Source organism: Trematomus bernacchii, unplaced genomic scaffold (genome assembly GCF_902827165.1).
Source record: "Trematomus bernacchii unplaced genomic scaffold, fTreBer1.1, whole genome shotgun sequence".
Taxonomy (NCBI): domain Eukaryota; kingdom Metazoa; phylum Chordata; class Actinopteri; order Perciformes; family Nototheniidae; genus Trematomus; species Trematomus bernacchii.
Window position 1 is genome coordinate 1,876,503 of NW_022987662.1, and position 72,089 is coordinate 1,948,591.

Genomic DNA, 72,089 nt, shown 5'->3' on the forward strand with positions numbered 1-72,089 from the left:
GCAGCATGTACTTACAGTTGTTGGGATGAAGCTGTTATCTTCGACATTATTAATCCTTTAAGGAAAGTCTTGACAGCAGAACGGGGGAAATAATAAGTACATTACACTGGCTAATAGTGAGTGTAGTATTAGCATGATTATCTCCTCCACATAGCAGCATGTAGGCTACACACTGCTAGCAGGCTAATTTAACTATCATGCTAACGTTATATAAACATTAGAGTCGATTCTATCATCTAAAATTAAAGCTACGTTTGCAGACAAGCAGCAGGGCTTTGCACACCTGAAAAGAGAGCAGCTTAATTGGACTTCCAAAGGGCGCACTTGATTTATGTTACAGCCACAGGAGTTTGTAACATGCAGAGGTGGAAGAAGGCCTCAGGTAGTAAGTGAAAGTCCTGCTTTCAACATTTTACTGAAATACTTAAACTCCCTGTGCTGAATGGCCAATTTCAGTATAGTATTATATCACTCCATTATCATTTTTAATGCAGTCATGTGAAGGCTTAAATCACTTTAAATTGTGCAGCTGGTGGAGCTCCTTGTATTTACTGTATATAGCCTACTTGTTAGTTTCTTAATATATAACATGAATAACAACAATGCATTACAATTTGTTGTTGATTTATATTCTGAATTATTTATCTAAATCTGCAAAGTAACTATGTTGTCAAATACATGTAGGCTAGAGCAGTTCAAATACAATATTGTTATATTTGACATTATTAGATATTCTTGCATACAAATCTGTATTTATTTATATGCATTGCTTTTATTTAATCTTTTTCAGATATTGGCATCAAAATGTGTCTGAAAACCCAGAGAACGTAAGTGTAGCTTTTTAAACGCTGCACATTAAGTAGCTTTAAATTGTGATGTACTATATTGTTACCAGCTTAAGAGTGGCTCCTTGAGGGTGTTTTACACTCCCTGGTGTCACTCATGCTAGAAGTGCAAATTGACCTTGCATATCACTGTACGGGGTGTTGGGTTGCACTGCACACTGTCACTTGAGCATGTACAAACAGACATGCATGGAATATGCAGAGGGAAACATGGGAAGGAAAACTACATGATGAAATCTCAGAAAAGGACAGGGTCGAACCCACCGATTTTCCATCTGGCAGTCCATGTAAACATAGACTACGTGTGTGTATCATATACATATTCAGGATATATAAGTTCATGTTTTGTGTCCTCTAATGGCTGCTTAAGGCCACATTCTCATCAGCCAATAAGTAAACATTTGCTGGCATCATGCCACTGCATGAGTATGTGTGCATGTGTGCAAGAGTGTGTATGTCTGAAGATATGCCATCACTCTAGCTGACGTAGGAAAGTAGATGTAGATTCAAAGTTTGTCTAGCCTCCCCTGACCTTTGACTTCTCATTCTGCCCTGCACAAAAGCATGTGAGGTTTTAATTACTTCCATAGCAGATATGCTGCTGTTACAGCAGGGAGACAAAAAAGGCTGGTCAATTAATAATATTTTTAACATTTTTAACGTCAAATAAATTTTTCAGTATACTTTCACTAAAACTGAAATAGGGGGCTTATTTTCCTGATTTAAGTTACCTCTCAACACATTTGTTTATTTACACACACAGTCCCTGAAAACCTGCAACGACATTGCCAGGCTCCCAGATGCACTCTCCCTGCCCTCTAAGTGTTGCTCCCCCCATCTCCTGGTGCAGAGGGTACATGTGAGGGTTACTGCAGCGGCAAGGAAGACTTGCAGTGCCAGCACACACACACACACACACACACACACACACACACACACACACACACACACACACACACACACACACACACACACACACACACACACACACACACACACACACACACACACACACACACACACACACACACACACACACACACACACACACACACACACACACACACACACACACACACACACACACACACACACACACACACACACACACACACACACACACACACACACACACACACAGTACACTGTGGCTTGTTTCCCTCTGTCATCCCACTGTGCCAGCTGCAGCCCGCTGCCCACCAGCACGATGTCCCAAAAGGGCCATGCTTGGTTTGTGACTGTGTATTTGTGTGCATGTGTGTGTGTGCATGTATGTGTGTTTAAAGGGACAGAGGGCTTAGCCTAAAATCCTGTCACCCAGCTGCTTCCACTGTCAGACCCACATCAACAGATGTACTGAGCAGCAACAGAGAGCACACAGAAAATCTCTCAGTCAGTGCACTTGCACAAACTGCAACCCTCTCTGCTTATACTGTAAGATAAATGAAGCAATCGCCCCGTCTACATTTTGGCTGTTTTTTTTTTGGTGGATACTTTCAGCCATTTTGAGCTTGGTGCAGTAGTACTACGTGTTTACAAATGCAGAGTGCTGAGATGTCCTTGGCTGTCGTAAGGAGCCACTTTTGGATTCTGGTGTCAGTTTACTGATGCAGTCTGGGATCAGAGGGGTGGTGGAGGAGGGTACTGATGCTGCATGAAGACACTTGGCATCTAACTTGTACCAAGCTATGGCAATAACAAAGGTTTGATAATGATTAGACAAATTAAGGATCGAGTACAACAATTATTCACTTGAGATTAGTTTCGTGATGGGTTAACTTAGTGCTGTACAGATTGGAAAGTCCATTTAGGCAAATTTAGGGCCAGATAAATAAAACTTACTTGACTTGACAAACAATTTAGTTTCCGATTCTCCCAACTTAAAGTTTTTGGACTTTCCACAAGGAAACAGGAAACTCTTAATAGTGCATGATACACATATAAATACAATACTGGAAGTATAATATATCAGCACAAATTCATTTGAATAAGGAGAAGCACAACACCTTTTAGTTGGGTTACTATACCCTTAAGGTTTGGCGGTGTAATCATAAGTTGAGAAAAGACTATTCAAATCTGAACATTCAACATTATAACTGCTTATAGTCAGGGACTAGGCCTCAATCCTCAGAGAAAGTTGGTACCTATATAATAGAAAATACATCACAATAAAGACATTTGGAAACAAAACACACTATTCTAACATCCAAGTAGTCAATGTTTCTTTCTAAGATCAAATGATGCTTGGACTGCAGTATCAGGCCTATTTCAAAGTATTATTACAGTCACCCACATATTAATATATCCGTAAACATTCATCATCTCCCTTCCGCTCTCCCCCAGCGACTACACCACTTCCTCAAAGCTGTGTAAGTAGATCCGGGCAAAGGAATGGTCCTATTAGCGCCAGCCAGTAGCACCCATGGGAGCCGGAAGGAAAAGTGTCCCACCACTCCGCCCGGCACCATAACATTACTCATGAAACATTCACATCCTTATGTGGCCAGGATGATCACGCCAGCCTCCCATTGGTGGAGGCCGGATCGGCCCAGAACAGGAGATGAGGTTCTATTGGTGTGGTGGGAGAGAGGAGAGGGATGGTGGGATGGCGGGAGGCGGGTGAGGTTATCACATCGATCGATCCGTCCTCAGCCCACACAGACGAGGGCAATGACTGCAGACTTTCTGAAGATATACTTGTGTGAGTTGCAACAGTTAGAGGTCGAGTTAGATCTTGATGTGAAAATATATACTACTTTTTTGAGAGATGACAAACACATAAGAAATGTAGATTAATAAGCTAAGCAGAGCTAAATGTACTTTTGCCACAGCAGCATTACATTACAATACATTACATTGCATTTAGCTGACGCTTTTATCCAAAGCGACTTACAATAAGTGCATTCGACCAAGAAGATACAAACTTGAAGAAAACAGAATCATATAAGTACATCAGGTTTCATAGAGCCAGAACATTTCAAGTGCTACTCAACTAGCTTTAGATAAGCCAGTCCTTTGTTAGTATATAAGTGCTTTGTTAGTAATGTTATCGCTCGAAGTGGAGTCGAAAGAGATGAGTTTTCAGTCTGCGCCGGAAGATGTGTAAGCTTTCTGCTGTCCTGATGTCAATGGGGAGCTCATTCCACCATTTTGGAGCCAGGATAGCAAACCGTCGTGTTTTTGCTGATGGGAACTTGGGTCCCCCTCGCAGTGCGGGTGCAGCGAGCCGTTTGGCTGATGCAGAGCGGAGTGCAGCCATAGAGAAATATTTGGTTGAATTTACCCCCGTTTTAAATATGCTCATCTAATATGTTCTCCTCTATTGTGAAGTTTTTTTTTTTGCATTTTCTGAACATTTGTCGTCCATGTTTAGATTGCACTAAAGAGTAGGTAAGATATGAAATATGATCTCATGTAGCATTTTCAATCAAGTTTTTCTAATTTATAATATTTCCAACAATCACTCTGCTTTTGATTCCGTTTTTGATCTCTATCAACTTCTTAAAGATTCCTTAACCGCTCAATGCTACAGTAGTTGCTGATTGTGTTAGCCGTGTGTGGTATTCTCTAAACCTTTGCCAAAACATCAACCTGGTGAAGTTTGAAATTAGGTTCATGAGAGTGGTTAGACTGAATCGAAACAGTACAAGAGACTTAAACATTATTTTGAGCTGCAGATAGTGAGGTTATAATTATCAGTGTTTTTCTAGCAAACTCAAATTTTACATTCATTTGATACCTTTTTTGTATTAAAACATGATTTACTCAAGCTTTAAGGCGGTATGTTTTCAATTTGTATCATAATACACAATGTATGTGTAATGTTGGACTAAGCTACCGCTGATGAAAGTGATCCGATTTTGGTCAAAAGTGCCAGCATAAGTAAGTGGAAACCAAATATAACAAGCGTGATCAATGTGTCAAAACTGCTTTAATAAATAACTGGGATGATTATTTAGAACAATGAAACATCCACTAAAAGAATGGAAACCTTTGTATAAAAGTAACGTATGTCGCTTGTAGAATAAAATGTATACAATATGCATATTCAGCTTTTAACACCAGCAGTGATGCATCTTTAATTCTTTATTTTGCTGTGTCCCATTTACAGAAAATACGATGCCTTTTTGAGACAGTGACATATGAAAAACGGGTCATTTTGAACTGAGTTGGTAACTTAAAAAAAAAAAACACACCTGCAAGGTAGAAAAGAAAAAACTGCAAATATTGTTCCCTTCATTAAAGCCGTGTAACCAAATATGAAGCTAATGCATGATTCAACAATTGAACTACTGACATCCACATGCATGACACTCAAAAGAGTCATGGTGGACCGCTTAATTTTTTTAACCTCCGTCCATCAAGTGTTTTATTCCAGAAATCTCCGTGATAGCAAAGCGACACAAGGAGAGCACTTTACTCAGGCGAATAAAACACGCCACTATACACCACACAACGTTTTAAAGAGTTACTTTCCTTAATATTGAAAACAAAACATAAAAAGATGACCATTGATACACAAATAATGCATTACATTAAGGCACCTGAAACAAAAGGGTTTGTGACGGGTTTAGAAACAGTTTGAGGACTTTTTAAGGCTATAAATATTGGCAGTTTTGCAACACTGCCTGCCTAGAACTCTCTGAATTTTCTAAATACCAAATCATGATTTAACAACCAAAATCAGTGATACATCTTGTATTAGAAAAGGGAAAAAAATTACTAAAGTAAAAGTAATAATAGAATCAAACAAATAATTTCCAAGTAGACGCCTGCTCTGCTTTGAATGGGCAGAAAATCTACTTTCTGTCAATAAAAAGCAGTGACAACAGTGTTTTGCCCTTTGATACATTTTTGACTACCAGTTCAAATACGACTGGGTTAAAATTCTTGCAATGCAATTATGAAATATTAGGAACCGGAATAATCATTTATACATCTTCCTGTTCCTAATAAAGGTTTCCTTCAATAGAGAAAGTTAAGTGCAAAACAATTACAAAGACCATAATTTCTTCTGTCCAACTGTCGACTAAGGTCAATCAAAAAAACGGAAGTTTAAGATCACGACCAAATCTAGTAATGATTACCAAATACATCCATGAAAAATCGGGTTTTATTATTAAACATGAAATGGAAGTAGTAATCTTTTGGTCATTTATTGTTATGGTAAGTGTCTGGTGTTGAAAAGCCTCACTGATTTGCTGTAACTTAAAAGCGCTAAAGAAGTAGCAACAACTGTTGATGTGACAGTCAAAAAAAAAAAAAAAGGGGTCCTCATTGCTTACCATTTCTAAACCCTTCAGAAAGTCCTTCATAGGTGGTACCTCACTGTAAAGGTTCTTAACTGTGGGACTCTGGATATGAAGTGTTATAAAACGTGCCTATTTCGACTGGCATAAATAAAAGGAATGGCGTTGTAAAAAAAATAAAAATAATATTAATCATAATAATTATAAACAATAATAATAATAATAAAAATGTGTGACTTGTCTTTAAGTTACTTATTTCAAATATACACAGCGACTCCTTTAGTATTTACACATATATACAGAGTATTCATTTCTGTTTTGATCAAATACCTCGAATGGCGTTGCTGTGAAATTGAACTCTCTAGATGTACACTTATATCCCTTTGAGATTTGAGAACAAGGAGGTCAAACTGGGCAGCGCGACTCGGAGCCTGAACACGGCGGCTCTTGGAAAGGCACTTGCTACCAACTCAAATACTGCAAAAAAATCCTCAAACAGAGCTTTCAGCCAAGACAACTGAGAGACAGGAGAACACAAATGGAAGGCCACATAGTAGGCACTGGGGTTTCTGTCCCCTCTCCCCTCCAGGCCAAGTGTTTTGGTAAGGCTGGCGCATGACGGCCACAGGTGGATCGGCGGGCAAAGCCGGGAAGAGACAGAGCAAAGGAGGGTTTCTCTGTTACTGTGGCTGCAACAGTCCGTTTCCCTCAAAGACGTTGCTTTACTGTCCCTTTAAAGTGTATCTGCCCCACCACAGACACTGAACAGGAGCCCGCTGACAATTAAACAAAATCATAATCTGTAAACAAAAAAAAGTCTTTATACAGGTTTCTTTTTTTCTCCTTTCCGATGATTCATCGTTTCATAAATGGTATAACTCCATAAACAAAAAATGCAGAGAGCCTCGTGAAAAAGTGTTACATTTCAGCTCCTTCTGTACATAATCAAAGAAAAATAAATGAACAGAAGCAAATTAGGATGTTCACTGTGCTCCAGCCTCCTGAAGCAAAACTAATTTCAGGTAACAGTGAAAAAAACATGAAAACAAAGCAAAGAAAGACTTATAAAACACAAAGCCTTTTTTCTTTCAAAAAGAAGTCCGAAAATAAGAATAGCCGCTGCCTTGCTGCTTCTCTCACTTCCACATCACGAGTCCTTTGTTTACATTTCTAATACACAATGGTCTTTGAGGTCTTTTTGACCAGTGAAGACGGCACTGACATTTTTCCAGCGGTTGTCTTTGGGGCTGTAGCCTGGGGTCCGGTGGGGCGCTTTGAGGGATGAGCTGGAGCTGTGCATGGTACAGATCACTTCCCCACTGGACTGCGATGCAGTCTTAGAGTACTTATAAACTGGCTGCTTCCCCGCCTCTGCTCCACCACACTCCTCCTCGAGTTCAAGCTCGCCTTCCGTCTCTTCCTCCTCCTCCTCCTCCTCCCCCTCGTCACACGTCTGATAGGAGGGGCCCATGAGCTTTTTGCGCTCCTGCTCGGCGTCCCTGTTGTTTTCCTTCAGCGCCTGCTGCTGCTGCTGCTGCTGACGTCCAACAACGAGCCGAAGCGGCTGCCATTGGTTGTTCACGTTATCATCGGAGGCTGTGTTCCTCTCACGCTCTTTTCTCCGTTTGCGCGTCCACCAAACAGATACGATGATGCAGAAGAGGCAGAGCGAGCAGAAGATCCCACATAGAAGAGGCACCAGGTAATCTGTTGACATGAGGATGTACAAGGGATGAGTACATAGAATAGAAATCAGTAGAAAGTAGTGATAAGACACTGATGAGAAACTGATGGGACCCACAACAAACCCCTGTGGGACACCTTTGTTAATTATTACTCACCGACTGAGGGGGGCATGACTGGTGTTTCCACTTTGACCTCAATGACAGCCAACATCACGGTGCTGTTGTGCCGCTTGGACAACGTGCCCACTATAGCGCTGGCTGCCTCCCGGATAAGACTGTGGTCGGGAAGATCCTCTGGATGGAAAGACTGAAAAACCAAACCAGAGAACATTTAAGAACTGAGGACCTCAAACACTCAATCTAAATGGGGTTGTTTTGATATAATTGTACAAAGTAAAGAGTATAGTGGACAGTGGCTCATGCCAAGAAAGGCATAACATAAAAACTTGGATCATTTACTTACTATAGCCACCTCTACAGCATCCTGATCCGACTGAGAGAGGTCACACAGCAGGAGAAGGGAGTGGTCCTTTGCCAAACCTCGGGTATCAGGAAGATACCTTAGCTCATGGCATATGTTCTCCACTGTTGTTCCCTGCAAGTTCACATACATCATTTTAAGGAACAATACAAAAGACACTGCTCCTTTAAAATGTAGCTTCAACAAGAACATATTTTACATGAAGACATGACTCACTGTTGGTACTTTGTCTTTGTTGAAAAGGAGTGTTATGCGGCCACAGCTGTTATCCAAATGCCCGGTGTTTGGCTGGCACTTGGTGGTTGCTTTTGGAGGTGAGGCTCCTGTCATGGAGCAAACCCCCCACTGATGGCAAGGGGGGGAGAAGCAGGTGAGGTAGCTGTGATCCAGACACTGGCGTCCAGCCGGGCAGGACTGATGTCTCTGATCTGAGCCTGAAGTCTGGAGCCGGCAGGGACGACGACCACACAGCACCTGGTGTCACACGCAATACATCTTCACATACATGTAACCACACACTTATAATGGTTTTCTGCATGTTGAGTTTTAACGACAGGCAACAAATGTTAGGCATGATCTAATTTAACGATATTACACTGTGGACTGTATTATTGTTGAACCCCTTTTCTCAATAAATGTATTGATTATTTTTTCTTTGAATGTTTCAGAAAATAGTGAAAAAAAGTCCATCGCAATTAACAAGTTATCAAAACAAAATACGTTTACTATAATTTAAGGCAAAGAATATCAGCAAAACCATTCAATATTTGTTATTTTGACTTAAACAAATTATGTATTGTGAGTTGAATTGAACTTTTATCCATGTATTTTTTCTTTTAATGTTTATTTTATTATCTTTTCTTTTTAATGACTGATTTTAAATGCCATTTTCTTAATGTCTTCCATTTTTGTAAAGCACTTTGAATTGCCTTGTGTTGAAAGGTGCTATATAAATAAACTTGCCTTGCCTTGCCTTGCCTTGAATTTGAAACTAATTTGAGTCATTGTTTCGCCTTTAAACTCTTTTTTTCTCAGAGCATGATTGCTTGCTGTTGTTTGTGTTTGTAATTGAGATGTAGCAGATATTTGCTGGCGCTGTATTTTAGTAGGGATGTTATTTAAGTAGGGCTGGTTACCTTTGTACATTCCACTTTGCCATTGATGCAATGGCAGCTGTTGCAGTCCTCCTCCCAGTGACTGCCATGTGGAAACTGCAGCCCAGCAAAGCGGCAAGTCTTCCCAATACCTATAACTACAGACAGACCGGGACATGTTAAACTTCTGTAGCAGTAATAAGCATATATTACAAATTAAGATCAAATTAGGTACAATGGGTACAAATGTTGACTCTATACTGCAAATCATTTGATGGAGTGAATTATAACAGTAGATTGAAGATGTACGCTTACACTCTTGGCATCGGGCTCCTGTTCTACCGAGTGGACAGATGCAGCGGAAACCGTTGATCTCGTCCACACAGGAGGCACCGTAAGCACAGGGCGAAGACTGGCACTCGTTTATGTCTGTGAAGGTAAGAGGAGCATTACATTTAAGTTGGACACAAGGTACTGGATTCTAACATTTTAACTTATTTTAAAGACAAGTAAACGCCCGGTCAAACCAGAAAGAGGAATGGCTAAATTTGCCTCACGTCTTCGCATGTCTATGAACTTGGCAACGTAGGAATTTTCTTATATGGCTTGTAAATTATCTGCTGTAGCTAACTAGAAAACCGCTAACATGCTAGCATTAGTAATTCATGGGGCCTCTTTCTATATTACTGAGTCATACAAAATTGTCAAGTTACAGTTAGCTCCTTAGCTAAAGGGATTATAGGTTGACAACATGTATGCAAACATATTTAAGCCACCACATCAACCACATTGACATTGTTTTCTGACGGAAGAGGTTCAAAATGGATGTTTCTCCATTTTTGATTTTGCCACTCGCTTTAAAAAGGTCAAAAATAACTTGCTAATAGTAAACTGGGCAAATTGATGTGCCAGCAAATCCACAATACACTGTTTAAAGGAAATGTACTGATTTTGTTGTATAACTTTGCATTTTAACCAAATAAACTACAATTATGCATGTATGTTTAAGCCTCTTTCTAGCAATTATGTGAATCATCTCATGAACACTCATAACGGGTCAAGACCATGACGTTTCAGTTTGTGCAAATTAAATCACAAAGCCAAATATTTAGAACATACAGTAGTTTGTCTGAGACCGACAACATAAATGAGTAAATTGTGTATGTTGGACTATGAACACATCTGCTCTATAAGAAGCTCTTTGAACGACACATATCAATTGTCCCTTCCCATAGAAATCACTGGGAACCCTAACCCATTGTCACCCAGATTCCACATGAACACAGTCGGGATGAGGATTCTCAAATTCAAGCCTGACAGAAAAGGTGAACGCTATCCGGCCGAAACAAAGGAGCAGAGAAGAAGAATTTCAGGGTCACTGGGTAATTTGTCTTCCGTGTGTGTTTGTGTGACTGTGTGAGTATGGAGGAGGGACGGCCTCTGACCCCTGAGGCGTTAAAGGACCGAGAAAAAGGGAGAGGGCGGCGTCCTGGTCTTGCATTTAGGTGTCAATGTGTCCATCTCCTGCTGGTCTCCCCCCCCTTTTCCTTTCGGCCTTTCCTCTCTCCACCTATCCATCCTCCTAATCATACTATGGCTGTTAGGGTCTTGTGCACTATACTTCTGCTGTTTGCCCGTTGCAGTACAAATAAAGGAATTCTGATTCTGATTCAAACAGCATGTGAAGTGTTGGGAAAATACTGAATGTTCTCTTCCAATATCAGAGTAGCACATGATAACAAAGGTATCCCAACTGTAGCTGTGTACGTAACAGGATGTATGATTACCTAGAAGAGCGCCAGGACTGTTTTAGGCATATGATAGCTATGTGATTAACATGATGATTCAGCCTCTATGGAGATAGACATATGACAAGCATGATCATTTCTGACGTGGGTCTTAGCTAATCTGAACTAAACATTGTGCACTGCTTTGAACCGTTATTCCTCCATCTTGTGACTGTGTAACTCCCTCTCTTGGATATCAGCATGTGAAGGACACTGTTCAGGAACTAGTTGGACCAAATGCTCTGTATGTGATGACTACTTCCATTCTTGCAAGGATAATAAATACATGGATCCTGATTATTGAAGCTCAAGCCGGTGACGAGTGATATTTTTTCAACATGAAGTAACCTCATGTCTTTACTCACTGATTCTGCAGTCTGGTCCGGCGAACCCAGGAGCGCACTCACACCGAAACCAGTTGACTCCGTCCACACAGATACCGCCATTATAACTGAAGAGAGGAAAGAAATGAAAAACGATTAGTACAACAGTATTTTATTTCACTGTACAATATTTAAATGTGCATTCTGTTCTAGTCTATCTTAGTTTATTTACATGAATATAGACTTCTCCATTTACTTGGTCACTTACAACATTCTCTGCATTATTTAGCTTATTGCATTTATTTATTTTCTGACATAGTTGACTTCATCTGCATTACTTGCACATGCACTATTTTTATTCTAGTCTATTCCACTATGTTTCTTCTAATACTATGTTTACGTTTTATTGATTTATGATATATATATATAATATATATATATATATATATATATATATATATTATGTTGCATTGTTGGAGGAGCCTGGGACTTAAGATTTTCATTGTCATATCTACACTTTAGCTACCGTGCACGTGACAAAAAAGCCTTTGAATCTTTGAGTACAGGAGCCACATCCTTTCCAGCTGCAACAAAGCACATATTTTCTGTGTGCGTGTGATGGTGGAGATGGGGGGGGTCACAAGGCTCAATTCAACTCATCAATACAAGCCTCCACCTTTCAGATGCTAATTGGCGTGTCCAGCGACTCCCCTCCCCTCCTCTCATCATGCCTCTCCTTCCATTCCTCCTCAAAGCCCGACTCCCCCCCCAGGTCGAACGGGAAGAATGGACACGTACGCCCTCCCCCCACCTGCATTCACCATGGGGTAGGTGGGACTGTTGTCCTCCTCCCTCAAAAAAAAAACCTCTCTCGCCACCTCTCTCTGTCCTATTGAATATCGAAGACCCCCCTCCTCTGAGAGATGCCCCTTTGAGGCTTGATTTAAGAACAACTTCCACTGCTTTTAGCGGCCCTTCACCCCTCCAGCCTGCAAGCTCTGTGTGAAGTGTGGAGATGAGGGAGAGAAAGGGGTGTGTGGGGTGGTGGGGGTTTATGATGTAGGAAACTGTACTCACCATGGATGAGGGTTGCAGTCGTTTATATCTGTTGAAACAAACCACAAAGAGACACTTACTGTAGAGATAAGTTGTTACAGCGCCATATCTGTGTAATTCTTCCATTGCCTTTATAAAAATGTTGGATATTATGCAAGATAAAATATCTACTACCAAGCATTTTTAGTGCGTTTTTATTTGCAGTCTTAGATAATTAAGTTGCACATAATATTTAGCATGTTGCGCAAATAAAAAGAACTGGGCATCTAGGCCTTAAAAAGGCATCATAAGTACATTTATAGCTGTAAGTATGATGACTTTAATGTCAGTTTCCTGCAAATCCACATAGAGAAACTCACTCTGGCCGCAGGTGGGGCCTTCCCAGCCCTCTTTGCAGATGCAGGTGAAAGTGTCTCCTCCTCCCACACAGGTCCCACTGTTGGAGCAAGGACTGGAGGCGCATGTGCTGTTCTTGGCTGTGGGAAGAGAGGAGGCATTAGTCAAGGATCACATATCCAAAATACAGAAATAGTATAAAACGGTATGCTTGCACTTACAAATGAAGGCATTTCAAATCTGTCTGAATCCATAATATTGCAAAGAAACAATCCTGTCATTCAAATTAGGCTTGTAAGGAGCAGCTGATAAACTGTATAGACATTACCTGGAGGAGCTGTATGTAGTGGTGCATGTGTGAAAGGGGCTTTACAATGAGTGCTTGACATCAACTCATTCTATATATGGTACAGTGACTACCAGTGGACAGCACTCAACTAAATAAAAAGCTAAACTGTTACTGTGTTGTGTCCTTGAGTATACTATCTGTACTAGTAGTTTAAGCAATCTATTAATATCTGATTTGAATAGGTTATGTAATAGAAGCAGTCCTCAGGCCTCACCTGTGTTGCAGGTGTTTCCTCCCCATCCAGGAGGGCAGGCACAGCGGAAAGCGTCTACGTGGTCGTAGCAGGTTCCTCCGTTACTGCAGGTGGTCGCGTCACACTGGCTCTCACCTGGTCAGGAACACAGAGACACACTGAGGTCAGACACTTTGTATAACTATTCATAACAAAAGAAAATGTACTTCTTATGCTTGTGTTGAGATACACTTATTACAATTAGTCAAGTATTGGCCTCAAGTACAACTTTGAAGAGCTAGTACTTAAGCTTAACATTACAAATTCCATGCTACTCCACTACAATTCAGAAGAAAATAAATTCAGAAAGTCTACTACATTTATGTGTAACTTTACTAATTTTCACGATTCATATTCGTATATATATGGGGGCGTGTGGTGCAGTGGGTTGTGCGTAGGTGTTCGGATCAGGGGGTCACAGGTTCAAACCCCACTGCAGTCAGCATGTCGTTGTGTCACTGGGCAAGACACTTCACCCCAAATTGCTCCTGTGGGGATTGCCCACAGTATTGAGTATGTAAGTCGCTTTGGATAAAAGCGTCTAACAAGTGACATGTAATATTCAGATTAGTGATAAAAGAATAGAATAACAAATCCCGACCGTATATGTAGTAAAAATATTTATCTCCTCCATTAACAACATTTTAATGCATCAAAAAGTCTAATCTATATTATTCTGAAAAGGGCCTTTGTGCAGTACTAAGGACTAAAACATTTAATGCAGGACTTTTACTTGAGTTATTCCTACGCTGTGGTAATAATACTTTCAGTTAAACAAAGATCTGAGTGCTCTGTCCACCTCTGTTCTTGAGATCAAATGTACTCATAACATACAAAGATGTGTAAGCATGGTGGCGTCTGTGCCTCAAAAGCCTACAGAACATAAACACACACATTAACACAGACTCCACATAACTCACGGGAATGGCAGGTCTTGCCCTTCCAGTTGTCGGCACACTCGCAGTAGAAGTCGTTCACCAGATCCACGCAGCGCCCGCCGTTCTTACACGGGTTGTGTCTGCACTCGTTGACATCTGGAGGAAGGAATACATGATAATAAAAAAAGCTTTATTTATATAGCACTTTTCATACAACACATGCAGCTCAAAGTGCTTTACAAAATGACACATCACAAGTTCAAAATAAACAAGAAATTCCCCTCAGATTATTTGTTAAGAACTTTACAGGTACATGTAGCAACATATAACATTTGATCAGGTTAATAGACACAAGGAGGTAAAATGTATGATAATACAAATGAAATAAATAACTGTCTCTCTGACAGATAAGACACAAGACAACTGAATCGATGCAGCAATATAAAACCCCATATGAACATATAGGTACAACAGAAATACAAATAAAAAGATACTAGTAATAAAAATACCATTATTCTAATAAAGGTTAAACGATTAAGAAATAAAAAAGACCAACGTAAAAATAAATATTGCTATTGAAGCATGTTAGATTAATAAAATAAGATAACATCCTTTAAGACCTATTAAATCAAATAAAAAATATATAAAGGTAGGTAAATAATAAAGACTAAAAGCACATTTAAAGTGGGGGGTTGCTAATAAAAAGCTCATCTAAAAAGACGTGTCTTTAGCTGGTGATGATGAGACCTTTACCAAACTTGTCTTCCATTTAGTGCAAATGAATACACAGAAGCTCTTCTGTAAACTATCTAAAATGCTGCATGGTTGAAGGTAGCTGCAGTGAGTTATGTTACAGGCGATGAACTCACTGAGGTCACAGAGTCGACCCTCCCAACCATCGGGACAGACGCACTGAAACGAGTTCACTCCATCAATGCAGGTCCCTCCGTTCCCACAGGGGTTGCTGGTGCAGTCGTTGATGTCTAAAAAAAAGTCAAGGGGGAAGTTAGATGGATTCAACACTTTTGGAAGTAGTAAATAGTTAGTATTTAGACTAGATTACTAGTAACACTTTCAAACCCTCCCTGTTTAGAATTTATAACTGGTTCATAAACACTTCATAAATGTTTATTAAAGCTTACGCATCATGCCGTTTTTATTGGTTCACAATAGCTGTAAATCCTTAGGTATGGACAAAGCTTTGATATATTGTGTTCACATTTAAAAAGATTTTATACAAGTTTCAACACTTTAAAATACTTATTTCTGCTTATACCATTATTTAACATACATTTGAGTGTTTGACATTATATTTTGTTAGAAACTACCTATTGTTAATTTTCAATGATGAAGTTAAAAACATGTTCATTTTTCTATCACATTTAAGTTGACACATTTTGTTTGTTAACCCTTATGTTGTGTTCGGGTCTCCCGTGACCCGTTTGAAGTTCAAATTATATAATAACTACGCTCTAGTTTTTTGTATTGGAACAAGGCTTCATGATATCCTCCACAACAGCTATATAAACACTACCAAACTGATTTTGACAATTTTAGCCAAGTCTGAAGGTCTCTAAAAAAAAAAAAGTGTATCATTTGGTGTTGGGGTCTGTGGAGACCCAGCAGAATTGTTGTGGGTGACTCAAGGTCAAATTTGGCCCAATCAAGATTCATCTTTGACTTTAGACACCCCTCCCCCACCCCCTTCATCAACTGTAACAATGATTTTAAACTTATTTTGGGGAGATTGTATTCTAATATTAGTCTATTATAGTCAGATAACGTAATGATCCACTGTCTTCACTATAGGAAATATGAGTGAATTGAATCGCATGTTTTTTGGGGCCATAAAATAAAATTACAACAGGATTGTACAGTTATGAATGCATTATAAGTTAGTTATGATGTAGTTAAAACAATATTGGATGATAGTCATTATTTTTGAGTGTTTTGGACTGAGATAAATCATAGGTCAAAATTGACCCGCGAACACCATGAACGGTAACAGCTTTTGAACACAACACACGGGTTAATAATTTAAGAAATCTTTGCAGGAAGAACTGCATTTTTAGTTTCAGTTGTAGGCATGATAGTATACAAAAGAGGTAGAAATCTCAATGCAAGAGTCTCTACGTACTCTCATGGCAGTAGATGCCGCTGAAGCCCGGGTCACAGAAGCAGGAGAAGTTTCCGGTGGGCTGGCTGATGCATCGTCCTCTCGGCCCGCAGACGTTTGAGGAGATGTGACGCACTCCGGCTGAGTCGTTGGTCGCCACAGCAACAGTGCAGCTGTCAATCACTGAAGGATAAAAAGAAAAACAGTTAAAATGCATAACTTTTCTTTGAGTAGTTTGTTCAGTCCTGGTATATCTTTGCAGACAGTTCAGTCACCTTGACACAGGGCGGTCTGGCAGTTCTCCTTCAGACGCTCACAGGTTTTCCCCTTGAAGCCTTCGGGGCAGGCGCAGTAGAAGTCCTGCTCCATGCTGTGGCACTGGGCCTCGTTCTCACAGGGGTTCGGATCACATGCATCTGAGGGGGTCCAGCCAGAGATCTGAGGAAACCAAGACGAGAGAAAGATCATTACTTTACAATAAGGGGGACACAAAGAACAGACATTTCTGCACAAACCAATATTTGATATGAACTCTTTATTAAATCCCTGTAGGTTCATCATCATGAGTGACACCGATCACCTAGTATTTAAGTGTATTTTTTATTTTGGTTAGAAGGCAGACAAAGTGAGAAAGTAACTGCCTCTTTATCTGTTTATTACTTTCACGAGTTGGTGGAGACATAAACAGAGCCAAAACGAGTGTAAATATTGAGACTCAGATTCACCAGGTGCTCAGAAACACAACTCAAAATGACGCTAATGTTAATCCACGTCTAATGGGTGTGAATTAGCATATTTGTTCACCATAACATATCAATGTTGTGTCAAAACGTGTCAATAATCAATACATCTAGGCTTGATTTAGTATGATTAGGAAAGTAAGCCTTCCATTTTATATTTATTTCTATAAGAAAGTAGATCCGACCAATTGGACATTTAAAAAGTTGAACTCCATCCCTTCATTTCCAATTAGCAGTTCCACTAGATTAGTACGTTAACTTGCCAAAGGCCACTCACTGAAATGGTTCTTAACTAATTATTAAAACAAGTGAAGATGCAAGTAAAGCCAAATGAGCAGATCTTAAGTCTGTGCAGGTGACGGCTTAGCTTGGCTCGAGCCTCCGCCGCCGTTCAGAACAAATGGAAAGTAAGTGGACGAGCAGAGTAAGCCTCAGAAACTGTCCCTAAGCTCATCAAGGGAATCTACGCTTTTGGTTTTACACATCTGTGTGCCCCGCTAAATCTTGCAGGGTTATTCTGAGACAGAAGCATGACAGAACAGAGAGAGCATGCATGAGAAAAAACAGCCCATTATGAGCGCAAATATTGACTCTGGTCCAACATGGTGCAGAGCCGCAAGGGAATACAATGAAGACAAATCATCCGTCATACCACCGTGACACAGAAACTAGAGTGACATATTTTCCCATTTCTACCTGCAGCAATACAGAGGTTGGAGTAAAAATGTCCCAGTTTGTGTAAACAGAAGCCTACTGTGCATAAACTCTGTGTTGCACCCCTTCCCATTTAAGGTGCTGAACACAGAGTTAGAGTAGGGTGAGGTCTGCGGTCACACACAGTTTATTTTACCTTAAGTGTCAGGGCCAGATACATTTTTTTCTTTTACTATTTGCCTGTGTGTGTGGTCAGGGGAGCGTGTCTGAGGGCAAGAGAGTCTATAAATCTTCAGCACATTAACGCGACTGTTTGGACTATTCACAGCACAAGAGACATTTCTCATTGCGGCAGACAGATCGAGGATTTATTTATAGCAGAAAACCACCAGGCAACGTCATATGAATTACTTGAGGTCAACTATAAATACATTCTGCAATAAAAAAAACAGACTTTTGATGGTCGATAGCACCATTAAATTGGCCTTACTCTTCTTTTACAAAGCAAATGGTCCTGGATATTTGAAACAAAACGTGTAAATCCATAAGGAAATAACTAGAATACTGCTTATTTAAGAAAGCAAATGCATGTTGGAGCAACTTTATCAAATGAGGTCCTTTTTTAACCTTTAAAAAAAAATCAGTTCACATATCATTGTAAGGTCCATATATTAATTCATCTGGAGCTTTTGATCATATCTCATCATTGTTTAAAGCATGGGTGATTCAATTTGTCATATCTATTTTTCCCTCAGCAGTTTTTTAATACTTTCTGTTCATTTCTGACCATTTCATGAACACTCTAATTGCAGTTAAAGATCATGTGATTTAATCGAAACCTCTAGAAATCATAGAAAGTTCAGAAATAAAGCCGTTAGGTGGTTATTCCTACCCCTTAAAAGGGGCCCTATTATGCTCATTTCATGTTTGTATTTTGTGTAAACAAGTGTGTGGGAGAGAAATTCCCACTGGAGTTTTAACCTTTGCAGACCATTTACATACACACAAATATATATAACACATTACAGGAAAGGACAAACCCCCGAAAAAACATAATAAGGCCCCTTTAACCCTCCTATTGTCTTCGTTTCCCCCCCCCTTACTTTGGTGTTCGCGGTCAAATTTGACCGGTCCTGTTTTAACTGCTATTACATTAACACAAAAACCATTAATCATCACCAAATGTCATTTAACACCCTTTCAAACTGTACATATTGTATCAGACTACTGGTATACATGAAAAACTGCAGTAAATATACTAAGAATAGACACTGAACATGTATTGCGTGTGCCAGGTGTGATCTATGTGGGGGGAGGGGCACATAAGAGCGGGAAATGTGTCAAATTGTTCTGTGTGTGTGTGTTTGTGAGTGTGTGTGTGTGCCAGGTGTGATTCACATGGGGGGATTGGGCACATAAGGGGGGGGGGGGGGGGGGACACATCTAGAGAGTGTGTGTGTGTGCTTGTGTTATCTGATCCGGACGGTTACTAATTCCTTTTCTTTATGGCGGTCATTTTTGACCGGGAACACCATGGGTGTTACAAAGTTGACTAAATCATCCAAAATGCAATGACAGTGGTGATCAGCTATTTCATATGTTCAAATGTCTACTGTGAAGGATATCATAAAGCCTTAATGCAATCGAATGCAAAACAAAAAAGTTATGATTGATGAAAGTAGTAAATCGGTCAGATTTGACCCAAAGACAACAGGAGGGTTAATCATATACAATAAAGATATAATGCATTACAAAGGATGTCACTTTTTTTGCAATGATGTGAACATTTTCTTATTTGCAGCACAGGACGAAAAATATACCAGTAAGCATTGGTATATATGGTTTGTTCCAAATTTGAGTTTTTTTTTTTAAACAAAATGACTTCATAATTTCAACTTGTTGGTGGCGCAAAAAAGAAAACACCAGGGCCAAAATCATTAGGATACATCATTTAGGGTTCATGACTATTGTGATACGCAAGTCTAAACCAAAGTTATTGAGCCACCAATGCTGCCATCCATAGAGCCACAATGACCAAATAATTACACTTTTTCGGGTAAACAAAGGAATAAATTCATAATCTGACCCTACATGATCAATATCACCGTCATATCACCTACTAAGAGAATAAGGGTTCTCTTTCCTGGAACTCCTTGTCTCTTCTAAAGAAATGAGTCAGATTAGGAATGGGCAAAAACACAATCAAACTGTTCTGGACTTGAAAGGGGAAACTAAATCGGAGCAACACGGCGCAGGAGGCGTTTGTAGTTGTGGCACTGCAGGGCAGGAATGCACACCGTGCCATAGCAGGCGTCAGAGCTCTGTAGTATGCGGGCAGAAATCCAGCGGCGCCTCATTCAGAGAGGCTCATATTTATAGTAGAGATGCTAAAACAGGATTGGCTCCTGACCAGCAATGTCCTCCATTCAGGGCCCAGGAGATGCAGTGGAGTGTCAGTTTCCTCCCTGCTAACCTACATTAGCTTCCAACACACACTTCCATTATAGAAAGGCTGCAGCAAGGACACCGATATGTCGTGTCTGCATGAAACTTAATGATCAATTACTACAGAAGCTTGCAGTGAAACCTTGGCTTAGTTTATTTGGCTGGAAACATTACACAACTGTTTGTGTTGGTAGTTGGATTACATAACTGTGCTGTGATGACTACTGCAGATTGAGTATTTGCACAGCACAACAAGCCACTTAACGTATGTTTTCTAAATCAAAATAGCCGTCAAGTATGTATTAGTATTATATTCTTTTTACCATATCATCTTGGCTTGGATTGAATCATTTCCTTGGCATGTTTTTCCACATTCTGACTTTTGCCTATTGTATCCAAAGGGTAGGAAAAAGGTTGTTGCTGAGCAGTTCACAGAAAACATCCCAAGGGCGAATCCTCGACTAAAGATATTGTTAAACAACAAACGCAATTTTGTCGACTACTTAATGTAATCAACAGATCTGTAAAACTGAATGTCTCCACAAAGAAGTCAACTTTAAATCTTGTGTTTACCAGAGATGTGTTCATACGTTTTTGGAAATAAGTCGTTCAGCATGAAAAAAAGCATTTAAAATCAACTAAAGAAAACTTAGTCGACTCAGAAGTAGACCAATCGATTAAGAGTGTGTAGCTCTAGACCTCCCACCAGTATTGACCTGTACGCCATTTAGTTGGGATTGTAGACTTTTATCACAAAAACACTTTCCTCTCCAGACATGTAATGTGTCACTAATGAAGTCCTAAGGCTATTCAAAACAAAGGGTAACACCAGTGTATAATCCGTCACTGTATCCTCAATAATCCAATGTGACCTGTGTAACACGAGACCCACCTCACACAGCTGTCCAGCAAACTGCGGTGGGCACTGACACACGAAGCCGTCCAGCACGGCGTGGCACTGTCCTCCGTTCTGACACGGTCTGCTCTCACACTTGTTCCTCTGGATTTCACAGTGAGTGCCTACAAAGCCTGGAGGACACTGGCAGTGGTAACTCCTCTGGCCCTCCTACAGAAAACACAAAGAGAGATGAGTTAAAGGTCCCTTATTATACTGTTTTTCATCAATATATTATAGGTCTCAGATATATACAAACCATGTCTCTGAAGTGAAAACACGATTTGTCGGAAAAGGGTTAAAAATCCCCCAAAATACGTTATTGCCTTTGGAATTTCAATTGGACCCAGTATTAAACTATTCAAACAATATCCGTCCCTGTGCAAAAACGTGGGGAATTATTGCAAACATACGTAGATATTAAAGGTCCCCTATTATACTGTTTTTCATCACTATATTACAGGTCTCAGATATATACTGAACATGTCTCTGAAGTGTTTGGCTCGAAATACCAAACAGATCATTGCAGCATTACCCATAATCCCCTGTTTCAGCCCTGTTTCCAAAGTGCTGATTCTCTGTCTGTTACTTTAGATGAAAATAAGGAGCCCCTCCCCACGCCCCTCTGAGAGATATTTGGTTAAAAAGAACACAATGGTGCTCTAGGAGGAGATTCAGGTGATAAGGTGGGGGGGTACCTTTGTTGCTGATTGGCTAATGGTTACACAAGCCAAGAAATCGTTATGACATCATAAAGTGGCCAAAATCTGATCAGCTCATTTTCAGACAGGTTTTTATATAAATGGATCAGGACAAAAAGAGAGAGAATCTTTGTTCCTGAAACTTTCAGAGTCTCTTTAACACAGAGGGGACACATGTTGATGTAGGAAAGACATGTGGATTTTGCACAAAAGGTGACCTTTAAAGATGCAACGACAAACACAAGGTTGAAGAACGGAGGTGGAATATACATTGAATTAAAAAACATCCATACCTTGCATGTTGCTCCGTTCTGGCACTGACCATGGCAGCCGTTGATGTCTGAACAGGAGGCAAAAGTTACATTTCATTATAAAACATTATGACTAACATGTTTTATTAACTTTTCCACCAACCTACAATGCGGGATGTGCACGGATTATCAGAATTTGGAAAAGAAATCACTAGTGAAGCCAAGAGAGTGCCAAAAAGACCTTGTATAGGTTGTAAATGGGCATGCATTGGATCCAGAAAGAGGGACTGGTCATGCATATTCGAATATGATTTGTTTGCCAAGACGGTAAAGCAAACGGGTTACCACATGTGGGAAAAGCGAGTGACGCTAAGCTACACCTATGTTGTGAGTCCAGGAAGTGAGAGGTAGCCAGAAGAAGAGGACGCCAGTGGAAGGGCAGACATTTAAGAAGTGACTTTTAGACGAGGTAAATACTGACTGATTTCACAGTTTTGTCCGGACCATCCCCGAAAACAGTCGCAGTGATAGCCGCCAATCAAATTTTTGCAAGAGTAAGCGTTCACGCAGGGCTTTCCTGCACACTCATTTGTATCTGTGAAGGCAGGAAGTAAAGGGAGACCGAGTCCATCAATTGAAAACAAACCAAAGGAGAGGTCAACGAGAAAGAAAAGAGACCAGAAACCCAACCTTAGAAACCCTGACGGTGTCATCGGGGGTTATTTGGTTAGTTAGGTCGGCTTGGAGACTGAAATATTCAACAGAAAGATTTGTGTGGTAGAAGAGATGCTATTGGTTGCATACAGCTAAATGTAGGACCCTGTGTTGTTTAGCCGTTATTTGGGAGTAAATAATGAAAAAAATACAATTTAAAAAAAGTAATAAAACACAATAATTTGGAAACAATTACAATAATAAAATAAAATAATAGTTATAGTCCCACAATATATACATCTATGAATTTGTTTGTGAGTTTTATTGATAAACTACTTAATTGATAAAATGCCAAAATGGGACCCTCTCATGTCCTTAGAGTCGGTGGTGACCGTACAAGTCTAAATACTCAAAGATATATCATTTGCAACACCCAGAAACACCCAGAAGTAGCACCTTTTCAAATATTTAATAGATAGAATAGAATCGGAGGGATGAAACCCTCGTTAATGGTCCCACATGCAGAGCACACAGCACACAGTGACATTTGTTCTCTGCTTTTAACCCATCCTAGTACCAGGAGTCTAGTACTAGGAGCAGTGGGCAGCTATAAGTAGCTGAACACAGAATTTCTTGCAGCTTTGGGAAAAATATCAGAGCTTCCTAAGGCATTAAAATAGAAGAAACGCGACGTGGTGTTGGACCTTTGTATGTGTTATACCCCTCTTTCTCACTCCACAGTCATTGCTGCCTTTGTTTAATGTGAGCTTACCCCACAATAAGAACAAATATCATTCTGTTAATTTGACCTATTAATTGAATTTGATTGAAACGTGTCCTGTTATGGAAGCTATCACATTAGACTGAAACTGAATTTAATTGGGACCCAATCAGTTTATTTTTTTCCTGAAAATTCCCAGACCTCCCGCAGAAAAGCTTCAAAGTCACAACAGCTGACACATTCATTTTTCATCTGTTCGAAATGAATATAATGAGAGAAAAGTCTTCAGTTGCCCTCAAAACCTTCAAAGACATCAAAAGTCTTACAACAAAGAAAAGCAACGCTGCTCAAATATTCACAGGAATGGAGGGGGGGGGGGGGGGGGGGGGGGGGGCAATCTGCAGGGAGTCCTGCTGTGCTCCCTCACACACCTGTCCTCTCTCTGAAACCCTAAACTCTATATACAAACACACACACACACACAATTGCCAGGTAAGACAGGAGGCCAATGGCCGCCTGTAAGCTGAGATCTGAGCTGGTAAGATGACACTGAACTCTTGGGATCTCTTTCCTACCTTCTGACATACACACTCACACACACACACCCCAACTTGTTTACCAGTCGTAATCCATTTCCTGGCTTCACGCCGGTCACGTCCGCTTTCAGAGACAGGAGCGATATAAAAAAAACGATGCCACCAGCAGCAGCAAACAAACAGCCGGATATAGACACACTAGTAGCTCATAAAGTCATTGAGAAAAAAAGAGCTGTGCAGCTGCCCAGGATATCAACAGCGTGGCTCAGGTTGCTGGTGGCCAATTTTAATTCTAAAACATATATCCTGAGCTCTGTGCCGAAGTCTCAGAGGCCATTTCATTTGTTTTACGGCACAAACAGGAAAGAAACGGCTACAAAAACACGTCTCCCTGTAGAAATGAAGAGTTTGTTTGCCAAAAAAACTAAAACACAGGAAATCTTATACTTATTTTTTTGTGTGCTTCTCACCAGAGGCTGTTTGAAATACTGTGTGTTTACTGAAAGCATGAATCTCACCTATCTGGCAGGTCTTTCCCTTCCACTGCGGAGGGCACACACACTCAAAGCCGTCCTCCAGGTCGACACAGGTTCCTCCCTGAGCACATGGACTGGACGCACACTCGTCCAAATCTGAGAAGAAAACACTCTTAAACTCACTGTCTGAACATAGTGAAAAAGGACATGGAGAGGTGAAGAGGGTTGTGTTAAGAGAGCCTTGATATATTGAGAAGTTAACCTTCAGTTAGTAGGACAAGTTACAGACGTGTCTGGGAGTCAAATATGTAACTGCAAGGATCAGCATTAAAAAAAAAAAGTGGAGATAATTGAAATGTGCACCAGTTACTCACTGTTGGCACAGGTCAGACCCTCCCAGCCTGGTGGACAGTGGCACTTGAACCCTGAAGGAACCTCGTGGCATGAACCGCCGTTAGCGCAAGGATTGGAAACACAGGCGTGCTCAGCTGGAGGGTTTAAAACAGAACAACAGAATTAACATTTCCTTAAAGATTCAGAGATTTCAAGGCATTTTCTCCACTTAGTCACAGTACATATTAGAAATATTGCATTTAGCATGTTTCACTAGTATCTATATATGAGTGCTTAAGTAATTGATGGGGTTATAACTATGGATTGTTTTAATTCTTGATTATTCATCATCAAATTGAAAACAAATAAAAACAAGATGACATCTTACAATTGCTTGTTTTATTTAACTAACAGTCCACAACCCTATATGGCAAAAATGCAGCAAATATTCACATTTGAGAAGCACTGTTTTGGATGTTCTTGCTGTATGAATCGCCTAATAAAAAGGACTTTATCTTACTGAGCTTGTACCACAAAGGGAACAAAGCGGAAAGATGAAATATTGTACATGACAGAAGAACGAGCCCGATTGAACAAAAACAGTGTGTGAATGTCCTTTTTCAAAGACAGCAGTAGCGTGGTTTCTCTCTCACCGATCTGACAGGTCTTGCCGGAGTATCCCTGAGGACAGGAGCAGTGGAACTCGTCTGGTTCTGTGTTCATGCAGGTTCCTCCGTTCACACAAAGGTGGTGCCGACCGCAGTAATTCAGATCTGGAGGAAGACGCACACGGACAGATTTGAGCATTTCTGAAGTGCAAACAATTCTTCTGCAGGAAGGACTGACTGATGTTTCCTGGCACTGAAAACTGAGCCTCGTTACCATGCAGTACCAAAAGCAAATTCTACAGTCTCTTGTTGAGTAATGATAATTAATTTAATCTGAAGATTTACTTCAATCTGGCCACAAATTAAACCACAGAATACCTATTTTTTTATACCTTCAGGCTTACTGTGTTTTTTTTGGGGGGGATGACAGACGTCATAAATCTCATTAATTATAAGGGATTTTATACACCCCCCATATGTGTTTGTTTCACGTTTTTATTTGAGGAGCGTTATAGCCTCCTCATGGCGCCACACCTTCAGACTGTGTTAATTGGATCGACCCCGTGAGATCACTCTTTGTCTGTTTCACCATTTCATCCTATCGGAGTTCCCAGAAAGCTCGTCGGGATCTTCACTCGGTTCAGACCACCAGCTGTCGGCTCTGACAGGAAGCTCCGAGTGTTTTCACACACACTCTGCTGCACAGCATCATGATGGAGCCTTTACAGTATTTACAGATTACAAAGCCTCCGAGATGTACCTTTATGCTTATTTTTTACATGTGCAGAAGAAACTCAACAAGCCCCCCCCATCTGATCCCCCCATCTGATCCTCCCCCCCATCTGATCCCTCAGGCTAAAAGGCCAGGTCCGCCTAAAGCTGGTGAATAAAAGAGCAGGTTCTGTCTCCACCGGGGATCTTAGGACCATTCTCATCCCCCGAAGAGCCCTCAGTGACGAAGGGACTCGGGGATCGAGTGTCCGTGTTGCTGCTCGGATCACACGGCAGTAAAACTATCTAGCTGAGAGAGAATTCAGACCTCATATGTAGGTATGTTAAGGTACCTTTAAATGCAGTTTTTTTTAAGTTTGGTCCATTCACGACTCCTAATATACAGAACAAAAATATCACCATCATTACATCGCCCGCTTGATGGGACCACATCATACTCTGTGATATGATTGGCATTGACAATATTACGTTTTGTTATTGATTTAATATTTTTCTATTACAGTGACAGTTATTTTCTCTCCATTTGTTGGCCCAACAAAAAAAAAATTCCTATTATTAATCTGCCAAAAAGTGACCAAAGTCTTTGTAACTGAAACATTGTTCGATTAATAAACAGTGTCTGAAGGGACATTTTGAAGCCCAAAAATAAAGAAAATCTGTTTATTATTTCATAAAACAAAGAAAAACATAAAATCGTCATCAATGTAAACCTGCAACTAGGAACATTTGAGATAATACTAGCAATAAATCAAGATATCAATATAGTTGCCAAATAATATAATCAGGTAATTATGTATAATATCAATCGACTGATCGTTTCAGCTCTAATAATAGTTTAAAATAACCTTTCATTTGACGGGAAGCTCAGGTTAAATGTTGGAAAGTGTTAACAAATATGCCTTCACTGCACTTTAAAGAGCCAGAAAATACATTTCAATTCCAGCTGCAAATGACTGAGCAGCATTATTTTTACAGTTTTCTACATGGTCATATGTGGCTCCTTCAAAAGTATTTTCTGTTGCACCTCTGCTCCGAGTAGCTCGCTCGTTTCTTACTCATCACACCCAGGCAGCTGTAGCTGGAGGGGACGTGCAGGATGAGAGCTGTGTGTGGGAGGCGATTAAAGAAAGTAAAACATGGACTTTTCCATACCTTTATCGCACAGCAGGCCGCCCCAGTTCCTCTCACAGCTGCACTGCCACGGGACGTTGCAGGTCCCATGAACGCACCCCGGGTACAGCTCACATTCATCACAGAACTGCCCCTGCCAGCCGTAGTTACACCTGTCAAACACACACGCATAAATCACTCCACTCATCTAATCCCATTACCTGCTCTCTGAGGAATCCCTTCCTTTGCTTTCATTGGCTGTTGAAAGACGTTTATTTTTCTTGGTTATAGATCAAAACAGTGTTGGTATCATAAATGTGATAATATTGCGCAAAGTGTTGAAAGGTCCCTATTGAACAAGCTTTAAATGAGACATCACAGCTTTTCAACTGTAGGATATACTCAAATGCATCGGATACCAATCTTAGGTAAAGATATAGCACTTCAAAAAGATGACAAATAAATATAAAAATTATTATTTTATATTCATATCTTTGTATATGTTGTACTTGGGGGAAACAAAAATCAAGTTGTTTTGTATGTTGTGGACATTTCCCACTTCTTGTGAGGATATATCCAAAAGAAAGTCAATGAAACCTGATGAAAACACATGATTTGTTACTCACTTAAACATTAAGGATAAGCAGACCATCCTGACTTGTCAAAAAAGGTATTTATCACTGTCTTTCAGACCAGTGACAGGCTGCCCCAAAAAGCCAAGTGTCCTCTAAACCAGTGGTTCTCAACTGGTGGGTCGCGACCCAAAAGTGGGTCGCGGACCCGTTTCGAGTGGTCGCGGATGTGTGAGTGAAGTAAAAAAAAGTTGGAAAAAAAGAAATTGGAATTTTTTTTTTTTTTTGGGGGGGGAAAACTCAAACTTTTATTTTGAAGGCCCGATTTTCTTCTCAGAGTGTACCAGAATACGTAGTTTATGTTAGTATTTCTAAAAATCTCCTGGGGGAGAATCCCCCCAGACCCCCCTGCTGGGGTTGGGTTTTCAGCATGTGTGCCTTTTTATATAGTTCAGCTTTGATTCCATCATCTCATTAAACCTTTTTTAAAAGCATACTTTAGTTCTGTGAAGGGATATAAGGGATATATGCACTGTACTTCACTTTTATTAATATTGTATGCTCAAAAGCGTATATATATATTACAGCACGATTTTTTGTTGTATAGATTTGAGTGCTTCAAAATGTTGGGTCGCGATGTATTGACCAAGTAAAAAGTGGGTCCCGAGGCCTGACCAGTTGAGAACCACTGCTCTAAACCAAAGCCATCACTGAAGTTGTTTATGCATGACTATAACAACATCATTACAAAGTCTGTAGGAAGAGGCTGATTCAGGTATTCAAAGCACTGAGCAGCTAAACGCACAAAAGAGTCAAAGACAGTGAACTTGTGTCTGCTTGAAGCAGTCGCGTGCAACCTGCCCACGGTGGAAACACCTAATATTGTACAGTATCTGCTCTTGTGTCAACCTATCCCACGGCCTTCTGCCAACTAATCTTAGTGGAAGGTGACATTCCAGGGCAGGAGGGTTAAGAATACTTCCAGCAGCTCCTGTGCTCGGGTTAGAGTCTGCAGCTACGAGGGTGGCACGGCCGTACTGAGAGCAAGCTGGAGACAACTGTGTGTACTATCCACAGTGTGTGTGTGTGTGTGTGTGTGTGTGTGTGTGTCTACGATCCATCAGCTTCACGACAGCGCTTGGCTATTCGAAGGCTTCTGTGTCGTCGAGCCAGCTGTCTCGTCAATTGACTGCTATTTTGAGTCTCCTGCAGACGGCACCGCTGTCTCTCTGAGAGACGAGGCCTTTCGGAAATCTCAGGCTGGGGTGGGGGGGGTGTTGTGTACGGGCAATGGGGAATACTTGGCATGCTTCTCCCACTGTATATGATTAGCTTCAGGGGGTCTGACAGCAATGTGGCAATAACACTAACAGACCTCTGGCAAGGAGACTCCATTACAGCTCTTAACGCTTGAAGGTATAAAAAAAAAAAAAAGAGGTATTCTGTGGTTTAATTTTTGGCCACATTGATATCATCATTAGTCATGGAGCCCTCGCGGCGTAGGCGTGATGTTGACATTTTGACAAGTCAAAGTTTGCAAAGTGGTGAAAAATTGTGTTCCATTGCATAGCCAAGTGATTTTTGTGAAAAGGCAAGCCTCTGACGGATATGTCAGAACAAGCCTAATGTGTGCTAATTCAAAGCCTCAATGCAGCGGCGTGACAACAGGCACGTACCAGCAAACGAAGCAAAGCCCAAACAACTGTGATTAAATAGAGGCAATCAAAGGAGACAGCGAGGGATTGAATACCAGCTTTCTGCGTGACCCGAGGCTTCATTACATTCGTGCCACTGCAGGACGAGTCTTTACTGCCGCTCTTCTATTCATGTCACTTTCCTGTTGACTGGGACTTGACATTTGGGAAGAATAAGCTGCTTCCCCCTGTTGTCTGTCTGTAAGCTGGACTAAGCATCGAGGCAGACACACAGAAATTCGAAGCGGTTTCCTAAAACTGGTCATCCCCCTGTCATTCCTCGGCTCCGAGCCAAAGCCGTTTCCTAATAAAGGAAGAAGTGTCTCTTTCCATCTGGCAGGTGGGAGGAGGGGGTTTACAAATGACGACGGGATGCACCACATCCTGGAAACGTGGACCTATGGGGCCAGTCTACGTCACTTTATCTAACTGTCATTTCCACTTTCAGAAATGTACATAACACAGTGGGATATTCACTTCCCTTCCTTCAAGAAAGGACTGCAATGCGGATGGGGAGGGGATATGACAATTCCCAGCACGTTTACCAGTGGTCAAATTCACACACCGACGAGTTCCCTTTCTTCTGTCCGAGCAGCAGAGAGCTGATGAGATGCTTGGTATTCTGCGGAGGATTTCAGGTGGCTAAAAATACAAGAAGGCAGGCGCGGCTTTGCCCTTTTCTTTTGAACCGAGGTGAAGATGCCCACAAGGGAAGAGAAAGGCTGACACATAAGAAACACAGGCGCCTCCGATTGGCATCTAAAATCCAGAATTCCTTGCAGTATTTCACACATTTAGCATGGGGTTTTAAGAAGAACAAAGCAAAGAAATCAAACTGCATTGTGAACATCAGAAAGAAATACAAATCCTGAAGAAGAAAAGGTCACATTTCTGTGTATGAATCCCGCTAATCTTACTTGCATTCCCCTGGGACGGAGCAGCTGCCATGTAACAGGTCGCAGCCTTGCTTGCAGATTGCTGAGAAAAAAAACAAGACGACAGAGACACAATTCAAAAAGGTGCCGTTTGAACTCCATTGGAGACATTTTCACAGTAAATCACATTATTATTATTATTATCATCTTTGAAAGAAGGGTCAGAGAGAGGTGGGGGGGATAAGAATGGAGGCGACGACATGGAAAGGTGGGCGGAGGAGAAGCTTGTTTGTTTGCCGTCGCTCTAACGAGTGCAACAAGACGTGAGAATTCGTGGCACCCTGAGCGAGGAAGGGACAACTTAATAGCCTCTTCCCCCTCTTAAAAACAACCCAGCCCCTCCTCCTTTTCACCCTTCGTCTACTAAGGTCAGTTGGATGATTTATTGAGGCCCCCCACTCTCTCTAGCACCACCCACAAGCAAGACACTAGTGCTGCTAGTGTAACGATTTCAAATATTGCATTTCAACCATGAGTTTTGAAAATTGTACTCGCAAAATGACTTACTTGAAAATATATTAAGTTCATTTTAAATTGTATTTTTGTGCAAGAAATGTAGTCAAATAAGTGCATCCATAAGAACATCCATCTGTTTGCAACTTATATATATCAATATTCCAATTACTTGTATATAGACTATTCTGCACTATTTCTATTATATTCTATTATATTATATTTTCTTGCACCATTATCTGTTTTATTGTGTTGCACTGTTGGAGGAGCCTGTGACCCTAAGATGTTCATTGTCATAACTACACTGTAGCTATGCACACATGACAATAAAAGCCTCGAATCTTGAATCCTCTCACCTGTCCTGCAGTCTGAGCCCATCCAGCCGTCGAGGCACAGCTGGGCTCCCGACGGCTCGCAGCGGTAGTGTCCAAAGTAATCGTCCCGAGGAACACACAGCTTGTTGCACTTGTTGCTGTAGTAGTTTTCGTCGCAGCGCACTCGGATGCGGTAGACGATGCGAGCCACGGGTCCGTCGTGCAGGATGGTCTGCCAGGGGTCTCCGGGGTTGATCATACCGGTGTGGATGCTGCGCTCGATCAGCAGCTCATCATCAACTGAAACAAAGTGATGATGAAGGCCAATCAGTCACGTCAAAGTTGGGAATATATGTGTTCTCATTTGACCACAAAACCAAAGAAGATAAACATTTTTAAAACACCCCCTACTCTCCTTACAAATCACCTGCAACCGAAGAAGACTGAAGAAAAGAATACCAGGATAAATGTTACAGAAAGGACAACTAGGGATTTACTGCTGTGGCTCAGGAGGTAGACCAATCAGAAGGTCAGCGGTTCAGTCCCGAGTCAACATGTCGATGGGTCCTTTGGCAAGATCCTTAACCCCAAATTGGTCCCGATGGCCAAAAGGTGTGTGAATGGTTTAATGGCGACTTGTATATAGAAAAGCGCTTTGAAGTGTTGTATAAACTGAAAAAGCGAAAAATAAGTGTATGTCGATTTACTATTTGACCAAATTGTTCCCCTAAGGATTTGGAAGAGGCCAAAACAAATGCAGCTTATAAAAAAGGGAAGAAATATTGGATGTCGTGAAGTGGACAAAAACATGACTCTAATTGATGGCTAATTTCATTCTGTAGCGGCTGGATGTGTAAGTAAACCACTATTCAATATCAACTTAAAAGCTGATGATAATTCAAGTGTTGAGTTGCTCACAAAAGGGCCAGAAAAAAGTGCTTAAGCTGTCAATGATGTAATAAATTCATCAGAAGATTAGATATGCATGCGTTAGCATCTTGGAAATAAGACAATCAGTAGAAAATCTCACTACAAGTCAACATCGAGCTTAACGCAAAAAGCCTTCATAACTGTGTTTTAGTCCGTCTTCCCAACAGGACGAAAGCAAACACTCAAACAGACCTAAGAAGCCCCCCCCCCATCTGGCATTGCATTTAGTAAAAAAATAGTTATTTGAAACACAGAAAACCGACAATGATGTGGAATCTCCCTTATTCTGATGTAAAGTCACTCCCTCACAAATAGAGTGGATTGGTATTCAGCAGAGGGAGGCTTTGATATCACATTATGTGCCTGTGTGGAAAGTACCCACTGAATTTTAAGTACGCAATTGAAATTCATTGTCTGCAAATTGATCCATTTTCTGGTGAAGGCGCACAACAGCGGTGCCTCTGAGCTGTCTGTATGTGCACCGTCATGTCGGGAGGTTGCTACCATTTAGCCTCCAGCGCGCCAACGCTCCCATTAAACATTGTTTGCCTCCGAGGGGCTCCGGCTCGCAGAAAGAAAGCAATCTTTATCACAGTGGGATCGAAGCTGGTAAACAATCTCTGTGGAAATAGGGGGTCTGCGATTTCATTTTTTTTTTTGTTTCACTATGGCTTTGGACTGCAATGCACCATAGACATTTTGAAGCAGGAACACACACACACACACATGCACCTTCCTCTGCTGAGGGACTGACACAATGTCAGACAGAATTAAGCAACAATAACAGAAATAACCCCCGGCAGTTGTCAGATAGAGAACAATGGGCTCCGGGCCCACAGTCCACTCGGTGTCTAAACACTGAGCCCGGCCGCCCAGTCCACTCCACTTCCTGCTCGATAAACACAAGGAAAACAGCCGGCTGCCTTTCCTGAGAACACAAGGGGTAACGGAGGGGTGGGGGTGGGGGGGGGGGGAGAGGCGCACTGGAGGACGTGACGCCGGAGGAGAGGAATCTCACTGATGGGCTCTTACGTAGGACAAGACATCAGGCCGGTGCTGACTCAGGCTAAAGAACACGTTTCAGTGTCCCACAGATACACACCGTCATGAATTTCAACATTTCACTTTGTTGCAAATGTCTCTTTTTGCGGGCATCACTGGAGGGTTTCTCACCAATTCCCATACTTTTTACTTGGGAGGGGATGGCGAGAAGGGGGATCAGAGAAAGATTGCGAGAAGGGGGATCAGAGAAAGATTGCATGTCTGAAATGTACAGTAAAAACATTGCCATATAGATACAGATGTGCCAAGTGGTCACAAAACTACCCGATACAACTCCATGTTTACCAGCTGCAGTTCAGGATGATCAGAGAACTAAACTGCCTTTACATGGATGCTTATCTTAAATAAAAGTATTTGGTGGTTCTATTGTAGAAACCGCCTTTGTAAATGGTTCCAACCTTGTTTTGTTTTTTTAACAATTGTTTCATCAATATGTGGTTGGATGTGAGCCTGCAGATTCCTGTGTTGTCTGGGTTTGTCTAAAGGAAATAGGTGGAGATCCAGTTCTCAGTGCTAATAGGAAGTAAACTAAAAACCAAATTAGTGTTGTTGACTGCATAATAGAAACAAGGCCATGCGTAATGTGACTGCTGGGAGTCTTAAAATGTCACAACATCAAGCTTTTCACGCGATCAAAACGCCAACTCTGTCAACAAGTAGCAGTTCAAACAAAACCTATTCTACTATCACGCACTATGACTCCCTAAAAATGGGTTGTAGCTTCCCTGAAAGTGTTAAATATGGTACAGTAGACACCCAATAAATAACAAATAAGGTCTATCATGTTATATCTTGAGTGTGTGTATTAAACAAATGCAAAAAAAATGACCTAAACCAAGTAATTGCTTTGATACCAAGGGACAATTAGGTGGCTTTCCTACACGTCTTTGTAACAAATTCGTCTTTGATCACAAACTGTGAAACTCAAGCTCTGATTTCTCAAATGAAATGTTTGTGAAGTGATGCATGTGCCATGACATTACATATTAAACTGTGAAAACAAATCAAAAACAACAGAGTGTGACCTGCAGGACAATCGCTCCTGCAACTCGCTGCGACCCTGCAGAGACCCTGCAGACGTTTCCCACTTCAAGCAGACGCCCCTTGTGATCTCTCAGTGAGGTTGAAAGGAGCATTTGTTCCAGACGTTTGTGTTTCTTGAACCCATGACATTAAGGTTAAAGTCAGCTGATGTCTGTGACCTGACAGCAGCCTCAGTGCGGCTTTTAAACAGCATCCAACACAGAAACAATCAAACCTGGGTGAGCCTTAAAAAAGAAAATTACATAATTCTTACTTTGATATAAAAGCAAGGAACGCGTTTCCTTTCTAATCTTATGCCACTGAATTGAATCAAACAGGCATTTATTTTGCTACCTTAAAGCAATTTGGCTGAGACTGAAGTGCGAGTGGCTGGCAGAAAATCAATTGGACGGCTTCTTAAGCAACATTAAGGCCTTACATCCATCACAAACATCTGAGCTAATCACTGTAAACCTACACAATTACATGAGGCTCGGCGACTACACAAGGAATGCAACGGTCTAATCAAAGCGCTATGATGTCAAATCTATTTCTTCTCCATTGTCTGCGTCCGCGAGTGGAAGTGCGTTTGAAGTTGTGGACAAAACAGGATGTAATGACCTCATATAAATAAAATAGCAGCATGTTTAGACTAGAAAAGGACAGTATGGAATAGAAATACATTCATGTACATATTTCAATGTACAGAACGCTTGAGACCCGTGAAAAATGTCACCGCGTCCACAGATCAAAGCTATATCCATACACACAGACATTTCAGTCCTCAATGGGTCCTCTTCCTCCCAGACTGGGCTACTGCTCAGACGGGAAAAAGGGGTTACACAGGAGTCCACCCAGCCGACATAACTGAAGGAAAACAGGATACAGCTGGAGCGCTACAGCCAACACAGCCGAGGAGAACCAAGACGTGAAGTCTATACGAAGCGTCTTGAGGGGCTACAGTATATACGGTTCAACATGTTTTCACCTGCTACCTACAGGCTTAAAGCAAACACTTCATTTACAACATGAATACACATTGTGTGATTTAAAGAAGTGAACAGGAAGTGTCATATGCTCATTATTTTGAGTTTAACCTCATTTTTGAATGCGGGGTTGTAGCTCACATTTAAGATTATTTTCAATTCGTCTAAAGATTATTTGACTTCTTTTTCAATGGAAACATCGGAGGATAAAGAAATAAACGTCTCTTATAATACTCCAAAGACTAGCTAACATATTCAATGTGTTATGTCTGAGCAGCAGTCACAGAAACAAACATTTTCAGATACCTTCATATGCAGATCTAAGGAAGCATTAAATATTCTCATCCTAGCGGCAGCCATTATTGATGTTTTGAGGGCATTATTGTGCTTGAAATTATCGATTAAAATCTTAAAAAACAACCATCATATACTCAATGCTGCTTAACATATTTCAAACGATGGCATGCCCGCAAAAGTCCTTTTAGAAATCTTACTTAAAATCCTTTAAAACCACATCCATTTATTTCTCTGTTAATTACAGTTAAAGGTGGGGTAGGTAATTTTGGAGAAACCGGCTCGAGATCGCTAGAATTTGAAAATACACAACTGGAAAAAATCTGCCACTTCCTTACAGAGCCCCTCCTCCAACACACATGAACGCGCACATGACCAATGAGGACACGAGATAAGTTTTTGCCCCGATGGAAGGCTGACAGGCAGGTAGGCCATCCAGTTATTTTAGCCGGGCCGGCTCAGATGATTGGTCGTGCTTTATACAGTACTACAGCTTCCACAGATGACATTTTTTTATATATTTAGTGTCAAAGCACTTAAGATATTCATTGCTATCGGGATGTTAAGAGCATTCCATGGAATATAACAAAAAGTGTATCTCGAGCCGGTTTCTCAAACTTACCTACCCCACCTTTAATGAAAGCAACAGCAGTTCGAGGTGTGTGAAGTTTAGACTTACTGTTGCGTGTGCTGTTGTCCCAGTCCCAGGCTGCTACGATCACCGTGTACGTCCGCTGGAGAGGAAGGAAGAAGAAGAAGTGAGTCAGGTGAACATCTTGACAAAAAAGCATCAGTTGTTTACTTCATATCCCCAACACATAGAGCAAGAGCTCATTTCTGTGCACGTACTGAGCGATCAGACTGATGTCCTTTTGGAGTAGCAATGCCTCAAGTTGCATCTAGAGCGAATGCATGGTACAAATAATATTATAAAACCTGCTGTATTATCAAATATTCTCTAATTGAAGTCTCCTTTTCTTTCAATGAGCACTAGAATTAGTCAAAGCCCACTTAAAGTCTGACATTTTAAACATGATCATTTTAGTATTTAATTATAATATGTTTTAATAGAATAATCCCATGACATCAAATTAGGCATGAAATCTCTAAATTAATCATTGCTTATGACACGATGTCTCGTCTACTCTTCACAGTAAAAAGGGAACATTTAGAACAGCATTTGTTATGTTGTTCCCAAATGGACTAATAAGTAAACATGACCTTTTATCACAATGTCCCTCTTATATAGAGAGAATAATGTGGATGACCTTTTTGGCGATAGTCACACAACTCTTCTACAAGCTTCAGCTCACACGCACACACAAACACGATGCATAATCGATTTCACTGCTACTACAGAGTCTCGTATGAAACTTGGCCCCGTTACTCCGAGGTGCGCTTGAGTTACACCGTCAATGAAACCCAATGATACAAAGATAAGAGAGCAACATACGGTAAGTACAACTGTGGGGAGAAGCCAAGAGAAGCTGCGAGAGTGAGATGTGGAGAGGACATAAGAGAACGGCAAACTGCCTGCAAACTTTCCTCTAGGTCAGAATGTAGTGTGTGTGGTGGAGCTGCAAAAGCCCTGGGAACAAATGCTATAATGTGTCATTGAGTTCAACGGACATCAATGCAGACACAATCTGCAAAAACAAGTAGTAGTAGCAAAGAGTTACGTGAGAAGAGTAATGCAACTCTGTATGGATAGCTTAGCTTAGCATGAAGCCAATTAACAGCTAGTTTTTAAACTTCTACACTTTTTTCATGTCAACATTTCAAACACCACTAATATATTAATAATTAGTAATTTTGTACGATAATATTTGGTTTTGTGTATGTATTTCACATCTAATTGTAAGTCATAAAGGTTATACCACACCCTAACACATACTTTTTTTCATGTGAAACAAATACACACATCAATAGCTTTTTGTAATTAGAATTATTTAATCGGAACAAAAACTGAAGTATAAAAATTCCACCAGGACTGTTTTAAAAAAAAAAAAGGCAGATCACCCTGTTTTTAGGAAAAATAAAGCCTCAGCAGGTTTGATGTACATTAAGAAGGTCACTTTGCCAATATTCGCTGTCTGAGATGAACTCTGCCTGGCTTTGTCCTTGCTTGTCAGACAGAGAAGTAAATCAGCAGCTAAGGGGATTATCACTATAACAGTTGACCAGTAAAACAGTAGTGGGGCAATGATGAAAGCCTTTTACTTTGTAATGAAATGAATTAGTTTATTAATCAATTAGTGGATAATCAGAAATGGTATGAACAAGAAGGCTGATCCATTGCATAATGAAGCAGAAATGTCAATTAGGGGGATTTTATATAGTTTTATGGAATCTGTTTGGGTTTAATTGTTTGTTGAAGATGTTAGCTTGAGCTCTTGTAAAATAGGATAGCTACTATTCATTATTGTCTGACTTATTGGACTATTTGATGAGTAAACAAACATACAGATTATAAATGTGTCACCCAAGTTTTATCTGGGACCCCATTTACCAATGCACGCATCACAGTGCCTCAAAATACAACGGTTTTTGATTTATTTAGCAATATAACAAATATGTCAAAGATTTGTTCATTTGAAATATTCCATGTTGTCAATTTAGGTAAACACTTTAACTGATATGTTATGGTTGTTTCGAGGGATTGTTCCGACTAATTCTTTGCAATGACGTAGCAAAAAACATGAGCCGACACTGGTTTGAGTAAACATGAACACACACAGATGGAAACCAAACAAGCTAACCAGCATCAGAAGAGTAATCTAGCTGGTGTGCTGCAGGGCACACTGCTAGGCAACCAGCTGACCTAAATAACAGTCATTACGTCACCACCAGTGACAGTTGTAGTAGCCACAGTGTGACTGCTGTGACCTCTACTGTAATGTCATTGATAGGACGTTGGCCTGGGGGGGGGGGGGTAAGAAAAAAAGCATAAGGCAAGTATTTGAGAGACTTCAATGCTTCAATCAAGCGGGGAAGAGAAATCCCAGGGAGGGGGATTGGATGTGTGTGTCAGTCTGTGTTGTTGATCTGGGGGACCAACAAGCTGGTAGGCTGGTTGCTGCTGGGCTGTGGGATTAAGAAGGCTTGTCTGGCTGTGGGTGGTGGCGGGAGGAAGGGGAGGGGAGTGTTATTGTGGAAGACCATGGGTGACAAGAGAAGGGAATATAAGATGACAGGAGAGGGGTGAGCTAAAGGGCTTGGGTCGGACCTTGGACAACGGAGGGGGGTACAACTGCATGAGACTGTGGCTACTGGAGAGACACAAGAGGCCACAACTAGGCTTTGGTTTGGGGAGGTGGGTGTGGACGAAAGGGCTATGGAAGAAAGAAGTGAGTCTGGGGGTTTGGCGACACTCGTGCCGCAGTTTCTGGAAGCTCTGCCAACCCGTCCGACCGCAGACGCACAACAGATGCAGCCTCAAAGATGGATTATTTGACATGAACGTGGATCATCCCACGACATGTAGCTCGGCTTCTGACCTTTCCACCCAATCCCCCTCCCCCCACCACCACAATAGGGTGGGCGAGCTGCCCCAGTCTGAGCATGTGGGTGGGTGTGTGCATATGCCAATGCATACAAGAGGGACTTTGAGTGGCAATGAATGAATTAGTGGCAGGAGATCTTCGGATGATGCCTGTATGGGACGACTGTGAAAGTTGTGCAGACAAACCTCGTCACAAAGCAGAATCAAAAGATCAAGGGAAGAACAGGTGGCCATATTGTGACCTCCAGCACCTAAAACCCTGCTCCCTTGCATGCCTACGTGTTGTAATTGTTTGGGTAAGTAGTTCCCAGAGTGGGTGCATGTTGGGTTGAGCAAAGCCACGGACTAGTCTGGTTTCCCACAGACCATCCCACTCTGTGATTAGCTGGATTAAGTGACAGCTGCCCAAATGGTTGGAACAAGATAGATGGATGGGCAGGGGGATAAAGGGGAGGTGTGGGGGAGGGAAGGGGGAAAGGCTACTGAACAAAGGCCCTTGTCCCAACATCATAACTCACCCCCATCCCAATCAAAACCATTGTCCACGAAGAGACACAGTCAGCACGAGGACAATTAGTGTCAGCATGTGTGCTGCTGAGCCTGGGCAGTCAGTCGCAGGGGCAAAGTCAAAAAAGCTTCCAGTGGACCTCTTGAGTCTTAATGTTATTACCAATTACAAAATATCAGAGGTATACCTTGATTTCATTACCAGCTCTTTTTCATATACTCAAAAAACATGCATCAGCTACATTTGACAGAGTGAACGACTTTATCCCAGACCACGAAGAATCAAAATCTCCAGTCAAATCTCCAAAACCCAACCAGGCCCATCCCCTAATGGATAAGAGGATTTACTCACAGAAATCCTAGTTTTCAAGTCAAGAAGGGGGGCATGGTTAAAAAAAAAAAGATGTTTAATTGTCTTGTTCTCAGTGAATTTGTGTCAAATGATGTAACCCTCAAGTGCGCTCTTTGCATCACGAAGCACAAAATGGACCAAACGTCAGTGATGGATTAAATTCAGGTATTCAAGGCTTGTCTTGGGAGAGCCACAGGTGTAGGTTCCCACGCCAGATTAGCGGTGAATTTGTAAGTGGAAGGTGGCCATTGAAATACATTTTAAAAAGGGACAGGGAACAGGGAGAGGTAGCAGTGGGAAGTGGAAGCCGGGGCAGGTTGGGGTCACTAAGCATGGGATCTGCACGCTCCTTTTTCTAAAGAGGGGTCAGCCCTCTGCATGTGGGGCGATGTGCATGTTTGCATTCGAAGAATACTAAGAATGTGAGACCCAGGCCTGGTGTGTAATCCCATGGGAGATCCCAGTCTGCCAACAATTGGTATCAATGGAAGGCTGCTTTGTAGATTTGTGGTTTGATTGACTCATTTCTGCCTCTTAGGGAAAGTGGGGACCTCAAATGTTGATTATTTCTAGGTTCTGTTCTTTAGGCAACTATAAGAATCACTGATGTTTTCTCACAATAAAAACACACCAAGGTTGAGTTATTTCTGCACCCATGTCATGGATAGGCGACCTGAATGTTCACCTCCCTGTAACATCTCCTGATTTATTGCCTTCTGATGGGACATGAGGTCATCACGATTCATCCCGTGGCCAGTAATCGCTGCATGTAATCTTCATTAATCTGTGATGTCAATCCCAGCTTTTGGTTTTTACTCGGGCTGAGTCTACACTATTCCAGTAAGGGCAATCGAGCTGCGCCATCTCTGCGCACAACACCATGCGATGCACCTTCTACCTTCTTCAGACACTCCTCTTTGGAATTACTGGTAAAAAATATAGAAAAGCAACAGTGGTACTCAACCACAAACGGGCAGTAATTAGGAATTATAGAATGAAAGCCATCCCATAAAATGATCCTAATCTATTCTGAAAAGTCAGTTGCATCTTTGATTCTTATTAGCAGTTAAGACTTACGGGAAGCGAAACAATTTGGTATAATTAACTCCCAATGATACCGAGGGTAATCAAAGAATTGGACAACAAAACAGGCTGAATGTCACAAAGTCTAGACACCCTCTGTGATTTCAAATGGGAGGGGGGATTGTTTGGGGGTTGGGGTAGCAGCGTCTTCCAATCAAGGGTGAAAAGTAGAAAAAGTGGATGTGTGCTGAACCATCTTCACATCACTTCTCCCTGGAGGGTGGACCCAAATGCAAATCTCTCTCAGTCTAGCTCCTCAATCTGTTCAGAGGCAAGGATCAAAAGACCTCCAGCGGCAAAATCCTTGCAAATGTGAGGATGGTGTTGGCAGGCAGAGGAGTGTAAGTTGGAAAGGTTTTGACCCTTTTTGTCATCTACACTAAACATATCTGTATCTTGCATGTTCCAGGATAATATATTAACAAAATTGGAGCGCAACAAATTTGAATTTTCCAAAGGAACACATCTTCAAATTGTTTTTGACCAAAAGCATCCAAAAATGGGGTGAGTCATTAGTCGAGTGACTGATTGTTGTAACTCTACACTCAAGACTATTACAGCCAGAGTGCTTCCACCAAACAAACAAGAACAGTCTGTATTTTACTTTATGTGCTCAACTAAATCCATCCCATTGTCTTCACCACGTTCCAGCGCATCAAACCTCAATCAAAACATTATGCAAGCCAACAGCACTTGTGTTTAAATACTTCTACGTGACAAAATATGTAGACAAACCAGCTTCCATATCCGGTTCCTTGACAAGCTCATCTGACCAATACCTTAAGCAGGGCTCGACAGTAACGGTTGCCAGGTTGCTATTGTCACCATCAGTGGCAACCAGTTTTTAACATAAAGAAATAAGGACGGCAAACGGCAAAATGTGCACCCCAAAATAGATAAATGTTAATTATTTGTTGTATTAAGAGTGATATTTAATTATTGTTGTGACTAGTCGGAACCTGATACTTAAGTTGCACGTGCATTGGTGTGATTACGGAGCCAGAAAGCGATGCACGTTTACTCGTGTGCGCGGTGCGCCGTGTGTTTGTTTTACAAAAAATGGCGAAGCAAATTAAGTTTTTTGACTGTGGGGTAAAAAGTTCGGCCAACCCGTCAACATCTCAGACGAATGTTCAAAGTGATTCAACTGATAAAGCGCAAGATGAACCCGAACAAAAGCAAAGAGGAAATGGGTAAAGTCTTGGGAGGCGAAATATAGTCCCGATCTTATTACTACCAAAATAAAAGTGCTAAACGAAACTTTACCATAGGAAAATATTGGCATACAAATATAATCACTTCTATAAAAAGACACATTTTAAATATAGTTAGACATATTAAAAGGTAATTTACAGCATTAATAATTCATATCTAATTCTTAACTGTGAATGGTTTTCATTTATTTAACAATAGAAATGTATTAGTCTAGCCAATCCAAGACTTCAATGCTGAAGGGCCAATGGATCTATGGTGGGGATCAGCACAAAGGTAAAAAAAAAAAAACACATTTGAAAGGGAGACAAGGGATGACCAAGAAACTAGTGACTTGCTCAATTCATTTGTGAGGGATCTGTGAAGAACATGACAGCTGCACTACTGGTATTTTGTATACCAGCAATTGAGGGTGGACAAGTTTCCTACCACTTAAGTTTCAAATAATTGTGTTAATTACTTATTGTAAAGCATTTGAACATTCTTTTGAGTCACATGTTCATTATTAAGTTGATGTATAACTGTATAGTATCTTAGTTATTTAAAATATAAAAAAGGTGACTAAAAATGGCAACCGTATTTTCAGTTTTGGCAACCAAAAGCTGATGCCTGGTTGCCAGCCTGGCAACCACTTTTAAAAGTTAGCGTTGAGCCCTGCCTTAAGACAATATTCATAAACACTATTATAACTACAGCATGGTGCATTCAGTCATATCATTGCTGGGTGGAGAGGTGGAGAGTTTTAAGTTCTGCACACAAGTTACTTGCCAGAGTCGTGGGCCAAGAGATGCCGCACTGAAGGCAAGGCATTTGGCTGGCTAGTGTACACCGGCTGTGCACACACACACACACACACGCACACACACACGGCCTATTGAGCATGCTGCTACTATGCCAACAGGGTCATTACCCATGCACTTCCAATACAACAAACCCCTCCCCTCCTGGTGCTAATTACCCAGCTTGATCCAAGAGTATGCAACACGTCAAACAAACAGCAACACATGTGCATTAGCATATATGATATCATAGGCAAACAATAGAAATGCGCAAGTGAAGAATTTCAGTAATTAACTGTTAGACACAGAGTCAAAAACAAACAGGGTTAACTCCTGTTTGAACTTTTAAAGGATGCACAAACTGAGCTGAATGTCTGATATGCTTCAAAATGGAAATGTCAGTACAATAGAATTCAATGGAACAAAGGGCCTTGATTCATGCCTAAATCAATGACTAAGAGATGTGGTAACATTCTTAGTTTATTAGCAATATACAAATGTGTTAAACAATCGATAGGTTCATTGAATTGACACATCTGTTTCTGCAAAAAGAATCATGCAAATCTTTTCAGTGTCTCTGAAATAAGACATTCAGCAAGAAAAAAGGATTTAGAAAAATGACTATTCAATAAAAAGGAAATCTTAGTTTACTCTGACCGAACGACCAATTAATTGACTAAGAAAATCTTAACACACAACTCTTACTGCTCTCTAGGGAAAGCCACCTTGCAGAGCTACAAGTGTGACAACAGACAACAGCAAAACGAGTGAGAAGTGTTTTGACCACATTTCTAGAGCCACAATGTAGTAATACTTTCATTTGTATCTATTTTTAAGTAAATGTAATTATTTTTTAGAGAGACTGAGCAAGACCACGGCTAAAGTAACCTCGAACCAGTCTTATAACAGAGTTTGAAAAACAACATTTATGTCGATTTGATTGAGATTGTGTGCGGGAAAGATATAGGCAGATCAAACAAGACTTTATATTATATAGTACAATTATTTAGCAACCAACCGCTGAGTTGACAATATGCTTCCCGTTTACACTGGGCATGCCCCATTCATGACATTAAGGTCATGTGATACAAGTTTTCAGGTTAGTATGGACGGAAATCATCAGTGAGTAAATTGCAGTTTTTAAAACAAATTCAAATTGGTGTGGAAGTAGCCTCGGAGCTCCTACAGCAGGGGTGTCAAACTCAAATACACAGTGGGCCAAAATAAAAAAAAATGGGTACTAGTCGAGGGCTGGACTGGTTCAATGTTTATTGCAGAACTTATTGGAATGAACTTATTGCACATATTAAACCTGGGACAAACAAAGCTTAAATGATTGCCTATAAAAACAACATTAAACATTAAATAATCAGTTGCATTCGTTTCTTATGGCTCTCTCTGCAGCTTTTCTGGAGTCATTTCTTATGATTACATTTTTCCACAGGCCAACAACAGCTTCAAAAAAACTATTTCCCTCAAAGAAAAAAACAAACATGCCCTGTTGTTGTGAGAGAAAAAGTGCAGAAGGAAACATCCATGTAAACTCAGTGTGCTGCTCTGTGATGCTAGTTCAAGCCAGACACTTGGCATCTCATCTTGGGTGCAAGTTCATCAATGTTTGGGGTCAGGCTCTGAGCTGAGGAGACCCTCTGGATTGAGTGAAGGTGTGCGTGCAATATACCGGCGGGCCAGATCTAATAGGAATTAGAAATTATCCTGCGGGCCGAAATTAAATCTACCACGGGCCTGATTTGTCCCCCGGGCCTTGAGTTTGACACATGTGTCCTACAGCAACAGACATGCTTCAGAAACATTAACAGACTTATTCCTGATCCAAAGCAACAGGGAGCCTGACGGAGAGCAACACAGCACCGCCTCCAGCCGAGAGCCATTATCATTTCAAACAGGTTCACCAGTACAGTGACAATTTAACTGCCCATGTAACGACATGCTTTAATTACCCCCACAAGGAGCCTCTGGCACCTGCACACCGTTCGTTTAACAAGAGGCAGGGGACGCAGCGGGCAACAGCAACACGCAACCACCGTGTGTTCATACAATATAATCAATACAGACAAAATACACATTACTACGCAAATGTGTTGTGTTTTCATCGTTATTGTCAAAAGCCACCCCCACCAATCCACAGCATTTGGAATCAAAAGGATGTTGTAGTGGCTTCCAGTCCTCTCAGCATTGATAACAGAAGATTCGAGTCAATATTATTTAGTCACAATTAACGTAGTGACAATTTATCACTTGTAACAAGCCTCCTCTACAGCAGAAGCAGCCTTTCTCAATCTAAATCTGTACAAAAAAAGCTTTCACTTAAAGGGTTATGCTAATGTCAGATTTATACGTGTGTGCGTTTCCAGTAGGACATGCTTTATGTGTAAAGAACACATTATCTCTCATATTGACTGTTTCAACATAGCTATATTTACAATCTATGGTGCACCTTTGAAAAAGTAGTTCTTAGGGAGCAAAATCTGAATGGCGTGTTTCTAACCCAGTCAGGGTGTTATCTTATTTGGTGGTAGGTAGGTTTTTGAAATACACAAATGTATGTTTGAAGCACTGAAAAGTAAGTCCTCTTACAGCTTGCCTCTTAAACATACACACTTAAACATTTCAACCACTACCAAAGTTATTTGTTACTTAGTATTCTTATTGATTGTTTTGGACTAATAGAAGTCTGAATATGTTTTACATTTGAGAAAACTGAAAAACTCAAAACATCATATGAAGTTTTCCAGTGACAAACATTGTGATTTCAGCCCCGACTCAATCCCAGTCAAAAGACCTCATATTGGCACATTGAAGAGCCTTAGCTATATGTACAGTAGCTGATTTAAAAAACATTAATTTAGCCTTGGATACTGCAGATATAAACACGCAGTAGAGCTTTCTGAAGTGTCACATGAGCTTGGACCCAGGAGAGCACCCTAAGGAATACCTGCACCATCACAACAAAAGGACTCACGCAACCCAACATCCCTTCGTTATAATGTTTGAAAGCGGTGCTATCCTTCCCTTCTTTCACCTGGTCGTATCATTGTGGGCTTGACTGCAGAGGATGTGGCACTATGGTTAAATAATGGGAACATTCATCTTTGAGAATGTACAGGAAACCAGCACCTAGAACCAACTAGGTCCATCTTTCATCATCTGTACACAGGGTCCTCATGAAAAAACATTTGCATAACCATTTTGAATGCTGGTTAACAGTCAAACAGTGCAGTGCTTTGCTTAAACTTGCAATGAGGCCCCAGCATGAAGTTGAAGAGTGTATTCATACATTCTCGCTGCAGGATATGTTTAAACGATTTTGAATACCTACTGTAAGCTCTTAACAAGCTAAAGCAAACATACATGATCTATGCCATACTCATGATGGCGCCACTTAAAATTTGACACTACACACTTATCTCCTTCATCACCACCTTTCAGCCACATAGCATGACTTAAAGGTGGGGTAGGTCATTTTGGAGAAACCAGCTCGAGTGTGCTAGAATTTGAAAATACACAGCCGGAAATAATCTGCCACTTCCTTATAGAGCCCCTCCTCCAACACACACGAACGCGCACATGACCAATGAGGGCACGAGATAAGTTTGTGCACAGATGGAAGGCTGACAGGCAGGTAGGCCATCCAGTTATTTTAGCCGGGCCGGCTCAGATGATTGGTCATGCTTTTTACAGTACTACGGCTTCCACAGATGACATTTTTTTTATGGATTTTTTGTCAAAGCACTTAAGATATTCATTGCTATCGGGATGTTAAGAGCATTCCATGGAATATAACTAAAAGTGTATCTCGAGCCGGTTTCTCAAACTTACCTACCCCACCTTTAAAGTATGAAAGCTAACAAGAAAGTCTGTTTCTGCAGAGGGGATTTTATAACTTTAGGACAACTGTTGATAAAAATAAACTTCTGGATGTAGCTTTTCAAGATAACTGGGTAAGGAGGGCAGCACCAGAGGGACATTTGTACATGTTGGCTCATGCAGAAATATGTCAAAAATGAGTGTAAAGCCAATGAAAACAGCTAAAAGCATCACAAAAAAATAATCAAAATAAAGTTTAAAAGGCTCTTGGCATTGAATGAGAAACTTCCTCCACACAACAGCTAAATTCCAAATTTGCCATGTCCTAGTTTGAATTCGATGTGTATGTTCAACATAATGGAGCAAGTTAAAACATCATCTTCCCCCCCGAGGCACCGAGAAGGAACACAACTTCTAATTATTGGAGCCTTAAAAGCAGCTACTTGTACATGCTGTACCTTTGGTGAAATCACAGAATGAACAAAACAAAGTGTTCTCAGAGGAAATCCTCGCCGCCTCCTTCGCGACACCATAACACACACACACAGATCCATTTAATATCGAGAATGTAGTCGGAGTCAGATGGCGCTGACAAGAGTTCAGTCCACACGGGTTTCCACAGGGCAGCTGTCCAGATCACACAGTCAATACTACACTGCATCTTTGTTGATGAGCAAAGCAACAACACCGATGTCTGTCAGGCGAGCAGGCTCTGACGACAGACATCGGTACGCTAGATTTTTATGACACAAAATGTGCCATGTCTAAGGAGGAAGGCCTGCTGGGAAGGAGTCAAGAGTGGTGAGTGATAGTGGTTTTCATTTTACTTACTTTATAGGTGCAAATGAGTAGTTAAAGCAGCAGCTAAGAGACTTATATTTACATTTGTAATGCTTGCAAGAAAGAGCATAAGACACCGTTTTGAATAAATCCTCTGCTCTTTTCTGGCTTTGCATACTGATTCTCTGACCCTTGACATAGTTTCACATAATGTAACACAACTGCCTGTTAGGACTAAATGTCATTTCAAATACATTAGGTTAAATACAGTGAGATTGAGCTACCTTGATCTTTTTCAATTGTAAATTATACCCTGATGTGTGTAGAAAGCCAAAAATGTAATCAAAAGCACTACAAGTAAAACACTACAAGTAATTCCAATATGGCATCACTCAAATAATAGTTTCTTTTTTAAACTTTGACCCATCAGTATACCCCAAAATAATGTCTAACACCAGATGCATGATTATTGATGAAAGAAAAACAGATTTCTGTAAAAGAAAAATGTTTATAAAATCAAAAGTGTACCATCACATTAATGTCACTTATAAGTGGACTACACGTTTAAATCATCCACTTAGTGAGGATACATTCTGTTAATTCTGTCAATATTTGTCTGTGGTGCTCCACCGAAGTTCATAAAGTTCCAGGTTTGAACACACAAAGGTTAAATGGTAGCAAACACACAGACTCTGAAGCAAAGAAGAATCATCTTTAGTTCACCTATTTCTTCTGGTCATGTCAAACAAAGATGCAAACCTTTTGCCAAAGGCCACCAGAAAAAACACCAAAATGTAGGGCTTAAATTGATATTAGTCTACCTTGTTTATTTTTTACTACAGGGTATTAAATCCAAGCTCAAAACACACACAAGGGGGAGGCACCACACTAAGGCTTATTAACTTGTTAGCCATGCCCAAGGTAAGGCTGATGTCTTGAATGCACTAAATGCTCCAGATAGACACTTTGGTCGGCATTACTAAAAGACACTTTCACTGCACAAAATGTTGCATAAAGAAAAGGGGAATGCTATGTTTGCACACAAGTTTAACAGCTGCTTGTCAGGAGAACATAAAAAGAGTTCATTCAATGCACACATGTTGCTAATTGCTATTATTGCTGTCTTCTTAACAAGTAAAAAGCTGGGCTGAAGAAAACAGCACTCAGGACACGCCGTTGTTTCACCTTGGGAGTTCAGATAATTGCATAATCAATACGGAGCGGAGCTGAATCACAGGTGAGACCCCTGTGAGTGGTTTTCCACGCGGTAGCCCTGGGACCAGCAGGCGGACGGAGGGGGGAGGGAGCGGCAGAGAGGAAAGATAATTGTTTACAAGAGGCCTATGTAGCCGTCTCCTAGCAACAGCTCTGACAAGCTCCGCATCAGGTGTGGCTAACCACGGCAGCCTGCGTTAGCTTATGGGTCTGTGTGTGGGTGTGGGTGTGTGTGTGTATCCAAAATAAAGCTGACTGCGGTCTCAGGCAGAGGAGAGAGTCAAAGTGCTTGAATCAGATCCCATATTAAAGTTTATCACAAAGGGGGCATTCGCCTAAGAAAGCTAGCTTAACCACCAACAGTGTTGCTGGTTACCGTTTGCATTTCTTTCAAAATTGACAAACGATTTGGGTTTTATACTGGCATATGCATTTATGAACACGAATCCCAAATCCCAAATCTTATGAATATAGAGTTCTGTGTGGCCTATTATGTGCTGGTATAAAATGTGTTTGCACCCCAAAACATGTCAGATTTACGTTTATGTTATTTTTTTGTCATAAATACTATCGAAAGACAATAAGCCAAACACCTTAGGGAGTCAAAACCTTGAATAACTTATAACACGTAAGACAACTACGAGAGACGTGCAGGACAAGGCTTGACAGTAGCACAAGATATAAATAAAAAAAAGTATGACAGCACCACTGTGTGCATTTGGAGAACACTTGGGCCGAGCAGCAAGCCAAGAACATGCAAATACTTTGGGTTTGTTCCAAGAAAAACAATCTTAGCAGGTCTGTGCAGATCAACCCGTTGTTAAAATGCGAATGAGATTGTCTATACCTCCCACTTTTTTTTAGAAATGATCAGCCTCTTGAGACTGACAGCACGCCACACAAGGGAGTGCACGAGCAACAGACCAAACAAAGCAACTCGGTACACATACTTCATCTGTTCATCACAGACACTCTCAAGAGGCTGGGTGTCGTTTTTACAGAAGTTTAAAAATGGTCTTGACTGTCTATTTGAAATAACACTTCAACACTTAATTCAGAACTGCCCTAGCTTCTTAATGAGGTTGCAGGTCAGCTACATGCATCGATTTACTAGCCGAGGGAGGTCTGATACACATCTAGGTTCAGAGCAGATACAGTTACAGGACGGCTCAAACGGACGTCCGGCTAATGTAGCTGGGGGGCAGGGAGGGGGAGAGAGAGGCAAAGAAATTCCACCGGCAATTTCATTAGTGATCAAATGGAAGTAAGACGTGGTGTCTCTCTCCCTCCATCTCTCTCCTGAAGTGCTCTCACAGCATGGGTCATCAACATGGAAACTCAATCAGAGAGGCCAAAGAGCTAGAGGATGATCAACATGCTACAGTGCTGACTCATAAAATAAAAGCTTAAATATTTTAGGAAATACACTTTACATGTCATATTAATATTGGTAGGCTATAGTTTTGTGTACATAAACTGCAGAGCTGGACACAGGAAGTGATTATCCTAGCTTAGCATAAAGACAGGAAATGGAGGGGAAACAGCTAGCATGGTTTTATAAAGTCAAAAAATACAACTATAAAACTCGATAAACACATTATACTTTGTCTGTTTATTCTAAAAACTATTTGTGGTTTTAGGAAATGAAAAGCCAGGCGCAGCAACTGCCAGGAGTCATGTTGTCACAGCAATGTTGCCAGGCAACAAGTGCAAGTTTCATTACTCAGCAAAATTTCAAAACCACAAATTATTATTTTTATATTTATGTGGAGAGAGAGCAAACAAGCACATACATTTTTATTTGGGAGCTTAGAAAAAGGTGCTTATGGGCTTCTCAGCCTCAGCTGTAGTGTAAAATTAGCATGCTAACATGCTACAGCAAGATGCACATGCTAAACGTCATTATGTCAGCAATGTCTTTGTGAGCATGTTAGCATTTAGCTAAAAGCACCACTGTGTCAATGTTTAGCATCACTGCTAGGCTAGGCTAACTATATTCTCCTTCTGATCTGTAAGCTACTTAAAAATGCAAGTTTTGCTATACAAACTTCATAAAAAAACTCTAAAAGTTAAATTACATTATTTTAAGTCTATAGAATTGCCACATGACATGATTCTTTCCTATAAAACGTCCTCAGCTTCAAAACTTTTGCTTATATTATCAATGATACCTATATAAAAAAAATCAGAAGAGAAAGGAGAAGCAATGTGCATTTACTGTAAATGCAAGCCTGTGGGGAACCACTGAGTGTAGGATGAGCTCAGAGGTGGCAGCAGCATCAATAGTCAGTCTCTTTACTGGCATGCTGGCAGGACGAGCCAGAGCTGGAGATTCACTGGAAGACTTCCAAGGAATAGATAAGCATCGTGCAATCCGAGTAAAATCTGCCATTAGCGACTGCATCACAATGGTGTGGTGATAAGTTGGCCAATAAGACAAGAGCCTATTATGTCTCCATGCGTTAAAAGAGGAAGAAGGAACATTTCCTAGAGATACAGGATGATTTTCACTGTGTTGCATGAGACTCCACTGAAAGATAAAAAGGGCTCTTTGATAATTTTAAAAGTGCCTATTTAGACAATTAAGAGCATCAAAAGGGGTATCGTCACAACTCAGAATATAAACGTCCATTTGAAATGTACTGATTTGTAAGAAAGATATTCAAACCATGCAACTTGATTCTATCCACACAGATTTTAAGGAGTTATAAAATATGTAATATATCTGAATTTGGAGCCAACAGTTTGAAGAAACCTGCCTTTTTCATATTTCATTTGCTAGATCTCAGGGTGACAGCAGAGTCCACCCCTCATTGGTTCCCATCGGGGCTTGAAGTTGGCATTTGTCCCGATGACACAGCCAATAGCACACTACATCTTTGTTTCTACAGTCAGAAGAGCGACAACGCCAGAGCAAGTGACCCTGCAGAGTTGCTGTGACATCTGGCACTGGAATAGTGCACGTTATCAGCCAGGGCCACTTAACAGAAAGACAACACACCAGAATAGCCCTCTTCACCTCTGCCTCCAGGTGTCAGTCAATGAGTCCAATAAAGGAATCGCACTGCTTCGTGTTCTGTGTGATGCAGGCATGTAAGATATATTAACATATAGCTGTGGCACCTTGCTTAGCCTTGGGGGTAAATGCCGCCCATAATCCACCTTCCCTCCTGATGGTCTATTAAGTATATGGCTTTTACTGTGTGAAATCACACCTTTGCCATTTTCCCCTGAAGCTTAAAAACGTTAACAAAGGCGGCTGTTAATTCACTAAAAGGGGGACCGCCTCTGCTATAAACAGCTGCGGGAAACCCTGAAATCATTAAATACACAAAGAACAACCCTGGATCAAACGTGTGATGCCTTCAACACAAAAGACGACAAAAACCAGCCGAGCTGTCAGGAGAACAGTAAAGTGCTGCTGATTATTTGGAACTACCAATTATGGAAATCAAGTGTAAGGGATTTCTCTTTTAAAAAAGGGCTGCATGCAACCGATGATGTGTTTTTTAGATTAATTAATTGGTTAATTGGTAACCTATCATGAAATACCCAAGAGATATTCAGTCCATATCACAGAAGACACAGTCAACAGAAAATATTCACTTTTTTGGTATTAAACAATCTAAGATAGCGCTGAAGAAAGCACTATTTTACCATTAGTTATTCTGCTAATAATTGATGAAACATTGTCAATAACCAACATTTCCTAAAGCTAACCGGGATGTTACCAATAATAAATAACATAAGAAATACATCAAAATAGCCGAAACAAGTCAATTATAGCCTATTTTGCCTTAAAATAACCAATTAATCGTCAAAATAGTTGCATTAAATTTGACTATCCATCATCAAAAGGACTATTCATCTCTACTTCCAAATAAAAAACAGAACAAGTCTGGTGTTTTATTCCCATTACAGTCTAGTTCCTTTGACCTCCATTGCATTATAAACCTGAACAAAAACAGGAAGCAACACAACAATAGCTTTATTCCTAAAAGCACTACTTTATAGCGTCACATTGTCCAAAACAATCAACAATATTTCCCCTCAAACTCGATGGTATCAAGAACTAGGTGATAAAAAGTGCTTCCCTCTTAACCAAACAGCTAAAGGTGTGTTCAGCGCTCTGGGACATCAGAAGCACACCATAGTCGTGTTCCTAATCCATCAACTATCACTCATCTGCAGTCAGTGCAGCTTAATTGCCCTGGAGGGGCCACCAGGGGCCACCTGGCACCCACAGCAGGAGAGGAAGCTGTGGGGTGCAGAGGGGGGACGAGAGGTGTCAAAACCATCCAGCAGAAAGCACCAAACCACTGCCCAGAGGCATTGAAAAATAATTCACACTCATTCATCATTATAATAATAGGGAATTAATTGGGGCATCCATCCATTACATACAACCGAGCTGCACCTGCAAACACAGTACAATACTGCGTCACACCTGACTCCAGGGGTGATTCCATAGTTTATGTAGCCTTTGCTTTAAAGTAAAAGTTAGATATATTATGGAAGTCTAAACACAAAACCAATTATACCTTAAATCAACTTCTACTTTCCCTGAGGTTTCCCACAATCATCATACAAAAATCGCAGGATTGACCATGTGGATCCACCCGAAAAGTCCTAATAAATCAAATTCCGCTTGATGGATTGCCAGATGATAAGATTGAAGCACCCTCGTCAATCAGCAAAATGTCAAATGTCTGGAGGCAGCTTTGCCATGACCGTTTCTCCATGTAAGAGAGGTCCCCCTCCAGGGTCTACATATCAAAGCATTTCCCCCAGTCTAATTACCCTATCATGGGCTTGGCAGGTGCAAGCCGGTGGATTGGAACAAAGCCAACCCTCATATATCAGGGCAACTTTAAAAGATGACCCAGATGACACTGTGAACCACTGTAGCTGCAATAGGATCCTCCAGAAGCATGCCCCCGTTTAACTGTGATGTGTGTCAATTCTCATAAGAACAGGATGCTGCAAATGACACTCAATATGGTCTGTCTTTCATTCTCATACACATGTGAATCAATGGGTACAAAATCAGTAAGGATTATTGGTCAATGTGATACATTAAGCTGTAGTTATTTGGATAAATGTGTCACTTTTAACAGGATCTTTCTGTGAAGCCTCCCACTGAAGAGCTATAGAGTGTTCTGCACTAGAAGATGGTTGAAATTACAGATGAAAGGACTGGTCGACTAATCAATAAGTCACCTTTTAAGAACAGTCTTAAATTCAATGGTTGCAGGTTATGAAATGTCAGAATTTACTACTTTTCTTGGTTTAACATGATATTAAATGTAATTATTGTGAGGGTTTTGGACTGCTCGTCTAACAAAAGAAGATTGTGATGGGTATTTCTCACTGTTTCTGATATTTTATAGACCAAATAATGAATGTACCCTAGTTTGCAATGACAGGAAACAAACTCTGAATGGGAACTTGATATGGGTGCTGCTGTGATCAAATAAATGAATTCTGAATGGCAGAGTGGCTCCAATCCATTTTAACATGATTGTTTAATAATATTATTATAATAATAATAATAATATATTTGATTTATATAGCACACTTTAAAAACAACGTCTTATGTTTGACGTCCACAAGGCTTGTGTACAAACATATACAACAAATAAACTAAACACTAAATTGCCCACGTTTTAAACGGTGAAGACAGGAACATCTCAAAGAAACACTTAATTGCAGCAAGAAAACCGAACTCACCGGCCAGGCGAACTGGAAAGGGATCAAAATCTTGCCTCCTTCGTCGATCTTATTCGGATTATTCTTCGCTCCCTTAAAAGAAAACATATTTCCACCGAGAACTTGCGTAGTTCCAGCTCCGAACGTGCACAGGCCGGTGGTGGTGACCTCCATCTGGTACTCCTTCAGGCAGATTTTGAAGTAAGTGTCGCACTCGTCTTGGGTGCAGCGCAGGTCCATGGAGCTCCTGGAGCCGTCGCAGCACTCCCCGTCCGCCAACTCGCCGTTTACATTCTCCACGGAGATCAGCTGCAGCTCGAAATAGCCGGTTGACTGGGACACCTAGAAACAACATTTTTAAAAAGACCACATTTAAATATAGGCCTATATATTCGCATGCTACACGGCATGAATCGCTCAAATTGGTGCGTAAAATTGGGACAAGTGGCCAAACAAGTGCCTGACTGGGAAATTAAAGTCGTTAAACCAAATTGGGTTTAATATTCCAAAATAATGTGTTGCATCATGAAGGGAGCACGTGAACAGCCTACAGTTTGCATGCTGGGGATTTAGACAATCACGTTACTCTGACGGGGGAAAATTAACCGCTGCAGCAGCCAATTGCAATGAAACTGTAAATGCAAATGCAACTTACAACTTATTGGTTCAGGCCTAATTCTCCTAAAAAAAAAAAGAACAAATAAACGCACAGGTCTCTTAGGAATATAAACCAAAATGGAGAGGAGCCTGTATCAATTCCTCAGAGTTCAATCTTGTCATGGTAACATGATCACATGCTGCACAACTGACTGCTACGTAATTCAATTATCGATTAATGTGATGCGAATATGCAACGCCGGAGAGCAAATACATCTGCCCACGCCCACCAACTTTTGACATTTGTAATTTTAAAAATATTTTTATTTGTGAGGGGGCAGAAGACAAATATTTTGAATTAAAACAAGAGCCTCCTTACCTCCGTCCATAACGTCAACAGCAGGCACACTATTGGGAAGCAATTCCTAATCCTTGTGCGATTCCACATGCCTCCGATTAATTAGAGTGACATAGGGGGGGAGAAGCGATAAGAAAAGACAAACAGCCGCGGACCCGGCGACTAGTTCCTCCTCTCCTGACATGCAAAAATAAAATATTCACATGCGTGTTTTCTCCACCGTGTACGTCCAAATTTCACCGAGGCATTACATGCGTGTGTGTGCTCGCAGGCGGATTGCAGTGATGGTCCATGTACAGGAGTGTCCCACCGTCAAATCTCTCCACACAGCAACTGAGAGGTTTCGTAGCCACAGCCTGAGGAGAGGATGTCTGCTTTGATTGGCAGCTCCACAAACCACTTACAAATTGGCCTGCGGGCAGTCTCTGAGCCAACCGGATTAAGGGGCGGACAATAGTATAATAACCCCCACCAACCCTCCTCATCCACCTCCTCCTCCTCCTTCTCCTCCCCAAAACTTGAATTATGCTGGGTTTGTATTGAGCTTCATTTGGACAAACCGCATTACAGCATGCGAACAAAGCAGGGGTCGACTTTAATTAAAAGCACCCGAAAATATATTATGATGAGCAGGGCTATTATTTCAAATTAGGAACTCATCTTGAATTTAATGAAGAGACCAGACAATAAAAAATGTGCTTTTATAAAAAAAAATATCAGGCTTCATTTTCACACAATTATTTAGAGTATAATTTATTACCAAACTTTCATAGAAGCCCCACATAAGACTGAATGTTTTAGGTCAATGTGGACTGAAATCTGGTGACTGACACGTGATTTGATTATGATAATTTGATTACAGCTAACATTAAATTAACAGTTTACACGGAACATTGATTCTGAAGGCCTCTTAGTGTGTTTTTTTATTTTAAACCTTGCATCCAAATGGGTTTTTCCACTTGATCTAATTGTATTTAATCATAATAATGCTCCATAAACAACATTTACGTTAGACTAATGCATAATTTTCTTTGATTCGAGAGATTAATATCAATTTATTCAACCCTCTTGCCAAAAACATGTTTGCAGTGCACCCATCTGTTTCTGCAGTATTCATGGCTGCTGAAAGTCAAACTGCACCTAAAACACATCACTCCTCCAGTAACGAGACTCGGAGCTTCTCCTCAATTCAACCCCACACATTGCAGCAGTTTAGAGCGCCCTCTACTGTCAAACATTAGACAAATAGACACACAAAGATTGGATATGCAAGGATGTCTTACAATTGGAATTTCTTGGATATTGAATGCATCTTGATAGGCAGCAAATGCAACAACAAATATAGTGTGTGTTTTGTCCTTTCTTTAAATGAAATGCTTCTTTTATCCTGCTACCATCTGCTGCTGCATCATATTGCAAATGCACAATGCAGATCATACACCATACATATGCCCTTCTTCCTCCTATACACACAGATGTAATCATTTCTGCACATGCTTGTCCTAGTTTTAAATATTTCTATAGCCTGCATTGTGGTCAAGTGATCAGATTCTTTTTCACAGATGTTAAATGTGTCTTAAACGTATACAAACTTTATTTTCTGCCTCCTTTACCTGGCCCGTTACTCTCTTGGTCTTCACATTTTAAACCCTTAAAGTGCCAAATTAGAAATAGGTGCCATAACTTTGTATATAGGTGGACTAGGACTCATATTTGAAAGTGCATTATCCTCCTTGTATCTAAAGTTAATCTGCAGACATTTGTATTGCTTCCTTAATTGCCCGGCCCCCCCGCTGACACTTTACCTCTGCCACATCATAGACTATATGCATTACATTAATGCACACAATGTTCATACTCCTAGATGCACATATTCTTATTTCACATTTCATAGTTTATATTCTAAAATGCATTCATAGCATTCTATTTCCATGTCAATTACTGCTTTATTTAATTTGTATTGCTATTTAACTGTATTTTATTTTATTACGCTGTAAAAGATTTTGTGTTTTATATTAGATTTCTTGTTTTTTATATTTTATGTAGGCACCATGACATCAAGTCAAATTCCTAGTATGTGCGAACCTACCTGGCAATAAACCTGATTCTGATTCTGATTAGCAGAAGCCTGACTCTTCCAAAGGACTAACATGTGCTCACTGACCCCATAAACTCCTGTGACCTGTTGTTTATCAGTTTTGTCTCTATAAATAAACCTTTCAATATGATGATGAAGAGTTGTTATGAGAGGCCCGTAAAACTCCGGCTGGTGACAGTAAGTCCAAGTCTGTCCAAAAACTGGATTTTCTCTTTAATGTCACCACTCAGGTGTCAGTGACATGCAACATGCCACCACTAAAATCCCCTCACTTAGTTTCTCACAAGACAAGCAAGAGAGAGAAGCTGCCAATCACAGTGTGTGTGACAGCACCCCCCCCTCTCCTGCCCTCCATGTCTCTGTCTCCTTCTCATCAGGCGACTGCCAGCCCAGCAGATAGGCCTTAAAGGAGGCAGCCGATAGCCCGAGCCGCTGCAGCCGCTTTGACTGGAACATTTCACACGCTGTCACAAGTACATGTGAGTGCCTTAAGTTGGATCACACCTAGTAAAGGGCCTCGGGTGGTGAAGGAGCAGTGTGTGTGTCTTTAAGTGTCTAACAAGTTGGGTTTTTTTAAGCTATGCTATATGGGGTGGCTGTAGAGATGGTAATGTTGGTCAGTCAGATCATGAAATGTTTCAACAACTACTGGATGGATAGCTAAGAAATGTGTACAAACATGAGTGTTTCCTATAAGGATACGTCCAACCAACTTAAGTAACCTTCCTTATCTAGCACCATTAGCAATTTAGTGTTTCTGGTTTTGACTCAAATACATAGATATACTCATGGTTTCAATAGGATTAACATATTTTATGGAAATATGTAACATTAGATAACATTCAAATGTTAGCTTGCAAACACACTACACTAAGCTGGTGAACATTAAGCATTACACCTGCTAGCATGTTAGCATTGTCCATGAGCCTGTTAGCATTTAGCACTGAGTGTAGCCTCAGTGACATGCTGGCTTAGACTAAGCTGTAAATATAGGCCGCGTTCTAACTAATATTTTGTGCTGAACTATATTTAAAGTATATTTTTATTGTTCATGGTCAAATAGTTAAAAACAATCAGTGCCTATGCCATAACCGTTTTCGTGTTAAGGTGGAAATGCCTCTGTGAAAGCATTTAGACCTTAATCATTCACTAATATGAGCCTCAGCATTGAAACCGTGACTAATGAAATTGGCTAAGCTTCTCCCTAAGCCTCAGAGACTCACCAGAGGAACCTCCCTACATTTTGCATTTAAAATGAAACTACAAAAAGCCTAAAAAGCAATAGAAAATATGGAAAATAACAACAAAAGATTGAAGATATGATTTTAAACAATTGTTAGAAGCTGTGATTCTATCATAAAACGCTGATATGAATCCAACATAGCGCCAAACTATAGTATCACTGAATACTAATACCCACCAAAGGGCCTCGGGGGGTGTGTGCCTACCTTGTCTTCCTGTTTGCCTACATGTGTGTGAGGCACAGAGAGAGAGGTGTGTGTGTGTGTGTGTGTGTGTGTGTGTGTGTGTGTGTGTGTGTGTGTGTGTGTGTGTGTGTGTGTGTGTGTGTGTGTGTGTGTGTGTGTGTGTGTGTGTGTGTGTGTGTGTGTGTGTGTGTGTGTGTGTGTGTGTGTGTGTGTGTGTGTGTGTGTGTGTGTGTGTGTGTGCACGCACGCAGGAGGAGAAGGGATTATGAGTGGGAGCGCTGTGGGGGGTTTGCCAGCCTCCAGGGGGGAGGTGAAGTGGATTTCTTCTCTCATCCATATTTCATGGCTTTTCTCCTTTCAGATCTCCGGTCTCTGTACATACGGCTGACGGGTCGATTCTCTTTTATCTTTTAGCATCTTTTGGGGACTCAGTGAGCGTCTGGTGGCGTTTGAGGAGGGGGTTGATGGTGGTGGGATGGGTCAAGGTTGAGACATGCTGTTTTTCCTCAAACTCTAATGAATATCTCACCACAGTGGCTGCTAAAATTCTGCTAATTTGCTGATTTATTCTGGGTTTTAATTGATCATTTCAGTATTTTTCCTTCTAATGTTTTAGTCAAAAGATACTCAATTAAATGAATTTAATGAAGACAGTGAGGATCTTGATGTTTTCTACGCTGCAGAAGGATGAATGGATGTGGTTATCTCATAGGAATATAATGGAGGTCAGTCCATATAAACAGTGCTGTTTAATAGCAGTTTATTTCCCTTGTGGATTAATTCAAACACATATGTCTTTTAAAAGGGGCTTTTGAATAATGAATGACCTCTTTTTGTGACCCAGAGGGTTCATCATGATTGACCGAACTGCCCTCCACCCTTCCCCTTGAAGCAGCTTTTAACTTGCACGAATAATTACCATCATTTTATAGTGGTTATTAAATGCAAAGGTTCAACAGAGATATCTAATAAAAGTCACAATGCAAAATACTGGAATAATATCGCTGCTATGACGTCTTTTTAGCCTCCAGGAAAATGTCAACCATTCCACGTTCAAGTGATTTAAAAAAAAGCAATAAAAGCTAAAACAGAATATTAGATGTTTTCTATTCTTTGCTTTATGGTTTGGATCGGTGGACAACTAATTGGTGGATTAAAGTTATCATCTGTATTGAGTTGGACAGGTGCTCACTCCCATCGTATTTCAACCATGATGCTTTGCACCGTTCTCCTTTTGACCTGCAATTACATCAATATGTCCTTAACCTAACCCCATCTGTCATCTAGCTAATTTATAGAACATATAGACATAACGTGTATGTCTTCATAGGTGACATTCTGAACAAGGTCAATGAGGTGTATCATGAATCAGAAATACTGTTCTGTTGCATTGTCAACCTATAAAGGGGACATTCATGAATATTAGTTTAATGGTACCCTATTCTCTTTTTTTGTTGAATTTTTTTGTCTTGAAAATGTAACCAAGGACGTCATTGTTTGTTTTCTAACTTTAAACAAATCAAGATGTTAGACACCAGTAGTGCAGGTAAGATAATACTTCCCCCTTACATGCTCACACCTTATATTATCACTGTTGTAGAGAGGAGTTAAGAATGGGGAAACTACATTATGCACAAAGGCTGGCACCGAGGCTGGATAGAGGAATGTAGCTTTTCCAACAGACTGTAGGACGTAATGCATAAGTCAAAATGTAAAGTGCCTGGCAGCGGAAGAGAGGAATGAAATGTAAGGGATGACAAAAATATTGAACAGTTTGATTAAGCAATAACATTTTACTGGCTTACATGTGATCATATACCAAATATAGTTAGCTTATCTCATTGTTAGCTTAAAGGAGAAGCTAGCCCAACCTAGCTGATTAGCTTCTCCTTTTAAAGCTAACTAACAATTTTGAAAAGATAGCTAACTTGCTAACCATTATAGCTAGTGACGACACACAGGAACAACCCAGAGCAATTCTAACTCACCTGAATGGTTCATTCCTTGTGAAAAACATAATGTCAGGTGACTGTAAAGTAACACAAATGCAAGGTTAAATCCAGCAAAGAAAACTATCATTAGCCCAAGCCCATTTCATGCTAATGATAATTTTTGTGAAATATGTTGACAATGTCCCTTGTAAAATGTCTGCAGTACTTCATTACCTCTGCCAATGTTTCTGGATAGGTTTGTCTATTGTCTGTCTGTCAACAGAATTACAGAAAAAATGCAGGCCAACATTTCTTGAAACTTGATTGAAGAATATTCGGGAAAATGGGTTACAGACTGGAAAAGTGCGTATGAACTCCCCTTCAAGTCTCTGTAAAAAAAAGTTGATACACATTTAATGGTTCACTTCTTCACATAAACAAGTTGTTATGATTTAACCTACCTTCTTCTACAAATACACTACAACACAGATGATAACAGTGGATTATTAATTACAAACATCAGATTTACCAGCTGGTTTTTGAATAAGGTAGCCCAGTTTGTTTTCCTTTAGTTCCCATGGTTGACTGAGCCATCAAGTGTGTTTAAAGGGCATTTCCGCTGCGATAAGATGAGACATGTACTGTACCTCTATCATACCCTTATGTTCTGCTCTGCTGAGAGTACTGAATGCATTCATGTTTTCTCAGGCAGAGAGCTCAGATTTCATGCCAGGCGTTATGACAGGTGACTGTGTCCAGCAAAGAGGAAAAGTGACAGACATTTCCCAACTAACTGGAAATGCATAGTTGGGTTTCATAACAGTGGGCGAACAGGGAAACGGTTTACCCATAAAACATGTTTTTGTGAATGGGAAAACCACAGTTACATTGTTAACCAGTCGGGCAAGTTGATGACATTTCACACTGTATGTCTTGATTTTCCTGTTAATGCTTTGGAACATAGAAAGTTCTATGCTATGAACTTTCTATAGTAGCAGTCGTCATTTAACCTTTTAACATAATTGACAATGAAATAAAGGGTTACGTTGTCTTTTTGTGATGGCCTGGCACCACTAAATACTCCACTGCTTATGTTCTGTCATTACAAATAACGTCCTAAAGCCTCTTGATCCTAAATGATAGCTTATTTTTGCTTCCCTTTCTCCGCTATCACTTACCTGTAGGAGATGAGATATGATGCTCAGCAGATTACCTAAATGCTGCCTGCCATGCTCCCTACTATGAATCACTAAGACTAAAGAGGATATTTGGTATGTTGTCCAGAGTTATTTCTTGTCAGTGTTAACATGGCAGATAAGACTCCTTCTACATATGGAGCTAAAGGGCTAAGACTTGCTTTATTCCTCCGATCTTTCCCAGCTTGCACAGCACGGGACGTCGTAAATATACCTCACTGATAAGGACTCCCAATGTGCAGCAAGAACTTTATGGCCAGCTTGATTTCAGCCCTTTTAAACAGAAACAGGTTGTGGATACTCACCTGGTTCCTGTCAAGGACTGGTTAGCCGTTTGAACCCTCTGCTTCTCTCAAAGCATAACGTCATGTTAATCCAAGGTTATGACCTGACTGCTCAGAAGTTAGGAGCAGAAGAAGAAGAGCAGCATATCTTGCAGTTATTTTAAGTGAAGGTTTGGTGAAAAAGTAGATAAGAAGCAATGGATAATTTGATCTGGTCAGGAAATTGTATTGTATTTGATCATTCTTAAGGCAGTCGAGCCTCTTAAAGGGTAACAGGATCAATTTAAATGGTCATGAAATTACTAAAAAAGGGTTCATAGTCAGAAAACAAACCCACTTTTTAAAAACATAGTAAGTGCGTTCAAGCGTTCAAGTTCTAGCATCAAATTAAAATCACTCATCATGCAGAATGGCAAAATGTATAACAAATAATATCATACAATAAATGATGAATTAAGTGTACATCTTTGTCATGTTGCAGCTGGCAATTGAGGGCCTTAATCCACAATTATATAGCATATTTTTTAAATGTATTCAGTTTTCTATCCAGAATATTATTCTGCGAAATAACTGATGTTGGGAAATCAATGTTATGGAGTAAAAGAAATACAATATTTTACAAAGAAATGTAGTATTTAATTGTATTATTTTACAAAAGTACAGCACCTGAGTAAACGTACGTCCCACTAGTTGTAACCGGTGTATCACAAATACAAATATTTCCCCTCAAGCGAGTGTATCGCAAGTATAAAAGGTAAAAAACTATAGTTCATGAACACGACTAATGTCTACAGAAGATGTATTAGAGTTGTTAAGATAGAGAGATTAATAAAGGTTAGAAAGCAAGCCTCCTGCACATATGGTGAAGATCTCATTTGCATACAGATGGAGAGTGCGTCGGCGTGTGTTGGAATCACTCGGGTGTTGTGCACATCAGTGAGTCCTCTGACTGCAGCGCTGCATCTTGTCTTCCCTTCAAAGGGCAGGTTTTAGCTCCCACCTGTGAATAGAGTGCATTCAGAGAGAGAGGGGTGGGAGTCCATCTGCTGTCGAACCACACACACACACACACACACACACACAGAGACACACACATCCAGATGGTCTCTGGAGAACAGTGGCGTCCCATGTGTCCAGTTACAACATGAAAGCAACAGGGAAGCAGTTTAAGCACCCATCCCAATCACCCTTTTAAAGACGGGGAGGATGCTTTCATAATTGTTGTCATACACACAGTGTCTGTAGAAAGGAGATCAATTAGGGAAGTGAACACAGAAAACTGAACTGAAAACACTTGTGTGCAATTTGGCGATAACAATAGCTTGGGGTAAAACTGGAAGAAGCTGGTGTGTCTTTTCTAAGTTTAGAAATACACTTTAAAGCACCTGTAAAGTAAATGTTCACAATAGTTTAAAGGGAGTTCAAATCTTCTGAAGTGGGGTTGTATCCATAGTCAGAAGCATATATAAAGCAATGTACTGCTGAGGACAGGGCAGCAGCAAAAGATATTTCAGGGACCATCAAAAAACGACTACTTAAAAGAATCAATACTAGTTTATGTACGCTGTATTTAGAATGATTTTACTGCTTTACCATCCTGTCAGACAGCACTCTCCAAAGGGGAACTGAAGCCATTATATAACTATTTTTAGAGCCACTATACTCCATGGATAAAACATTAATTTTACATTGGAGTCAATAGTCTTCCGCTAATCAAACTTACAACTCCACTTCAACAAATCTTAACTATCTTGAATCTGTACACAAAGAGAGATGTTTGGTTTAAGAATGTATAACAGACAAGAGATTTCTGTACGGATCAAACAAACATGTTCACACCGCAGTACTTTTCCCACTTTAGTTCCGAAATGTCGCGTTCAGACCAAAAAGAGCCGGAACTAAAATTAGTTCATGAGAACCTTTTCACCCCCTTTTCCGTCCCTGCTAGAGAGCAAGAGAGAGAAAAAGGTTCCTATGTCTGATTGGCTGGGCGGATTGCAAACCACGCCCCGTAAAACTCCCAAAAAGTTTTGTGAAGCCGCCATTTTATTATCCTTGCATTAGCATTATTAGCATTAGCATTAGCCCAGCGCACAAACGTAGAGAGACTAACTTATGACAACACAAAAGAAAACATGGGAGCGGTGGAGTAGAAGCCCAACTCCGGGGACTTCCGGCCGGGGACTCCGGGTGGCAGTATACGCCGTGAAGTGGTTTGCGGCCTGCCAGTAAACCCAAAGCAGAAGAAGAAGAAGTGACGTCAGCGGTTTCATTTGCCTAATCCTCCCCCAGGGACTTATTCCGGTGTGAACGCGATCTGTACTAAGTTCATGAGAACTAAAGAGTTCTCATGAACTAAGTTCTGATGAACCTTTGTGGGAAAAGTACTGCGGTGTGAACAGCTTTAGAGATAAACTTTGGTCTGAGCCAAGATAGCTGTTTCCACCTGCTTACATTCTTTGTGCTAAGCTAAGCTAATTATCTCTCTCACTACATTAAACAAATGTGAGCGGCATTAAACATCTCCATAGCTCTCAGAATCAGAATATTTTCTAAAATGTTGAGCTCTTGCTTAAAAACAAACAAACCCAACAACAAAAACATTAACCCAGAATCCTCTAGCCCTCTCGATCACTTTACATGATGTTTACGTTAAACCTAAAAAAGAAAGCTCTAATAGTCGTGTAGAAATCAAACTAAACGTGGATTACTGCGGAATGAAGCACAGGGTATCTACAGTTTTTAATAAAGCTGAACATGTTTTGAGCCGATCATTTGCATTTAACTCGACAAAAACATGATCTCAGCATAAAGCCACCTTCTGACTCATGCTTTAAAACCACTCAGCAGATAAGAAGAGGGTCAAACACTCCTCTATCAGTCTTAATGTTATCAAGGTCGAAAGCTAAGTATGAAAGTGAAATAAAAACCTGTCAAGTATCTATTCTAATGTTTCTATAGCGTGCTTCTTTGAAGAGTGACATTAGCATAAAAAGTGGTTTGATACTGAAGAGGAGGCAGTATTTAAGCGTGACCTGTTGCCATTTTGTTCCCAAGCAACATGCTTTCACGGTAACATGTGCACTGTTGGCATTTGGAAGTGATGCAGAAAGTCACGCTGAGATGGAGTTGAAATAAAAATGTGACTATTGAAAAGAAAACGATGAATAGTCATAATTGTTCTCTTTGTAAGAATGACTACAAGATGTTCTTCCTGTTTCCTTTCACACGCCTGCTAGATAAAATCATCTCCTCTGTACAAAAGCTTTTATTCTCTCTCTGGTTTAATGAAAGTGCCCCGCTTTAATTTCTGGGAAACCATATCTCAAGATGCCCATCAAGATCGGGGCTGCGGAGTTTACACTTGCTTCGGCTTATCTCTAATCAGGATGTGTTTCTCAAAGAGACATGATGTGAATAAACGTGCTGCTGACAGATTCATGTAAGCAGCAGGTTAAGCGCTTTGAATTCCTGAATACTTGCTGATCTCTTTCAGTTTCCTGTGGAAGTCAAGTAAATTGTTTCACAGCTTTTTGCAGACATAACTAAAAGTCCGTCTTCGGTTAATTATTACATTACATGTCACTTGTTAGACGCTTTTATCCAAAGCGACTTACATACTCAATACTGTGGACAATCCCCACAGGATCAATTTGGGGTGAAGTGTCTCAGGGACACAACGACATGCTGACTGCAGTGGGGTTTGAACCTGTGCTCCCCTGATCCGAACACCAACGCACTAGTCCACTGAGCCACATGTTATCTTCATAGGTCAATGGTTTATATAACGCTCTGTAATGTTGTTGTAAGCAGATATAAGGGCAAGGTTTTTTGCATTTAGTGTTTTTGTCAGTGATTATAACTTATTAAGATTTTTTTTTATAACATAAGTTTAAATGCATTACTTTCTGTATGAAATAAAAGAATACAGACATCTACATGTTGTCCATTTTCAGAAAAACTGATATAATAACAGTGTTTTATGTGCTTACAACTTCATAATAGTCTGTTATAAAGCAATTAATTAATACAGATCTACCGTTTGTAAATGCTAAATAGATGGATTTAAAGTATGTGTTGCCAGATTTGAATATTTCTATATTAATGAAGGGAAATGTGCAAGACTTTAAAAGACACATTTAATTATTTACAATGAAAAATATATTTGCAATTCAATTTTAAGTTCAATTGAGTAATGAAAGCAGCCTTTTTAATTTAATTAATTCTGCAATTATTGAATATGATACCACTATAATCCAGTGATTGTGTTGATCTCTTACAAATAAGCAAAATAAATTATTAAATAATTTTCCAACAAAATAATTAACATTTTGGGCATCAAACCCATTTTATTTAACTTAATGCAGTTTAATCCAACACAGTTAGTGCACATGCAAAGTATCATATTTAAATATATATACTGTATGTTTGTACCAAGTGTCATGTTTAAAAGTTTTTAATATTTCAACATTTAGGTAATAAATTAACAAAATTGAAACTTTACTGAAAACACTGCCCACAATGAGTATACACTCTTAATAAAGCATAAAATACATGATACATTTGTATAACTTCCATGTTTGTACTTCTTTTTCAGAAAATATTTTCTTCAAAAACACAAAATCAGTGAAAGACATCCAAAAATAAAAAATAAAATCACAATTGGACACATTTTTTTACGTCTTTACCATGAGAAAAATCTAAATACTTCCTTCACTTAAAAGGTATTATGTGTAGGATTTTCCCTGAATATTACACTACCTAACAGAATAACATGTGCTACACGTTATAGTCAATTATAACAGCTTAAGGGCAGCAAATGTGATTACTTTTACCCTGTTGCTTCTGAATATTTAGCTACCAGTCCGCCATTAAAGAAGCTAAAACTTCATATGAAATCAAAAGTGCCTTTTAATCAAACAAAGGAATGTTTAGTAAATCACCAGAGGTCATTTTAAACTGCAACATCCATCGTCCAAGCTAATAATTTAACAGTAATAAGAGAATACTACACATAGCACCTTTAAAAGCATGTTGATGATTGACTGTTGCTCAGCTCATGATCATTAAAAATACAGTAAGAAATTGTCAAACAGTACACAAACCATTAACATAAGAAAAACAAATGAAACAAACGATCACAGTTGAAGAAGCAACTACAGCATAGCCATGGGGGTACATCTATAAAAAATCTGATACCGATGAATTAAGTTTTCTGTCACAGAGAACAGCTGAGTGTTGACATCACTGACATGTTGCTGAGAATTTGATATGTCGGCGCCGTAAGAAGCAAGCGAACGAACACAAAGTATTTTCGTTATGTGCCTGAGTGATGGAGGTAGAAATATCCAATGCTGGGCTAATGGATAATATCCAGCATAGGCAAGAATGAATTATACAACCATTTACTTACCTCATATATTACGTTTATTTGTATGTAATAGAAGAAGCATATGGCTTACCAGTGGCACAGTCTGCAACCTCACTCTGGTCTGTCAAAAGTGCTTTTACTTTTGCCTAAGAGGTGAAGGTAACACTTGTCATGGTGGGGGAAATATAAATAATTCACCATTTCTCAAAACATGCTTATTTGCTGTCTTGCCAAGAGTTAGATGAGAAGAGTAATACCACTCTCATGGCTGTAGAAGTAAATATAAAGCTACAGCAAAGGCTAGTTAGCTTAGCTTAGCACAGAAACTGAAAAGAGGGGGGAAAAGTTAGCCAAAGCTAAAAGCTAACGCTAACTATTTGCCTCCTCCAAAGAGGGTTTCTGCCGTTTTGCAGTTTTGTATGTTAGTGGAATTACAGAAAAACTAGAGTTTGTACTTGTTTTACTTTTTGTAGTAACTTTTCACTTATGGAAACAGTAATTTTTTTGTTATTTATAAAGTTAAAGAATTGTTGATAGGCAGATTTTCTTACTATATGACGGAGCTAGGCTAGCTGGTTCCAGCTTTATGCTAATCTAAGTGAGTCAGCAGCTCACTTTCAGTTCATGATTACTGTTCGATTAAAAGATTGACACCACTCTCATGGCTCTACAAATAAAGATTTAAAAAGTAGCCAGTTATCTTAGTTAAGCACAAAGACTGGAACAAGGGGGAAACAGTTAGCCAAAGCTAAAGCTAACAAATGAACTCTGCCAAAGATCGGTTTGTTGATTTGTTTGCCAGCAGATTTACAGAAGAAAATAGTCCTTGAAATGTTTTGGACTTTAAAAGTCTGGTAAAAGTGGTTACTTTTGATGTATCAAGGCTAGCTATTTCCAGTGTTTAAGTTAAGTTAGCTAGCTGTAACATTTTCTCATCTACTTCTCAGCGAATAAGCATATTTTCTAAAAGGTGGAACTTTTTCTTGAAGTCTCCAAAAACACTGCCCATCACCAGTGTTACCGACTTTATCATGGCTCCCATTAGAATAAAGTCAACACTATGAGGGTGCAGCTTGGCTTTAAACTTAGATGTTAACATTTTAAGCAGAAAAACACACAACTTTTTAAACCTAATGACATTATAAAAACATAGCCTGTCACATCTAAATAGCTTATAAAACTAATAAAAAATAGTTGAGTATAAAATAGACTGCAGGTCTGATAACAGATCAACTTGTGAGTTTTTACTACACAAGCAGAACAAAATATAATACAGGCCTTGTATAAATTAAGATTTCCATTGTATATTTATCTGCCTATATATAGTAGCAGGCTGAACCAGCTGAACCTGAAGCACCGCAGCGCTGCTTGTCTTTCTTTTGGAAACCAAAATCTTTGCTGAAGTCGTTATTAAAAAGGGGTAGGACTTGATCCCTCATACTTGCGGCTGCTATTTATTTTTGTGGATTTCCTTGGTGATGTTCACTTAACCTTTTGACAATAGCTGGAGGAAAGTTGTGGAGGAACTAGTACTGGTGTTGGCTTTCTGGCTGATGCTGCCATTAGTAACATGCCTACAGAAAAGGCAAAGACAAGCCTTTCTGTTCTTGCTTTGACTTTCCTCAAAACAAAAACAATTTCAGCCGTGAGAGAAGTCACATCTTCACATTTGACAGGCACATAAAGTTACAGACTGGCCTTAACAGTTTAAATGGCTTTGTTTGTCACATTTTACATTAAGCCAAATCAGAAGCAGTTGGCCTCATTTCAGCAAACTGAGATTTTCATTTACAGAGTGATATTTATGCTGGAACGATTATGGAAAACCCTTTTAAAATGTGGGTCACAGATCATTATCTAATGAGTCATTTCAAGACAGAAAGTGACAATGTTATTATCTTTCATGGGTTTATCTCGTACTAGAAGAAAAGACAAGATGACGGAAAATTGTGAGCACCATTGGGAATCTTTAAGTGAATTTCTCCATCAAGATTGGAACATATTCAACTTAAGACTAAAGAAAGAATCACATGTAGAGGAGATAAGAAGGGAAAGGTGTCTCATGAGAATAAGGTGCCAAATAAATATATTTTACTAAAGCTAAAAAAAATAATATAATGTATATAAGGTACTTATTTACTACACGGATAAACAAGTTGTCCAGGAGTCATTTAATTGAAGTGCTTTCCAAAAACGTTTGAACTTATTTAACCCTCCTATTGTCTTCGTTTACCCCCCTTACTTTGGTGTTCGCGGTCAAATTTGACCGGTCCTGTTTTAACTGCTATTACATTAACACAAAAACCATTAATCATCACCAAATGTCATTGAACACCCTTTCAAACTGTAAATATTGTATCAGACTACTGGTATACATGAAAAACTGCAGTAAATATACAAAGAATAGACACTGAACATATATTGTTGCGTGTGCCAGGTGTGATCCATGTGGGGGGATGGGCACATAAGGGGGGGAACACATCTAGAGTATGTGTGTGTGTGTGTGTGTGTGTGTGTGTGTGTGTGTGTGTGTGTTTTATCTGATCCGGATGGTTACCAATTCCTTTTCTTTATGGCGGTCATTTTTGACCTGGAACACCATGGGTGTTACAAAGTTGACTAAATCATCCAAAATGCAATGAAAGTGGTGATCAGCAATTTCATATGTTCAAATGTCTACTGTGAAGGATATCATAAAGCCTTAATGCAATCGAATGTGAAACAAAAAAGTTATGATTGATGAAAGTAGTAAATCAGTCAGATTTGACCCGAAGACAACAGGAGGGTTAAGTAGTTTTACGTGTCTGAATTTTTAAATCCAAATTCAAAGACTAATAAGGAAAACACAAAGGGAATCTGATTTATTTGGGGATCCTTTGAGAGATTGTAAATTAATGTTACAATCAATAACTCATCTTTCTTTTTCCGAAGAAAATCACCACATACAAAAGAATTCAAGCAGTTCCAGCAAACGCCAATCCTACATCAAGTAATGATCTCCAACGGACGAGAAAGACATGAAGCTACATTAGGGGGGAAGTTAATATGGCTTAAGGGTTCTGCATATATTCCAACACAGCTTGAGTGGGAATCATTATTTAGATATTTGTGTGATTTAAACTTTCTTGACTTTAGTTAGTTTTGCTGATAAAACCAATGCATTGAGATAAGCAGCAACAAATAATCGTGAATTTTACGCCTTAAACTGATTTTAGATTTAGTAGAGAGAACACCTTACCAGTGAAAATAAATGCCCCCCAAAACAGAAGGATTTATGGGTAAAAGTAGAAAAATGTTTGCATTTGATTGTCAGCTGTATTTCAGGCTCAAAAAGCCCATAATAATTAAATGAAAATACATCAACAGTATGTGAGATTATGGAAACTAGATTATTTTTGTTGTTATAAAACATGTTTGATTTCATTTATGGTTTTCCCTCAAACATGTTCAAGGTGTTATTACTCTAATAAGTTATAACTCTTATCTTATTTTGTAGTCAACAAACCGCCATGTTAGTCAGGTAACTAAAGGTCAAATTAACTTACTACATTCTGTCAACAATTGTTGTGCGACTTCCAAACTTTGCAGGTAAACCAAGAAGACTTGGTCATTTACTATTGCAATGTGTAAATAATGAGATGTGTATCTGTTTAAGTATGTGATCGTTTTTCTAAAAACAGAAGTGTATTTGCATATATTTCAGAAACCTATAAGGTGGGGGAATTTCTTCCTTTTCTACATATTATTAATAAATGAAGTACCAGCCCTTTTTGAATGAAGAAAAATAGTAACATATGGTAAGAACTTTGTTGCCTTTTAAGCTGTAAGTGACTTTGAAATATAATAACATGCTGGTCATAATCACATCCAGAGATCCACCCTGAATATGACCAAAGGTTTGACTACTGGTCCTGAGATTTTGGAAAACTGCTGTTGAGATTCACTCTGAGTTTGTGAGTTAATGACCATCCAATAATTAAGACCTCTTAGATGAATTATGACCAAAGGCAGATTTCTAGGTGGTTTACGTCCTTTCAAATATGCTCCTACATTAATGTTTGAAATGTTATTATGCTGGGAATACAATGAACTCTCTAGAAATGACTTTGATTGTAAAGAAAGATTTGATTTAGCTTTGATACAGTGTTTTTCTTACTGTACGTCCAGTGTGTCTTTATCTCGGAGAAAATATGCATCAGTGTTTTTGAACTAAACAAAAACATTGCAGCATTGTGCTTTAGAAACATGATACTGAAGTTCAGTGCAGGGCTAGGTCGGTGTATGCTTTTTCTGTGACGTGAAACAAAACA

General features: G+C 40.1%; 2 protein-coding genes across 3 annotated transcripts in view; both read right to left on the bottom strand.

Moving 5' to 3' along the window:
- Nucleotides 1–4,892: 4,892 nt before the first annotated feature.
- On the bottom strand, nt 4,893–55,794 carry jag2b (jagged canonical Notch ligand 2b). 2 transcript variants are annotated; one of them, XM_034135598.1, is made up of 26 exons: nt 55,494–55,794; nt 54,539–54,859; nt 36,230–36,284; nt 31,298–31,555; nt 30,471–30,531; nt 27,330–27,460; nt 25,491–25,610; nt 24,879–24,992; nt 24,547–24,660; nt 22,599–22,712; nt 22,160–22,206; nt 21,163–21,336; nt 16,707–16,869; nt 16,453–16,614; nt 15,185–15,298; nt 14,358–14,471; nt 13,420–13,533; nt 12,880–12,996; nt 12,542–12,569; nt 11,507–11,592; nt 9,670–9,783; nt 9,397–9,512; nt 8,477–8,734; nt 8,243–8,374; nt 7,936–8,086; nt 4,893–7,801 (listed from the first exon to the last, which is right to left on the bottom strand). In XM_034135598.1, exons 1-26 carry the CDS (start codon nt 55,560–55,562, stop codon nt 7,257–7,259), a joined length of 3,792 nt encoding a protein of 1,263 aa, XP_033991489.1. In that variant the 5' UTR covers nt 55,563–55,794; the 3' UTR covers nt 4,893–7,256. The 2 variants fall into 2 exon arrangements, with proteins under 2 accessions (XP_033991489.1, XP_033991490.1); XM_034135599.1 differs by lacking the exon at nt 22,599–22,712.
- A 15,758-nt stretch (nt 55,795–71,552) lies between these two features.
- nudt14 (nudix (nucleoside diphosphate linked moiety X)-type motif 14) overlaps nt 71,553–72,089 on the bottom strand; it is a 25,327-nt gene continuing 24,790 nt past the window's right edge. The window contains exon 5 of the mRNA XM_034135447.1: nt 71,553–72,089. This exon is cut by the window's right edge and continues 1,204 nt beyond it. The gene's annotated coding sequence lies outside the window, so the exon portion shown is untranslated.

What these genes read in the sequence shown, in the direction of transcription:
- jag2b (XM_034135598.1), bottom strand. Translation starts at nt 55,562, where the DNA reads ATGTGGAATCGCACAAGGATTAGGAATTGCTTCCCAATAGTGTGCCTG. An exon ending in GGGTCTGACCTGTGCCAACA is followed by an intron (nt 24,661 to 24,878) that starts GTGAGTAACTGG and finishes TTTTCTTCTCAG; the next exon opens with ATTTGGACGAGTGTGCGTCC. An exon ending in GGGTCGACTCTGTGACCTCA is followed by an intron (nt 14,472 to 15,184) that starts GTGAGTTCATCG and finishes TCCTTCCTCCAG; the next exon opens with ATGTCAACGAGTGCAGACAC.